This window comes from Ambystoma mexicanum, chromosome 13 (genome assembly GCF_040938575.1).
Source record: "Ambystoma mexicanum isolate Mex_15411 chromosome 13, UKY_AmexF1_1, whole genome shotgun sequence".
NCBI classification, from domain to species: domain Eukaryota; kingdom Metazoa; phylum Chordata; class Amphibia; order Caudata; family Ambystomatidae; genus Ambystoma; species Ambystoma mexicanum.
The window spans coordinates 87331559-87403647 of NC_090938.1; positions in this window are offsets into that span (position 1 = coordinate 87331559).

Sequence of the window (72089 nt, forward strand, 5' to 3'; positions counted from 1 at the left end):
CATAACTACTTTTACGACGCATGACGGCCTCTTCCAATTCAAACGACTGAGCTTCGGCATCTCATCGGCTGCCGAAGTTTTCCAGAACACCATTAGAGGGGCTTTGGCTGGCCTAAAAGGGGTGCTGAACATGAGCAACGACATTTTAGTCTTTGCGGACTCCGAACGGGAGCACATGAAGAGGTTGGAGGACACGCTCCTGAGGTTGAAGAACTTAGGGCTCACCCTTCATCGACAAAAATGCGAGTTCTTCAAGGACCGTATTGGTTTCTTTGGGTTCATCTTCCACGCGGCCGGTGTGTCGCCCGACCCAGCCAAAGTGAAGGACATTAAGGAAGCCGCCCCCCCGCAGTTCCCTACGGAAGTGAGGAGCTTCCTGGGGATGGTGACCTATTGTGGGCATTTCATCAAGGGGCTAGCGTCGCTGGCGGAACCACTCAGAGTGCTAACGAGGAAAAACGCTGTGTGGAAATGGGGAGCCAGTGAGCAGGAGGCATTCCAGACTCTGAAAAATGCCCTATCCGATGGGGACACCATGGCATACTTCAACCCCAAAGTGGAATCAGAGGTGGTGGTTGACGCGAGTCCAGTGGGAGTAGGGGCGGTGCTACTGCAACCTGATGAACGTGGGGACATGCGCCCCATCGCCTATGCGAGTAAGGCCTTTTCGGACACGGAAATGAGATACTCACAGATTGAGCGGGAAGCGTTAGCCATCCTGTGGGGCTGTCGCCATTTACGGTTGTACATACTGGGCAAACCTGTCGTGGTGGTAACTGACCACAAGCCGCTCCTGCCCATACTGGCTGGGGGGTCGTCCAAGCCGCCCCCCAGCATCGAAAGGTGGATGCTAGCCCTGATGGAGTATGGGGTGAAACTCGTATACCGACCAGGCAACAATAACCCGGCCGACTACCTGTCGCGCCACCCCAGCAAGGAGAACTCTGTCACCGACATTGGGGCGAATGAGTGCCATGGGCTTTTGTGTCAGGTGGTGGAAGGGTCTCTTCCGATGGCTATATCGAGACTTGAGATGGCAACGGAATGCTCCAAGGACGAGGTGTTTACCATTGTCAGGAATGCCGTGAGGAGCGGCGAGTGGAGGGAAGTGCTTCACGACAACTCCCGCCGTCAAGCGGAGGCTCAGAGCGACCTCCGAGCACTCTGGAAGGTGAAGGATGAACTCTCGGTCGCGGAAGATGGGCTTATACTTCGAGGGCGGCATGGGCACTGAGGTCAAGGGTCCTCGAACTAGCCCACATCGGCCATCAGGGGATTGTCAAAATGAAGGCTCGGCTGAGACACAAAGTATGGTTCTCGGACGCAGGAGGGGCGAGTGGAGAGTTTCGTGAGGAGGTGTATCGCATGTCAAGCAGCGGCCCCGGGAGACAGAGCTCCGCCGATAAGGTCGATGGAGCGTAGCTGCAGACCATGGGAAACTGTCCATGTGGATTTTGGCTCGACTGGTCGGGGAATGTACTTTCTGGTGGCAGTGAACCAATGGTCCAGGTACCCCGAGGTGGAGGTGGTACAGTCGACGGCGACAGAGTTCGAAACGAAGGCATTAGATAAAATGTTTGCCACCCATGGATTCCCAGACCTCCTGTGCTCGGACAATGGGCCACCGTTCACAGGCAGCCAATTTGCAACTTACCTCCGAGAAAGGGGGATCCGGCATCGCAGGGTGTCCCCGCTCTGGCCGCGGGCCAACGGCGAGGCCGAGAGAATGATGCGGACTCTTAACAAGGTACTGAGGTTCTCCGCCTGTGGCGGTGAAGACCTGGAGAGGAAGCTCGTGGAGTTTCTGAGAGAATACTGCACAACGCCCCACCAGTCCACGAGAGTGGCTCCAGCCGAGGCACTATTTGGGTGATGCCTGAGGGGAATGCTACCGGAAGAGGACGGCTGTCTGCCCGGAGTAATAGACAATGATGGTGTCAGGGAAGAACGGGCCAGGCGCAACGACAAAGAAAGTGAAAGAAGGGGTCTGCAAGAAAAGGAGGTGCGAGTGGGGGACACAGTGTTGGTCAGGAACAGGCACCCCGAGGGGAAGTTGGCCCTGCCCTTCGAGCCGCGCCTGTGGAAGGTAACGCATGTTAAGGGCACCATGGTGACGGCAGCCTGCGACCGAGGAACAGTCACGCGCAACCGGTCGTTCTTCAAATGCATTGAAAGACCGACTGAAAATGGGACATCAGAGGAAGGCGTAGGGCAGGATGGTCCGCCAGGAGATCAGGAGGGCGAGCAGGGCAGGGACTCCCCGAGACCTGAACGTGAGGATTCGACTCTACCTCCCACATCACCAAGGTACCCGATCCGCCGCGAGCGGCGATTGCCCGGGCATCTCAAGGACTATGTCCTGGACTCATGTGAGTGAGCTGAGCGATGCAAGGTGAGACTCTCAGGTGGTCATATGTCCGCCCACCCGGGTACCCTGCGTGCTGGGGGAGGCACGCCTAGCTGTTTAATTTGTTTTGGTTAAAGTTAAAAAGGGATGTGACGTCCCAGTTTGTTGGTGCGCATGCGCGGGCCTCGTTATGGTCCCGCGCACGCGTGGTTGAATAAAGTGCGTCCGTGCGACAGTTGCCGCCGGGACGCGGAGCAAGCAGCATCGCGTCCCGCATGTTCTTTTGGTCCGTGTCTGTGTGCGTGTGCCTGCGTGGGCCTAGGGGCCAGATACAACAGGGTTCAGTGCTTGCAAACATTTACACCTTAGGATGGGATTTGTCACCCACAAGAGGGCAGCGGGTCAGGAGGAAGTGACGCTGCAAATAGTGATACCAGAGGTACAGAGGTACTTAAAAATGTCCACAATTCAGAAAGCCTTCACCTCCACTCAGACGATGGAACATATAGACATTCCACTATTATAAGACAACCCATAGTCTGCTTAGCTGATGGAGGAACAGATCCAATGAGCAGATGCCTGCTCAAACGATTCAGAGAGTGGAAATGAGAAAACTATTTTTAGAGTTCAAAGATAGGTTCATCTGCGGTGCATTCTATTGCCATCACACAAATTGCCATGTGATCACGTCACGTGGGTTATGATGCAAAATCCATTTCTGTGCAATAATACAGGCTACCATAAGATTATTTAGAATCATTAATGAGATTTCATGAATCTGGAGTTAAGATTTAAGTAAGAGAGATTCACATGGATTCCCTGCCACAAGGTGGCCACTAGTTTTCACTGACCAGGGCCTTCCACAGATATAGTGGCTAAAGGTCTGCGCCACATTGGATATTGCAGCCGGCTATCAGTGCATCCCACTGGGGCAGGACATTCAGCATTTGTTCACATTCAACTCCTAAGGGGTGTAATATGCTTGGGAGACTACACATTTTGGTTGTATTAATAGTGGAAGAAAGTTTGGGATCTTCCTTCATAACTCAAAGCCAGATCCTGAAAATGTGGGCAATCTAATATACGTAAATGACATCCTGTGTAAAAGGTAGCACCAAGAACCACATTTCCACAAGGTTTGGCACATGCTGACTAAGGTGAAAAGCCTGTGGCAAAGGTTTCACAGCAGAAGGTCCACTGGGGCCAGAAAATAGTTAATTTCTTGGGACATGAGACCACAGCTGATGGTTTGAACCCACAGAAGAAAAAGGCTAATGCTCTCCTGAAATTTACAGCGAGATTCAATGAAAATCGGTGGATTGGTTATACTGTATGTTTGTCTTGGCAAACTATTAACTGTATTGGATCACTTCAAAGAGTGTGTTATTGTGAAGTCGTATTGGACGGATTACTCATTCCCTTAACTAATGTAACATGTGGTAACAGCGCCTCGATGCCCTTGGGTTTAGAGCGCTTTATAAATGTGATAAATGTGATAAATAAATAAATAAGAAAAGATGCTATCTAGATTGGTGAACACATTGGTTGGTGCAAGGTCTGGGATGCATTATCTGAGAATCAGGGGTACAAAACTCCCGGCACTGCACCTCAAAATGGGCTAAAGCACATGACTGCTCTAGGAGGAGCCTAGTACATCTCCTTACAATCTAATTTGAGGCTAAGAACACCTCCCTAATAGCTGGTCATTAACCCAAATGCAAAGATTAACTGACACAGTTGGACAGATGCCTGTTTGAAGCACAATAGGTTACTCTATTTACTCACCAAAATCTTTGAGGTCTTGGTGAATGGAGCGCAAAGCCCCCCTCCCTCTGAACTCTTCTCTGTGCTCCACCAGGGCGTCCTTCACTGCTTTGTACCCTCAAAGCAAGCACCACACTCCGGTGGTGGCACAAATGGAAGGTAAAAACTCGACCATACTGCTGGCTCAGCTGCAAATCCCAGGAAAATTCAAAAAACATGCTGATGATGGGGAATGCAGAATTTTCAAGAAAAGCAAGTCGAGCTTTGAATTGGGGATCAATGTCCAATTATTAAGGGAAGAAAATCATATGCAGTAACAACTAATTTTTTTTTTTTTTTAAATTCAAATGACTTTATTTGGTGCAGTGCGCTGGATGGGGTACTTTCTTATCCTTTTTTCTGAACTGGTTTGGCCTGTCCACCTACATTCCTTTCAGTATTTCCCCCATCTAATTTTTCATTAAACCACTTTTCGTTTTTCCTAAAAGGCATTTTTGTCCTTGTTTTTTTTTCCCTTTTATTGTAGTATGTGCAGTTATGCCATATGACTTATGCGCCCGCCCATATATTCAACAACATAGTTTTGAGGCAAATTATTTTTTGAAAGGTTGTTTCTCTCCTTTTCCATAGTTCCATTGAGATTCTTATTAATTGTACAAACAGATTATAAAGTACCTGCAAGGTCGTTGCTGCCTCGACAAGATGGGTGTCACATCCTCCGCTTCTTATCAACCACATTGGGTGTCACATCCTCCGCTTCTTATCAACCACATTGGGTGTCACATCCTCCGCTTCTTATCAACCACATTGAGTGTCACATCCTCCGCTTCTTATCAACCACATTGGGTGTCACATCCTCCGCTTCTTATCAACCACATTGAGTGTCACATCCTCCGCTTCTTATCAACCACATTGGGTGTCACATCCTCCGCTTCTTATCAACCACATTGCGGTGTTCCATAAAGATCAGTAATCTCCCTGGGGCTGATTAATGCTATGTGTGTCCAGTGGCTAAGATGATCAAGTCCATCTCAAATCATTTCCCAGTTCATGCAAACGATTCCTAAATCCTAATCAAGGCCCTCCAATAAGCACCTGGTCCCATAATTGCACCAACGAACTAAAGACCGGACCACTGATAACAACCTCTGTCTGAACCATTCTAGAAAATGAAACATCTATTTTGCACCCCCACCCCAATTTGCCTGATGCCAAACTCCTTCCATCGCACCCAGAAATGTAAGTATAGTGTTTGATAGCACGCCATCCTTTATTCTTAAAATCAATCACACTGCATAAAAAGCTAATTTACAGTTTCATACGATGAGGAATATCCCCCCATCATAAGCAGGCCAATGTGCACCATTGCTGCTCAAGCTCTCGTTCGCTCGTGTTTGGATTACCTGGTGCGGTATATCTAGGGCTAACAAAAGCATCTATCCCAAAGCTAGAACTCCCCCGTAACAAGGCGAGCAGGCTTTAGTTAACTCCCAAACCCTGGGACCCCACTTCCTCCTGCTTGAGTGACCTTGTGGAAAACAGAATCCCACCTCAAATTGCTCAGCATCATCAGCAAAAGCTTGGTCAAGAAAGGCCCATGCTGCCCCTTTTATAGCATCACGAGCCACAACACCACTAGGAGATTAATAGGACTATCTGAAAACTTTCTTTGGTTCTCCTGAGTTCCTCAGTAACAGAAATGGAGTATGGCTCTGGAGAGGTTTGTGGAGTGGTGACAGGGTCATGGGAGCGACCCTTGCAAAGGCTAATTTGCGGTTGCAGTGATATGATATGATTGTTTATTCATATAGCACCTATAGACAATGTGTTTCAAAGCGCTTCAAGGCAAGGGAGGGAACAAGGGAAAATACAACCACATTCTTACAGGCCATGAACAGTAAGGATGTGAAATTAACTATCGTACTCGGCCTGACGACATTTCAGATAGTGGAAGAGCTAAGACATAGATAAGGAAGGGAGGGAGAGTGGGAAGGAAATGGAAACAGACAGGCGACTACCGTACTAGGCCTGGATGACATTTCTGATAGAGTCGGAGAAAAACAAAAGGTGAGGGAGAGGGGTGCAGAAAGGGAGGGGAGGAACAAAACAAGCAACTATCATACTAGGCCTGACGACATTTCAGATAGTGCTGGAGGGGTGGTGGGGAGGAAAAAAACAGTAATGGGAGGGTGGAGGAAACAGACGAGGTACATATTTGTAATGAAGAATTCAAGTGGTATTTAAGCAGCAGTGTCCCTCCACTTCCATAGGTCTCTGAAATTAGGATATGGATTGGCACCCCAGTTTCAGCAGCTGTGACTTTGATGAGGGTATTCAAGGGAGCAATAAGATTAAATATGTAGGGAAATCGCAGGTCGCGGTATCTCAGTGGAGCATATTGCAGGGCCCTGATTGACATGTACTTTCATAAGACACAATTACGCACAGCCGCACTCAGGGCTATCTTAAGCACTGTGGGGGCCTGAGGCATAGACAACTCTGCCCCCCCTCCAACTGCCCAAAGGAACTAAGGGATATAGAATATCGGGTGCGCCGCACCGCATGTCACGATAACTACCCATAGCTTGAAATGGTGCCTCGCAGAGATGAAAATAAGCATGGTAAACTCGGTTTCAGATATTTTATCCTCTTTATTCAAGTTGTAATCAGAGTGATAAACAAGTAGCATTTCAAGATCAACATTAGCAGTCTACGACAAGGGTAGGTGTGTTCAAGTATAGGTACAGAAAACATTTCATCAATAGCAGGCACGTGGAAGGTATACTGGGCATAGTATAACTGCAGGACACAGGTTTTCTGACAAAGGTACACATAATCCAGAATAGTCAAATGACTCAGATTAGCTGCCTCGGACACAGCAAAAGTGTTTACAGATGACCAATCAAAGCAAGGATAAAACTACACATACCATAGCAAAGAGAGTGGGTGAAAATGTGCAGATACCAGCAAGGTGTCCGGCAACACTGTATGTAGCCAGTGAAACCATGAGTGAGTCTTTTTTATCACTCTGAAGGGCTGACAATTTTGAAAGGTTTAGGGACTTGCAATTTTGACATCTGAGGAAATACAAGATTAAATGAGATACCCAGGAACACACATTGATTAAGAGGTGAAGTTGGGATTCCTAGCTAATCTCCCATTTCTGCTCTTTTACCAGTTTCTTTTCTACTTTTTACCTTGAAATTAAATAATCCCATTTTACAGAACTGACTTGGAAAATATGGAAATCGCATAACCCAATATAAACATTTTAAAAAACAAAACATTATAGAAACATTATGCAAAATGGGAATGAGTCTAGCTTAATTGTCTCCATCATCAAGGAAAGTATATAAATACCAGCATACTAATGGGTGTGATCTTAAAAGATTTCAGATAGGTTTCTCTTTTGTATTTTAAAGCTTTAAATACACCCAAAACACAGGCTTGGGCAATGGTATTTAAACATGTGCAGGAAGACCTTTGAATTGTATAAAAAAGCAAACTGTTTTGTTGTCACATAAGCACACCTACAAATATGCTTGTAAGAAGCCTGAAATATCTGGTCTGCTCTCTTCTGTCTAGAACTCCTTCCACTCAAATGGCCTACATGATAGGAAAGATCAGGTAATTGCCCAAACAACGCCACCAGTAAATGAGAAGCATACCTTTTCATGGAAGGCAGCGCAGTACTGTCAGTGATATACGATTTCTCTGGATCACTGTATCATCCACTGACAAAGCCAGGATGCAAGCATGAACGTTTTGATTCCACAGTCTAGAATTTGGATACATAAACACCTCTAACACTTTATTGTCATCATTGGAGGTGGCTGCCTAGGTTTTACAACTCCCCATCTAAACAAACCAATTTCTAGACCTTCACCATACTGACACTATGTTAGTTTCTATAGCAACTGCTACCTGGTGCAGGTGCATTGGTGATGATAACACCTCGAGTGCTATAAATCAAACTACATATACATGCAGGCTTAACAACTGCATACATTCAAAATGCTGAGTCGGCCTTGCTGGAATTTGGTATTGTAATCTTGCATGTGAACGCATATCCCTGCAATGAATGCTTAACACACTGAGCTATCTTCTGAACCATCAGGGCACTCAAATTTATCAATATGTATTTCAACTTAGGCTATTGCACATAATCAATATAATCCCCGCATAAAGGTGATAATGCTACAGGTGTTGTGCCACGCAAACTGTGTATACCACAGTGAACATAGCATTATAGGATGAAAAGATCAGAACAAAATCAACTTGTCAACAACAGACAGAAAATAGGTTTAGCTTTAGCAGCACACCATAGAAAATCCTGATGTGTGATACTTAATTTTGTTGATTTAGGGAAACAGACTTTTTTTTTTAATAAGGCTCCTTCTTTGGGCCCCCTAGAGGTTGGGGACCCGGGGCAGGTGCCCCTTTTGCCCTCCATAAAGACGTCTCTGGCCGCACTGTCTACATAGCCAAACAAGATACAGTCGATCTGTCTAAGGGATCTTCATCCTGTGGCTCGCCGGATGTTTTGGACTACAACGTCTATGATCACTCACTATTGACTATGCTAGCTATGACTGATGGGAGCTATAGTTCAAAACATCAGTAGAGCCAAAGATTCCAGGGCCCTGAAGTCTATCTGAAACGATTACTTTTTAACTGGCAGAAGAACTCGCACTATGCAACAACATTTCATTCTACAGACCAAAGTTTGGCCCAAAAGATGTATCAATGGCAGCCATTGAAGTGTAGCATTCATGCTTGTAAGATGCATACATTGTATCCATCTCTTCTTCAGACTGAATTGGTTGATGTATTGGAATGACAGGTATTTGAAGGACTACACCACACCCTTGATGAAAACACTGTAACAACGGAATGGCAATCCCGCGGCCAAATTGCTGTCCATTATAATTCAACTCTGCACTTTGCCTCAAGAGTTTCACGTGAAAAAAGGAACAAAAAATGGTTTCAAGCAGGAAATATAAAGAAAGGCTCCATTGGGCATTATAAGTGTGGCAGGTTGTATAGCTTTAGTGTCATATAGGCCTAGAAATGTGATGGTGATTAGGATATGTTTTAGTTAGTGTATAAAAACTCCTTGCAAAGAATGCCTCAATGGAATGTTGTTGTTCACCTTGTAAATAAAATGAGGTCCCAAAGGCTCCATCCTCTCACCGATCCATTTTAACCTTTACATGGAGTCTCTGGGTTCACTCCTCAAAGACCCTGATATAGTCACAGAGCGTGTAGTAATTATATTGCATGGTTTATTTGCTTTTGAATATAGGAATACTTCATGTTGTTTTATTCTTATTTTTTTATTTTCTTGCTCTCAACTTTGATGTTCTGTTGTTTTCATTTTATTACTTTGATTGATAAATGTGATGTTTTCATTTTGTTTATTAAATGTGCAAACGTTTGTTCTAAATGGATTATAAACTAAAAGCACAATAAATAAAAAATAAAATAAAGATATAGCCATTCCCCAATACGCAGACGGTACTCAGTTATACATGAGAATAAAAAGCTCACAGGACATCAGTCGCCTCCTTGATTACCTAGCATCATCAAGTCCTAGATGTCAGCTGGCCACCTGATACTTAACCAAGTCAAGAATTTGTCCTCAAAGTACCCCCTGCTTAACAACAACTTGTCCAACACTGGCTCAAAGATATATACTTATAGGGATCTAATCTGCAAATCCTTAGGCTTCACATTGACAGCAGCCTGTCCTTCCAGAAATACATAGCCAAGAAGGCCCAGCTCCAAATGTCCACCCTTCGCAATATCAACCCCTTCATCCTACCACAGGACCTCCGGACTGCAGTTTAGGCATTTCTGGTATTGCACATCGTTGGGGAAAATGCTTTCCTGACAGTGCTTCCAACTGCTCATTTGGCCCCCTTAAAAGCAGTCGACCACACTGCAGCACCTCTGCCTACGAGTGCAGGGAAATTTGACTGAATCACCACCCTCATTTGCAGACTACATTGCTTCCTCTGCTCACCAGGATAATATTCAAGACGGCATGTATCATCTACAAAACAGTCAAGAGTAGCACACCAGTGTACCTGGCAGCCAAGCTCCACATATCTGGGTGCACACGCTCCTTGCGCAGCCAATCGACCAGCCGCCTCGATTCACAACTAGTAAGCAAAGAGGGCACCCACAAACAACCCTCCTCTTGTCACACACTCATCCTCTGGACCTCAATCCGAATATCAACTCAGAATGACCCCCACACTATCCCAATTTGACAAATCTCTCAAAGTGTGGATTCCTCAGCAGCACCCAACCAGGAACTAATCCCAATTAATGCACAGAACACAACTCACACTAGCGTTAAAAGATGCCAGCCCAAACGATGGCTAACCAATACTTGTACAGCACTCCGCTGCTCTCGAGTTCGGTCTGCCCTTTAAACAATAAAATAAAATTATATATCAATACTTCATGCTGGATATGAAATATCTGTTTTGAATGTAGTCACCAGAGTGTGATGGTAGTGATGGCTAATGTGATTAAGATGGAACATTGACCCTCCACCCAAGGAACGCCCCATTGGGAGTCTTATAAGTTTGGCCATGTTTGACAAATCATCACAAAACCAGTATTGTGAGGTGTCCTAAAGGATGTGCAAAATATGATGCTTTCCCATTCCTTTACCATGCACAAAAGGTTGTTCTCATCTACACATTACATAGCAGGTCACCCCTTTCCTTGTAGGCGGGCCATGAATTGTCAAAGACGTTCTGGACGGGAGTTCATTGAGATGTTCTGGTCTTGGTGGGGGATGTTCTTTTAGCCAGTTGCGGCTTCTGTCAACCTCCATCATCTGCCTTGAGAACCAACTCCATCAGAGGACTGGAGTGCGAGAGGGGTCGATGCCTGTAGAACACGGGAATGAAGAGAAAAGGGTGTTGATAGGACCTACACAGGGCACTCTGGGCCTGTTGGGGATGAGGTCAGCCAATGATGTCAGAGTTTCGTACCTGTTTCTATGCTTTTTTAAGGATTCATATTGTGATGACACCGATCCTCCTCCTGCCACTTACATATTTCGGGAAAGCAGAAAAGAGTCAAGAGTAGGTCAGAAGTCAAGTCTATGGTCTAAATGGAGTCAGCGATTCAGAACACTCCTACGACCTTCAAGAAGTTAGATTCAATAAGGTGTGCGCTCTCTTTGGAGCCCTTTCTGCTTTTTTGGCATTGCTTTGTTATTTTATTTGTGCGTCTTCGTCCAGTGCCTTTCTAGTTTGTGTCTCCCTTGTGTTTACTGTGTGTACCTTCTTCCAATGCCCTTGTTAAGTGTCCCTTCTCTCACTGTTCCTGCACAGAGTCCACATGTTGTGTGTGTTTCCTTTCTGGCTCTCATTTTTTTGTCTTGCTTCTGTGTTTCTCTTTTAATTGTCTTTTTTTACCTCAGGATGTCTTCTTTGGCTTTCCTTCTTCCTGTACCCAGTAGGGATATTATTTGTGATAAGCGAGCAACAGCAAATGTACTTGCGTTCTAGTTTTGCTCATTACTTTAATACCTTGTGGATCCTGTTTACTGCATTGCAAATGTCCACAGCTGGAGCACTGAAAAGTTGGAGACTTCTTTAATTCAGTTCTTAGCAAACGGTTTCTAAAAGAACAGTTTTCAAGATTTCAATTTTCTATTGATGTTTGCATAATTTCTCATGTTGTGATTCTGAAGATGTCATAAAGTGATATGCTATTGTACTCATTCATTGCTTTCGGTACAATTGCTTGTGAATGGAACACTACAATTCACCTTGCACATCATTACCATCCACAAACATTATTTGTGAAATTCAGCAGAGGTTTGCCATTTCTTGCATTTCTAGGGAACACAAATACACCCTGAACTATCTATCATATGTCCTTTAAGACTCAGGACAATTTACAGACCCTGAAAGCTTCAACCCTAGGCACTTCATGGATAAAAATTGCTGCTTCAAGAACAATGCTGCCTTCATACCTTTCTCTGAGGGTAAAAGGATCCGAGTACATTTGGGGTACAGAGTTGATTGGACAATGCAACATATCTCCTTACACATCCGAACTGGATTGTTGAAATGATGTGACTATTTTAGCAGGGGGGCTTGCAACCCTTTCATAAAATAACACTGCTGGGTGTTCTTGTTTAGTGAGTCACCAAATGCCTGGAACATCTAGGGTCCTGGCTGCAAGAGAATGAATTCAGCCGCCATCCCCCAGAACCACTACGACAGGGCTCACTGCCCTTCCAGGTCCTGTTAGGTCCCTGTGGGCACTGGGGCAAGTTACATTTTATTTCTATAAGCACTTCTCTTGCACTGGAAATGTAATAAACAATTAAATCAACCTCAAAAGGATGCCACGAAAATGTGCGTGAAGTAGACCTTGAAGAGTTTTGACCATTACTGAAAACGTGCATGAAGTAGACCTTGAAGAGTTTTGACCATCACTGAAAATGTGCGTGAAGTAGACCTTGAAGAGTTTTGACGATCACGGAAAAAGTGCGTGAAGTAGACCTTGAAGAGTTTTGACCATCACTGAAAACGTGCGTGAAGTAGACCTTGAAGAGTTTTGACCATCACTGAAAACGTGCGTGAAGTAGACCTTGAAGAGTTTTGACCATCACTGAAAACGTGCGTGAAGTAGACCTTGAAGAGTTTTGACCATCACTGAAAACATGCTTATTCTCTGCAAACTTTTTACCAGGATGAAAACACTTGATGAATAAGTGAATATATAACAAACACTCAAGCCCATATTTATTTTCATCCTGACTGTAATCAATATTTGGTTCCCTGTAGGTTTATGGCAGGAGGTTGCAAACTTTGCCTCTCCAGATGTTTTGTACTACAAATGCCGTCAGCACTAAACTGCACAGTCAATGGTGAGGGTTCATGGGAGTCGAGGTTCAAAACATCCAGAGAGCCACAAGTTGCAGACTCCTAGTGCAGGGCTTTCCCAATTGCCAACATTTTGGGATGCACTCTGCAAATATTCACATATTGCCAGTCGCACTTAAAAGGTACTAAGACAATGGGGTCATTACGACCCTGGCGTTAAGGGTTTAACGGCGCCGTAAAAGGTGTCAGCGCCGTTAAACCCTTAACGCCTGATTACGAGGTCCCTTTGCGGGACCCGACCTTAACGGCTGGTTTTACCAGCCGTTAAAGTAGGGTGCCGCAAAGGGAATTTGGTGCTAATTACGGTACCGCAATTTGCGGTACCGTATTTAGCGCCTTCCCCAGTCCCATTGAGCCCTATTGGGCGAAAATGGGAATGGGGAAGGGCCATGGTGAAATACCGCCCCGCCAACCTTAGAATGGGGCGGTATTTCCCCATTCCACCATGGCGGACTCGTTACAACACCGGCACCAGCCATGGTGCTAATAGCGCCATGGTTTAGCGCCAGTATCGTAATGAGGGCCATAAACTCCAAAAAGTCCAAACAACAATGCCCTAATAACTTTGACGCTTAGGGCCTAATTCTGAGTTTGGCAGAGTGATAAAAAAGTGATGGTAATGCCGCCATTTTTACCGCTCTGCCAAATCCTGAGTTTGGCCTTGAGTTGGAGGATTTACCTACAGCTTAATGTTGGAGGTAAATTCTCCACTTTAATGTCAAAAATTAGCGGAATTACCACAGTGAATTACTGCTTGAGGTCATTCTGCCAAAATCTCCATGGAGTCCTATGAATTTCAAAAATGGTGACTAACACCGCCTTACGGGACCAAGTGGAGGTGACCAATTTTTGCAGTAATTTGCAGACTTACCAGTGAATTACTACAAAACTCGCAATGTGTCCAAGACTAAATAATAAAGTCCCTTCCAAGATGAAAGCACATTTGAAATAGATTTTTGGCTGTATCCATTTTTAGACAAGCCACTGTCGGTAGATCTACCAGGATACCAGCAAATGTTAGTACTGGTTCCTGCACTCAAACCGGCGGCTTTGCCACCAGATTACAAAGTGCCGGAATGACAGTGTTAATTCCCATTCATGGAGTCCTACATGACTCCATGAGAGGGTTCGCTGTCATAACCAGCACCGGAAAAACCAGTGTCGATAATGACGGCTTTCTTTTGCCGGTACGGCACCTGTGTTACCTTCAGCTAAACCCACCTGCACACCTGTAGTCGGCTTGCCGGGTAAAGTGCTGGTATACATCAATACCAGCACTTTTTTACCGGACCGGCCGACTTATAATGAGACCCTGAGTGCCTTGAACTCAATCCAATAGACCCCAATAAAGTCAGTGTAGGGTTTGAATGTGGTCATGTCAAATAAGATGAAGCAGCATTTGGAATGTGTTGAATTTCAATTAGCCTGACCGCTGTCCAGAGTAAATAGACCTGGTAATTCAGCTAGACCATCGTTTGTAAGAACGCAAAACTGTTCGATCGCACTGAGAGGTCTGCTCATTGTATGTGCGCCCCAAAGAAAGCACCCCACGCCATGCAGACAACAAAACACCGGAGCCTATGCAGATCAGCAGTGCTCGGGGCCCGTTAACAAGGAATGAAAGAGACAGGTGCAGACAGCAGCAGCTATGCCTCTACTGTGGCAAGTCCGGCAACTTCATGAGGGACTGCCCTGCCAAACCGCTGAGGAAAACCGTAGGGGCAGTGAACTCTGTTAACCCCAGATCCCAGCCTCCAGAAAACTGCACGGCCCAACAAGACTAGAGGCCTGCTTGTTGAGCAAACCCAGGGAACCAGCGTTCACACACCTTGCCATACCGGTAGTACTTGCATGTCCCCAGAAACCACAGAAGATGTACGCACTCGAAGCATATGTGGAATGCGGGGTTGTGGGTAAATACATGGACAACACAACAGCTCGCAGGATCAGAGTCCTGTTGCAACAGAAATATGCAGTGGATAATGCAGTGGCTGTGGATGGCACGCTGCTAACCTCTGGGCCGGTGACCCAGTGTACGGAAGAAATTGTACTACTCTGCCAGGATGGCCATCGGGAACGCATTGTGTTCAACCTCATCAGTGCCCCGCAATTCTAGCTCATACTAGGCATACCTTGGCTCGAGTCCCACAATCCAGGCATTGATTGGCGGGCCAGTACACTGACCTTCTCAAGCGACTGCACACCTGCTACTACAAGCCACCAGCCACTATCCAGTTCCCTCATGCTGCTGCACCAAAAGGCCCGACCTAGTGTTTGGGATGTTAGGGGTATTACCACTGGAATATTTGGACTACCAAAATGTCTTTCAAAAGCTGCAGGCAAACAGCCTACCCCCCCACAGAGGCCTTCCGACTGCCAGATCAACCTCATGCCTGGGGCACAAATACCCTGCAGCTGTATCTATGCTCAGAGAGATTAAGAATACAAACACCTTTGCACGTACCTAGACTAGTACCTGGCTAACTGGTTCATAAGATCTTCAAAGCCACCAGCAGTCTCGCCCCTCTTCTTTATGCCAAAGAAGGAGGGGGATTCGAATACCTGTTCAGAATACAGAACCCTAAATCAGATCACAGTAAAAAAAACAATATCCACTGCCCTTGAAACCAGTGCTTCTAGACAAGGTAGAGGACACCAATTTATTCACCAAGCTGGATCTCTGAGGGGTGTACTACGTGGTGTGGGTGAAGAGCAGAGACGAGTGGAAGACTGCATTCCACACCAAATTCGTGTTGTATGAGTATACCGTTCTGCCCTTTGGCCTCTTCAGTTCCCCGGCGGCCTTGCATTACTTCATGAATGATGTCTTAGGGGAACTATCTGGCATGTGTGCAAAGTTATACATAGATGACATCCTCATCTACTCTGCATCACCCGCCGACCACACCCACCATGAAAGGACGGTTCTGGAAAAGCTGCATCAGCACAAGCTTTATGCAAAACTTAGAAAAGTGTGCCTTCCATGTCAAAGAAGTGGAATTTGTGGGGTTCATCCTAACGCAGCAGGGAGTTTGCATGGATAACCGAAAGGTAGAAGCTATTGTCTAGTAGCCTTCGCCCACCTCTGTTAGGACCGTGCAGAGCTTCTTGGGCTTCACTAATTTTTACCAGCGATTCATACCAGACTTCTCCAACATAGTGCACCCCATCACCTCTCTGTTCCGTAAAATTAGGGTAATCTCCTGGGCCCCAGACGCCAAACAAGCCTGTGCAGCAGAAAGCCGTATAGAGTCCTATAAGAAATTCCCAGACCAGAAAAGGGAAAGCAACCCCATAGACCAAATAGGGGACAAGTAGTGGTTAGCAACAAAACATAGCCAGCTAAAAGGCCCAAAGAAATTCCACCTAAGGTGCAGAGCTTCTTGCAGGGCCCTACCCAATCACTGCACTGATCAGCCCATTGGCAGTGAAATTAGCATTGCCTCAATCCTTATGTATCCACCCAGTGCTCCATGTCTCAATTGATAAAACCAGTATAACCGGAAACCAGTAATTCTATAACACAGCCACCCCCATTGAGGTTGAACAAGGGAATCTTGAGTGTGAGATGCGTGACATCTTAGACTCAAAACAAGTAATACACACAGTGTACTACCTGAGTGACTGCAAAGGGTATGGAGTGTTAGACAGAACCTGAGAACCTGTGATCAACATCCACCGCAACCACCCAGATAAGCCACGACCTGACAGCCGTCTCGTAGGGGGGGCCTTATGTGGGAGTGCCGTCATGACCATGGGCCCCAACCCCGGCTCCTGTGCTAGTTCCTTTCTGAAAAGCCCACTTTCAGCCCACAGTGCCCCTTTAAGGACCCCTGTCTCTGGTGGGTGGTATGGGACCCTCTTTGATAGCAGAGGCACTGAGGGAGGCTGGACCACTCTGGTATGCTACTGGCATTGTGCCAACATGAAGACATGCCACCCTTCCAAGATGGCATCATTGGCTGGGTACAACCAGCCACCCAACATACCCACTGCAGAGTCCCAGGCAAGGGAACAGCCTCAAGTGCTCTAGCTCCTCAACAGGGTTTGAGGCGATAAATACCACGTCCAGAGGCCCACACCTTGCTTCACATTATTCTGTCTCATGGTAGCAGTCAACGCTTACTGTACCCTGCATCCTGATTTCACCATGCCTGAATAAACAAAAGGCAGATAGGTAGTGCATTCAGCACTCGCTCAATATTGTCGCAAATACTGTTACCAAGCCCAAGGAATACTTACCAGCATCAGCACAGCCTTGTTTCTGGTTGTGACTCTCGCCTGGCTCACCCATCAGGTCCCACCACCATCACCTGCAATAAAGAAGCAAACAAAGATTTAGAAAGCAACAGAACATTACAAGGTGCATCAGCAGAAGAACCACAGGACATAACCCAACCCTGTGCGTATGTGCCCCCAAACCTCCCCAAAGTTGGAAAAGACCTGAGATAGCCACAGCAACAGATAAGAGAAGGGCAAACGGCGGAACTGAAAGCAGAATGGCAGCTCAAGGAAGGCACTAGCAGTTGCAGCAGGACTAGACCAGCAACAGCCAGAAAAGCAACTGCCAACAGGTTCAACCATCACCAAACCCGGCCCATCAAAAACAATAATTAGAGGTGAGTCCCGCCTTCCTCCTTCCCTTGGTTAATACTACAGGGGAATAGAAGGGAGGGGTGGTGGGAGCTGTGCCCACTCAGAGTAATTGAACCTTTATTTTGAGGGGGATCCATAGCTGCCACAGTGAACACACTACCCAGGGGCCTCACCTTCACCCAGCACATCCAGCTCCTCCTCCTATGAACACAGCAGTGCATTAAACACATACCTGCACGGTTTCAGGGTGGTGAGTGGTGTGTAACTGACAGCAAACACTCCAGGCGCTTCCACAGGGTCACAGGTAAGTGTTAAGTGTTACACAATGACAACATAATTTTCTGAACACATCATAGGCATCCAGAATCAAGATCCAAGAAAAATACTACCAGTACAATAGAATGAGAAGAATGCCACAGACAGAATTGATTGTTTGAAATACAGGGCAATTCAACAAATTAGATCACAGTCTAGAGGCTGAGATCGTAAAATATGTGGTTGTGAAGCATACTGGATTTACTGGCTCCATTCTGTCATATGAGGCCTAACCACTGAGCTTGAAAAGGGATAATTGCTTTATATACATTTCTCAGCTGCAAATGAACAGTTTCACTAAGTTTTTCTAATATGAATGCTTAATAAAGATTTCCTTGGCAGTTGTTTGTACAATTTTCCACCTGTGTCTCCTCAATAATTGAGTGCTGCACCTTTATTTTCTATGTTACTCAACTAAGCATAATGTATGCATCCCATTAAGCAAAAGCATCATTGCATTAATCCAGACAGTAAATACAATACAGCGAATCACCCACAAATTGGTTATTTGGCAAGCTCACTTTTGGAGAAAAAAAAAGTTATTGCTACGTTTTAAATATAGCACACATTATGGAAATGCATTAATGAAGTTTAAGGAGCAAAATGGGCTAGGGATGTGCCAAAAATCTCTCATTAAATCTGGAGAAAAAGTTCCTGCAGAGTGGAATTGGCAAACTGTGTTTTTAGCCCATCATTTTTGACGTTCTTTTGCATCCCTAGTTTCCTGATATTTAATGCATAAAATGACATTTTGGGCATAAAATGAAACTCTGTGCAAACAAATGTGATTTGCCTAAAAGCAGTTAATTAGGGAAAAATCCACTCCACCTGCAAAAATTATTTGGAGGAGCATTTTGCAATTGTGTTGCTGTTGCCTACACAAAAGTTCACACCAATACAATAGTTTAAATCAAAATTGTCCCATAACCCTGTAATACAAATACTTAGATGAACACACACTTTTTTTCTGAAATGAAGCGTTTGTTGTACAAGGAATACATGCTTCACAAATAAAAGATAAAATAATGTCTCATCCAATAAATGAGATAGAACAGAAGGAAATATTTAGCACTTTCCTCAATAACTCAATTTAAGTTTAGTCAGAAAAAAATGTCATTCTTTTTTCCTCTCCAAAGAACTGGTGCTTATGAGGAGTCTGACTAAACGCCCTTGGGCACAAAAGTGGAGGTTGTATTTGTAATTAACATAATAATAATGGGGGCACTGAATCCCTGGCAGGCCTGCTTCAGGCCCCTACCGGCAAAACAATGTCCCTATCACCACTGGTGGCTGGTGAATAGCATGGCGAATTTGCCCATCAACACTGAAGGGGTGTTTGGTGGGGGCGGTACTCCCCCGAGAATGTTTTTTACATAATCAGTGAAAATGTTGAATTTTAAAGAACACTTTTCAGAAAAATTGGGTAAAAAGCCAAACAGTTTACAATTGGGTTTTGTAGGGTAACTCATAAAAAAAATCCAATAGGTGCAAGTCAACAACAGGCCACAGGAGCATTTCTCCAACACATTTTCATGATGCCTTTTCACACAATATGTGCCAATATAAAACATTTCCACACTGGCTTTGCCCATAGATTTCCATGCTGTCTGCAACATTATACCCTATTATTCACATATAAGAACATACTCATGTTTGCTTTACCAGTAATGATACTATAGGAAAACATGTCCATGTTTGTTCTGCCAATATGTGGCAGTACGCCCACATAATAACATACTCCAGTTGGCTTTACCATTAAAAATGATTGTCAAAGTATGAAAGCATGTCCAAACTGGCTATACTAAAATGCCAATCGAGCTACATAATAACATGTATTCATCAAAAATGTCCAAAACAAAATGCCATACCACAATACTAAATGACTGAACCGTCTGAATTGAAATGCCAGTCTAGCTACATAATAACACTTATGTTTATTTTACCAAAGGTGCCTAGTACAAAATGTCATGCCACAGTAAAAATAATACCATTGATGCTGCTTGCTTTACCAAAGATGTCCAATACAAAATGTCATACCACAACAAGAAATGGCTAGACACACTGCATTAAAATGCAAGTCTTGTTACATAATAACACATATCATGCTTGCTTTATCAATCATGCAAAGTAACAAATGCCATGCCTGCTCCATGGCGTTCCAGTGTTTTGCAGTGGGACATAATAACAATAATTCTGAATGTAATTATGTGTGATCGCGAGACGCTGGGGGGCACTGGGATAAGGCAGTATTTTCTTATCCTTCATAGATGTCCAGGTAAAATAAATGACATGCATGTCCCCTGGGTCCCAAGCTCCTCACACATGCACACAATTAATTTGGTTATGTGTGTATGTCAGGCACTGGGGCATTGGGGGGCGGGGATGGTATTTTCTACTGGACATCTATTATAGATGGCCAGTAAAAAAAATACCATGCCTGTCCCCTGGGCCTCACAGCGGCAAACACCCACACACACAATCAAATTGATTATGTGTGTATGCAAGGCACTGGGGGTCCAGAGGAGCAGGCATGTTATGTTTTACTGGACAACTATGATAGATGTCCAGTAAAAACATATCATCCCTGTCCCCTGGGACCCAGAGCATCTCAGGCAGAGAGCTGACTTTGCCGGCGAGCCGCGGGTCGTACCGATGGCTTGCTGGCAAACTCGTAATGAGGGCCTATATAATTATATATTCATTTTTAGCTGTTTCATTTTGCATATGCAGAGGGATTTTTATATATGCTTGTGTAACCATAATGGATGCCGCATTTTTGTAAATAATAAATTGTTTTCACACATGAATCAAACCTGTAAACAAAAAATATAAACGTTATAGTCGTTGAGTGGCCTCAAGTGATTCATTAAGAATGAAAACGTTTTGTATTTAATCTATAGATTTTACGACTTCATCATTGTAAATATTTTGTTAGAGCATAGACATTAATGAATCTTGGGAAAAAAGCATTATCTAAGTTTGCCAGTAAACCACTGGTTCCTTCATGAGTATTATGCTTGTGCTTATAGAGTACTGCTATCCCCGGAACCAGTATCCAGTGATTTTACTGATCAATGAATTCCACACATACATTTTAGTGGGGAATATTAAACAGCAAAATGCACTGAATATTAAAATAAAAGATGCTTGGTTTGAGGACGGACATATTGGTTTGATGGATGTGGAAGGTGGCAGGAGGACTACATGAGTATCCCTCTGCTTTTCACATAATAAATGCAGTAAATGTATGGTTAAATAATCTTTGATGAATAAATGGGTGGTATAAATACAAGGAACCCGATAATCCGGTTTCAAATTGCTTAGTAACAACTATCACTTATTGCCATCCTTATTTTTCACAATGTGTTAGTTTATCGACTTGGAGTGTTTATGGCAGATCCAATGTTAAGTCGACCTGACGCAGATAACAAACCCATGTAACAAAGGCTCATCTTGCTTCCTAGAAGAATTAATTGGGCTTCAGCTATCCTCCCTCCTGAAATTGCATTCAATGCTGAGTGTGTAAATACCGGAGGGGGTGTCTGTACTCCTGCTCTCTATATGGTAGAGGAGAGGTACAGAGGACCCAGTCAAGATTCTCTATTGTTGGTAGCAGTGGACGAGCAATCAAGGCCTAGCTTCTTAGGAGGTGATGCGGGCTGGTTCTTAGGTACAGTGTAGTCCCCAAGCACCCACATAAGAATGGCCACACACTGTATTAGTTAAAACACAGTCTTTATATAATTAAGGTTCATGGTTGTATACACAATCACAATAAATCACTTTGTGCTCAGTTAATCTACAATGGCAAATATATACAGTTCTAAGTGGTACCACAGTTATCAGATTTCATTAAAGTGCATCAACTGTACTCTAATTAAATGTCACACAAATACATTAATAAAGGTAACCAACAATAGACATAGTAGGAAAGCAGTTGGTTAGAACAATTGGCAGAATACTGGCCCCTACCACTATACACAGTTCTGTGTGAAGATCCCCCCACTTGGGCAACCTGTAAAATAAAGATATAACAAGCCCAGTCCATATAGTGTTCACAGAGTCTTATTTCCTTCTAAAGTGTTTCTACCACCCCAATGTACCTGGAATAGCAGAGTTCCTCGAGGAGGCGTCGATGGATCCTTTTTGAGTGACTCCCTTTAAAGCAGGAGCCACGGATCGTCGACGGGCCTTGAAGAAAGTGAACTTGGTGTTGATCATTGTCGATGGAAAGTTCATTGAATCGAGGCTGCAGCTTCGATCCTGACCGTGCTCGTCGACAATGAGTCGAAGACGTCCTGCAATGATGAGGCGTGCGGGGCACCTCAATGTCGATAGTTCAGGACCGTAAAGAGTTTGTGAAGAACTGTGGCCCAGCAAGGGCGTTGAGTCGTCTGGCATCTCTACCGTCTTTGGGTGGCGGAAAACCCACAGGCGGATGCTTCTCGGCGTGTCAACGACCCGGCCTTCTCTGGCGGGATAAGGCGGTCGGCGGTGCGGACGAGTGCATCAGTGAATCAAATATCTTAGGGAAATGTGTGTCATTAAAACCAATGTAATAATATAATGAAATGCACACTGGTAGTTCATTTGCAAATGTGCAGCACTGAATATACTGTGCAACAGTCATAGTTATTATACAGAGTGCTTTAAGATGGACCATAAAGCAAGGGGAAGGTCCTAATGAGTTATTGAAAAAAATATTTATTTGGGGGTGAGGCCATTGAGCATTGGTCATAGCTGCTTACCTGGAGAGGGCCATGGGCCACTAGTGGTAGGCAGAATCATATGCAGTACCCTTTGGGAACCCCACACACAATTAAGACTACAAGTGCAAGTACAATATCACCTTTGGTACAAGCCTGTACTACACAGTAAAGTGGTAGCGATGGCTGAGCAGCCAGACATATCTCTAGAGTAAAGTGAGCAGTATCAAGAGTTACACCAGGGACAACAATTACAGTGATTCAAACAAACACTAACTCAAGGTTTCTTGGTAAAAGAATATACATTTATTTACTCAGTCCATTAGAAAACAATACACTATCATAATGTAGCAGAAAATCGCAGTCTTAATACACTACAACAACACCCAATCAATTCTGGACAAGTTAAGCTCAAAAGGAAGTGTGAGCAAAATGGCACTCCAACAATTTAAAAGGGGAGGAAAGACAAGGTTATCAAAAATCAATAGCACCAACAAGTTATAGGCAGGGCAATCTAGAAAAGTCTACTACAACTAGGATTCAAGTCAATAGGCCTGGGCCAATGTCAATGGTTCAGAGTCTTTGCAGAGGATCACACAGTTCAATGTAGTTCACAGTTAAGTCTTTGCCAAGAGTTCAAAAAGAAGTTGGTCGGAAGAAAAGTTATATGAAAAGGAAGAGAAGGTCAAGCCTTCGCAGAGGTGAAAGATTTCAAACATTTTCACCGTGGCCGGACGGAAAGAACAGCTGAATTTCACACAGTACCTTAAAGATAAAGAAGCCTCTAGGTGAGGCAGCTGTCCCTGGCAGTTCCTGCAGTCTCGCTGTTCCGGGAGCTTCAGTCGAGGTGACAAGAAGGAGGACATCTGGAGGTTCCTGCACTGCCCAGGGAAGAGGCCAACAGTGGAGAAAAACGACAAATAAAAGGTATGCACCTTAAAAGCACCAATGGACTCTCTCCTACTGGCTATGCGGTTTCCTACAGCACGGCACAGGAAATTCGACCAGTCTGGAGAGGAGGTCCAGGGGCTTTATGAGCTGGTTGGTCCCACCAGGCTCAAGGAAAGAAGTCTCCTTGAAGGTTCTCTCTGTCTTTGAAGTTTCAGGCAATTCGGACCTGCAGCAGGGCTTCACCGGGGTTTTGAGTTGTTGCAGCAGTCTCCTTCCTTCAGCTTCCTTCGGCTCTCTTGTTCCAGTAGCGACTCTGCCTTCCAGTTCCAGAGGCCTGCCTTTTAAGCAGTCTTTCCCCATTCACACCAGCCTAGCTGTCAATCAATCAGCAGGGCGGCTGTCCTGGCGGGACAGTCACCACAGCCAATCACACAGAGTGCGACATTTGTCTCCAAGGAGACCTTGTGCAGGGAGTCTCAAACTCCTCCCTCACATCCTGTCCATCCCAGACACTCAGGTGCCTAAGGATGGCTTCTGTGCAGAAGCCTGCCAAAGGACGGTGAACAAAGGAACCAAACCTGGTTTGGCGCACAAAGAAAAACATGAAAAGGACCTTTACAAAAAGAAATGGAGTAAAAACCCAAACGGAACCAAGTTAGAATAAAAGTGGTTTGCCGGGTTTTAGTTCGAGGCTACCACCATAGCCTCCAATGGTACCGCAGACTATTTTCATAGTCCGGGTAAAATAAAAAGGGTAGATACCACTGCCACCAGCCAAATGTTAGAGAAAGGGTAACATAATAATGTTACATTAGAATCAGACAAAAGGGCATAGGTATTAACCCGTCCAGCACTCTATTGTAGGATAGTGTGTGCTGGGTCTGTGAATTTAAAAAGACTAATAAAGTCAATGGCAACTTTACATGTTCTGAGAGACAGTAGTCAGTCCCAGAAAATGGAGTTTAATGTGGGAAGTCTGAAAAAAGACAACCCTGTGTCACTGCACTAAAGGTGCTGTGTGAAACACAGTAAATAGATGATGCCTATGGAGTTGGTGAGACTCCATATCCATGAACACAAAAAGTCAAACACACTGCAAAATACATGAAAGAGTTGGAAAAAAGGTTCCCACTCTTACCAGGTAAAAAAATAAAACCCCAGAAACCCAGCAAAGCTGCTGAGGGACTCAAAGCATAAGGGAAACTATCCATTCTCGACAATTCTCCCTAACACTCACCCCCCAGACTAAGGGACAGGAGGATTTAATCCACTCCTGGATGAATCTCTTCACTCTAGTCAGTCAAACATCCTAGAGAGACCATCAGCATTTTGGTGGTGACACCCTGACCTGTGCTCAACTGTAAAATCAAACCCTTGCAGGCTGATTGACCATCTTGTAGTTTTGGGTTTTCCTCTTTCATTTGGAGTCCGTGGTCAAGCCGGCCCACGTTCGAAGGCACACAATCCAAGGCACCTTTTCCTGTTGTGAGCCTGTCAGGAGCCGTTGAGCTTAGGGCCACAACTCTTATACCTCACCTCAACGCTCGCCTGCCGCTGGGCCTATGTCTCCCATGGTAAGCTGTATATCTAATCCACAGTTCACCATCCATAATGTTTGCTGCTTGACTATTCATCCTAATGCCTCCCCCGGCGCTACCTTTGATATTCAGTCCCACTGGTAAACACTGTGCCTATCTAAGTACGAGTCACCCTATCTGACTGGCCACCTGTTGTTCTCACTACCGTGTGTCACTCCCGATCCCCAGGAACTAACTATCCACACCCCCTCCTTGCATTTGTATGCTACTCTAGACTATGTGCATATTATACTATTTCTCAAACGCTGCCTGTGCTCTACAAGTAGTCGAGACCGGCTCTGTATGCACCTATGGCTAAATATTTTTGCCTAGCTCGATACCATCTGCATACACCTCTAGTGCACACAACTGTCCTCTCTTTTTACTGCAGCCACAATGCCCGTTCAACCATGCTAGCCATGAGTATTGCCTCTTATATGCTGCCAAGAAATCGCCAGGTTTATACAGACTTCCTTCTCTATTTCTACATGACTTGTAAATTGGGCTAGATGCCTCTGTTGCATACGCCCTATTTGTTCCCTGAACACAATGTCATTTGTATGTGCTGCATGGATTAGACCTGCACACATTGCTAGTGCCAAATTCGTTTCTGCATATCTTGTCATTTGTATGTGCTGCATGAACTGCCCCTGTTACAATGCTAGTTCAGCCCCCCTGCTGTGCATAATTGTATCTGGAGCATTTTGAAGCCTACTGTGTCTATTTTCTAATTATGCTAGTTTAGCCCATTGTGCATAATTGTGATTGGAGCATTTTGAAGCCTACTGTGTCTATTTTCTAATTGTGCTAGTTTAGCCCATTGTGCATAATTGTGATTGGAGCATTTTAAAGCATACTGTGTCTATTTTCTAATTATGCTAGTTTTGCCCATTGTGCATAATTGTGATTGGAGCATCTTGAAGCCTACTGTGTCTATTTTCTAACTATGCTAGCTCAGCGCACTGTGCCTAATTGTGATGGAAAAATAGCTTAGCCTATTGCGCACACCTGCATCTGTGCAATTGCAGTCCACTGTGCCTACTCTTGAACTAGCCTACTATTAGCCCACTGTGCCTAACCTGGACTGCTTACAACCTACTGCCTTTATGCACCCTCTATGTCCAAATGGACTCCTACTAGGTGCTATACTTAAGGTAGTGTGGCTAACGTTACACATTGCCCTTCCTATCATCATAGTAACACAGGCTAGTATCCCGACTATTATGTCCTCCTCTACGATGACTTTAAACAGTAGTCCTACTCTTCCCACCATGACAGCCACATCATTTCATAATGTTAGCCCACAGCAAGAACCCTCCATCACACAGGCACCATGTACTACTGATGATAGAAATATCAGACTGCGTGCACGCTTATCCGAACTGTATGAATTACCAGCAAAAAACGTAGAGAGACTAAACTACCTAAAAAGGAGCCTACCCCACAAAGTATCTTTAGAGTCCAATACAATCCTAGATCCAAATTACCATATATGTCAGAAATCCATTTACCTAATCTTAAAGGGGCCCTAATAAATGCAAGATCTTTAGTTGCACACGCAAACCGAGATATCTGACATCATCCTAACAGATAACCTTGACTTCCTGGCCATCACAGAATCCTGGTTGCATGATGCCGCAGGCCCTGCCCTTTCGCTGGCAGTCCCTGATAATTACACTATTCTGAGAGCGGACAGACATGTCTCTTGTGGAGGAGAAATAGCAATTATTGCCAAAACTAACCTCTCCATGAGATTAGCCACTTCACCTACTTTGAAATCTTGCGAATGCCTAACTGTCAAAATTCCCACTGCCAACTACCAAACGTTGAATATTCATCTTATCTATAGACCACCAGGCCCAATTGGAACCTTCCCCGAAGATATCTCCATGTCTTTGTCAAATAACTTAAAAATACTATTCAAACCCTAGTGTTAGGTGACTTTAATTTGGGTTACAACGACACTAAGGATCCCCAATCCACTGTTGTTGCTAATGTTCTGAAAGAACTAGGCTTTACCCAGAAAGTTAACCCACCCACACATGAAAAAGGACAAACCCTTGATTGGATCACAGATTACAACTGCAATGTCTCTATCACTACCATAGCTCCTCAAATCTGGACTGACCATTATCTTCTGTCATTCACATTGGTAACTAAATCGGCTATAGCTCTGACCACCCTGCTTCCCCATCTACTCTAACAAGAAACAAAAAAAATATTACAGCAGACAAATTACTTCCCTGCATACTACCTAACCGTAACTCCTTACCTGATAACATGGACCCCAACTCTCTAGTTGAAGAACACAACAAAGCCATGACTATTGCACTTGACGATATTGCCCCTCTCAAACTAAGTAAGAGTAAACCTAAAACACATCTCAAGACATGGTTTACTGCACATTTAAAAAACCTAAGATTAGTCAAAAGAAAATGTGAAACTGCTTGGAGACTCTTACCTTCAGCAGAAAACAAAACAAACCTCACCAATATCTCAACCCAATACAAGAAAGACATCCTCTTGGCTAAATAGGAGACGTATAATAATAGAATATCATAGTCTAAATCCAGCACCAAAGAACTGTTCACAACCTTAAAAGAACTAGAAACACCCACCTTACCACAAGAAAACTGTACCAAAGACATACATTGGTGTACTAGCATTCAGCATGCACTAACTAACAAAGTGTCTAGTCTACAAACTAAAATTGCCCAAAATAAAGCTTCACTAGCACCCCTGCCCACTGCTAACAAAGTGTCATTGCCACACTGCAAACAAGAAACACGTTTCAGCTTCTCCAAAGTCTCGGTTACCGAGGTGGAGAAGATCATACTTGGACTCAAACAATCCAACTGTAAGGGTGACCAATGCCCAGCATAACCTATTAAGGATGCTGCTAGAGAACTTGCACCCTTCATCTCTAAAGTTATCAATGCCTCATTCACATCAGGTACTGTCCCTAATAATCTGAAAGAATCTTGGGTACTTTCTTAAAAAGCAAACCCTTCACCAAACCATACCCACAAACCACAGACATGTACGACCTATGAGGACTGTGCCATTTCTCTTAGAAATTTTAGATAAAGTGGCATATATTCAAATCCAGAACTTCCTGGAATCTAACCTTTTACTAGGATCTCGCCAATCTGGTTTCCGTCCTCAACATGGCACAGAAACAGCTCTAATTGATCTTAAGGCCCAAATAGATGAATTCAGAGACAAGGTCCAATTAGCCCTACTCCTCCTCTTGGACCTCTCGGCTGCATTTGACTTGGTAGACCATAACATTCTATGCAGCCTCCTGGACTCTGCAGCCCATTTTTCCAAGGAAGCCATAATATGGATAGAGCCATTCCTGCGCAATAGGACTATGAAAGTCTTATCACCCTCGGCATCAGCAGATCCTATCCCCATTACCTGTGGTGTACCCCAGGGATCCTGCGTTTCGCTGACTTTCTATAATGTATTAACCAAGCCCCTCTTTGATGAAATGGACCATTTGGGTATTGCCTACACGAATTATGCACACGATACCCAAATCCTCCTACCTCATACCAGAGATTACTCCATGGCCCTGGCTTTGGTGAATATAATTTATGGCATCGTTCAGGAAGGGATTGCCACCCATGGACTATGCCTGAACGATGATAAAACAGAGGTTATCATCCTAGGCACCACGGGCCATTTATCCAAATTAAGTCCGGACTACGCATACTTCACCATCGATGGTAATGACATCAAAGTAGCCAAGAAGGTGAAGACCCTAGGCTTCTACCTAGATGCCACCCTTAACTTTACAAAACAAGTTAACTCCCTGGCTTCTACTACTGCTTATACGTGTAAACTAATCAGGGCAGGCAAACAATTTCTTTCCACAAACAGCTGTCTAATTCTCTCCAGAGCTCTCATACTTTCCAAACTGGATTATTGTAATGCTCTGTACATTGGTGCAAGTAAACTCATCATCCAGAAAGTACAGGTACTCCAGAACAACGCTCTGAGAGCAGCATTAAACATACAAAGACGAAGAAGGTTCAAGCTTTGAACCCTCCCGTCCCCTGCACACTATTATGTGTTGGCTAAACACACTACTATGACCTAAGGGTAGTGATTATAATAAGTAAATAATGATATTCAAGCATAACAAGTTTTGCAAAACACATAAGTGTATATATTTTGTTTCGAATTACAAATTTAGATGAAAAGACAAAAACAATCACAGTATTATTACAGAGAAGAAACAAATTGAAGAAATGTTGCCAGTAGTCTGCTTTTAGATGGCGACGCGTTTCGAGGATGGACTCCTCTTCTTCTTAGGCCTAAACAGACTATAAACAAATGTATATATTACAAAAAAAGAATATGTCAAAAGTACGTTGCCTAATAATACCAGAAATATTGAAATAATCTACATTGAGAAATCAAGCGGGTCACTGTTTCTAAGGTTTCAACATTAACAGTACTGATGTGTTGTCATACACCTCAGTTTCTGTTGCATATGAATAATCACAATTTTTCTGAGATGCCAATAACATTCATGCAATCTGGACAAATGACGGATACCTCGAGAGGGACATAAAGCTTGAGTGGGGAGAGATCTAATGCAACCCATTGACCACAAAGCCAAATAAACAGTTGAGAGGAAAAAATTTGAAAAAATAAATGGCCAAAGTTACCTGATAGTAAAAGGTAGAGTGATGAAATATGATCGCTATAACCCCAAAGAGAAGAGGGGGTAATGCATATAACAGATGCAGGCGGCTGCTTCAAAGTAAAGGTCCTACCGCTCACTCCAGTAGAGCCCAGAGGGGGCAAGTCTATAGGAGTTAGCTCAATTTGAAAAACATAGAGGTAGAAGGGACACTGGTATCAAGAAAAATGTCGAGCATAGCATTAGCATGGGAAATATGTCATACGGTGTCGAGTATAATCCTTAAGTTAATATAGGTCCACATAACCAAATAGCCCAATTGAGAAAGAGCAAAAAATGTTATCTCCACATAATGTCAATGCAGTAGGATAGATGAGTCGGCAAAGTACACATAACTTACACTGTTCTCGTACTGAATGTGAGTCCAGTTAAAGGCAGAGTTTCTAGCTAGTCACCAATGGCAATGGGTGACAATCAACATTGAACGTAGTTTCCCAAGAGGAAGAATATTTATGGATTAACAAAAATCTACAAAATACAACTAGTGGAGGCAAATGAGGGTAATGTATATACTATGTATATTGATAGGTGAATAACGAGAGAATAGGTAACAGAGATTAAAGAGGAAATGGTGAATGTACCCCAATAGTGGATAAGAATAGATTCTAACGCATCAAATAGTCATCCGGGTATGAAGCCAGGGAAACCATATTTCAATGCGTGGCCAAAGTTTTACTGCAAGCGGACACAATCCTGGATCGATTATTGAGTATTCAGGCTAAAGGGAAGTAACAGAAAATTACGTTTATATAGATGCTCCAAGAAGAATACTAATGGAGAGTCTCTAACCTCCTATTCGTTCTCTTGCAGATGTGCTGTTTCTTACCTGTTGCTGCAGGATCGAGAGTGCTGTGCTGAATACGCGTGGAGGCATCGGCGAGCGTTACCATGGTAATGGTGTCCGCCATATTTAAAGTGGGTAATGCGGAACATGTGAATCGTGTAGTCCAATGCGAATGCTTGGACTGGTAAAGCTGAAGCAAGGACAACCAATGTCCATAAAGGAGTAATTAGGCGGCCATATGTAAACAACTTACTGCATTTTTCAAGTTTCCATCCAAAAGCCATGCTTCAGAGTCTTCCATATAGCCAGATCCTGAGACTCAAAAGAATCATTTCTGAACCAGAAGGACTAGACACTGAGTGCTCTACACTCATTGAAAAATTTAAACAAAGATGTTACCCAGACACAGTACTGAATGAGGCAAAGAATAGATAACTTAACGTGACAAGAACAGACCTATTGAAACCTAAATCTCAGGATAAAGACATCCCTTTACTATTCATATCCAAATTTTCCCGCCAGAGTTTTCAAATCAGCAAAAGCATCAAGAAACATTGGGCTATACTACATAATGACTCATCACTTCTGAGATTGTTTCCGAAGGCACCAATGATGTGCTTTAAAAGAGGTAAAATTCTGAGGGATAAACTAGTTAAAGCAGAAAGAACACTTAAAGAAAACCAGCAATTTTTGACTACTCAGAAGAAGGGTACTTACCCATGTCTTAACTGTACACACTGCAATAACATCATCAGGGGGAACATGTTTTCCCACCCCCAAACAGGCAAGAAAATTAAATTCCATGATTACACTACCTGCTTGACACCAGGGGTGATTTATACGATCAAATGCCCCTGTGGTAAACTTTACGTAGGTCAAACTACGAGACCTGCTAAGGAATGTTGGTCAGAACATAAATCGAACATACGATGTAACAACCAACGATCACCAGCGGCAAGACACTTTAACTCTGAACATCATACAATTGCTCAAATGAGATTCCAGATTCTTGAGGTTGTAAAAAAAAACCAAGAGGGGGTAACTATAACTCTATGCTTCTCAGGAGAGAATTATTTTGGATCAACTATTTGGACACTGTACATCCCAAAGGGCTTAACGAAGAACATTCACTCAATTGTTTTCTATAAGTCACACATCTTATCATGATTGGAAATAGGTCTTGAATGTGTAATACTTAATTGGTTTTAAATCTTTATAGTGATTTTTTATTCTGGATACTCCTTAGTACTTAGCCATGGAAGTTGTAGTATCTCTCGATATGCAATATTACCAAATATGTGAATTGTACACCCTCTGATATAACATATTAGACTACATGATTTGGAACCTATCAAAAATTAATGTTGTAATAATTGTCTTTGGTACCTACTTAAATAATATTCAATGACGAATGGTCAGTGAGAGTCTAATTGCTAACAAAAAAACTCTTTGTTGCTGTGATAAACTCAGCCACTTTGTAAGGCGAATATACCTGCGTTTTATCTCTCACAAAATGACATTGTTATAGAGCTTGGGGGCGATGGATCTTGCAACATCATTGACCATCATTCCTGAATATAGACCGCCTGTACGGCACCTCCTTTTCTTTAAACCATCCGGTTCTCCGACTTTTTTACGCTTTACTCTTTACCAGGCATCTTTTGCCTCTGTAACTTTTATATTAACCTCTAGATTCACACGATTCACTCAATATAAAAAAAAAAAATCGGAATTTCACATTCTTAGTGTTTTAATCCATTACAGTTCACCATCCTGCATGGTAACTGCAAATTTAATTTCACTGCACCGCGATGAAATATACGACTATTTTCGTTACTAATACATTTAAATATGGCTGCCTAATTACTCCTTTATGGACATTGGTTGTCCTTCCTTTAGCTTTACCAGTCCAAGCATTCGCATTGGACTACACGATTCACGTGTTCCGCATTACCCACTTTAAATATGGTGGACGCCGTTACCATGGTAACGCTCGCCGATGCCTCCGCGCGTATTGAGCAAAGCACTGTCGATCCTGCGGCAACAGGTAAGAAACAGCACATCTACAAGAGAACGAATAGGAGGTTAGAGACTCTCCATTAGTATTCTTCTTGGAGCATCTATATGAACTTAATTTTCTGTTACTTCCATTTAGCCTGAATAATCAATAATCGATCCAGGATTGTGTCCGCTTTCAGTAAAACTTTGGGCACGCATTGAAATATGGTTTCCCTGGCTTCATACCCGGATGACTGTTTGATAGGTTAGAATCTATTCTTATCCACTATTGGGGTACTTTCACCATTTCCTCTTTAATCTCTATTACCTATTCTCTCGTTATTCACCTATCAATATACATAGTATATACATTACCCTAATTTGCCTCCACTATTTGTATTTTGTAGATTTTCGTTAATCCATAAATATTCTTCCTTTTGGGAAACTACGTGCAACGTGGATTGTCACCCATTGCCATTGGTGACTAGCTAGAAACTCTGCTTTTAACTGGACTCGCATTAAGTACGAGAACAGTGTAAGTTATGTGTACTTTGTCGACTCATCTATCCTACTAAATTTGCATTGACATTATGTGGAGATAACATTTTTTGCTCTTTCTCAATTGGGCTATTTGGTTATGTGGACCTATATTAACTTAAGGATTATACTCGACACCGTATGACATATTTCCCATGCTAATGCTATGCTCGACATTTTTCTTGATACCAGTGTCGCTTCTACCTCTATGTTTTTCAGATTCAGCTAACTCTTTTAGACTTGCCCCCTCTGGGCTCCACTCGAGTGAGCGGTAGGACCTTTACTTTGAAGCAACCGCCTGCATCTGTTATATGCATTACCCCCTCTTCTCTTTGGGGTCATAGAGATCATATTTCATCACTCTACCTTGTACTATCAGGTAACTTTGACCATTTATTTTTTTTCAATTTTTTCCTCTCAACTGTTTATTTGGCTTTGTGGTCAATGGGTTGCATTAGATCTCTCCCCACTCAAGCTTTATGTCCCTCTCGAGGTATCTGTCATTTGTGCAGATTGCATGAATTTTATTGGCATCTCAGAAAAACTGTGAATATTCATATGGAACAGAAACTGAGGTGTGTGACAACACATCAGTACTGTTAATGTTGAAACCTTAGAAACAGTGACCTGCTTGATTTCTCAATGCAGATTATTTCAATCTTTATGGTATTATTAGGCAACATACTTTTGACATATTCTTTTTTTGTAATATATACATTTGTTTATAGTCTGCTTAGGCCTAAGAAGAAGAGGAGTCCATCCTCGAAACGCGTCGCCATCTGAAAGCAGACTACTGGCAACATTTCTTCAATTTGTTTCTTCTCTGTAATAATACTGTGATTGTTTTTGTCTTTTCATCTAAATTTGTAATTCGAAACAAAATATATACACTTATGTGTTTTACAAAACTTGTTATGCTTGAATATCATTATTTACTTATTGTAATTACTACCCCTAGGTCATCGTAGTTGGTTTAGCCAACACATAATAGTGTGCAGGGGACTGGACGGTTCAAAGCTTGAACCTTCTTCTTCTTTGCTTAATATTTTTTGAGGTCTTGTGCCAGGATCTCAGTTCCTCCCCTGCACCTTTAATTGAATTGATAATATTATCTACTACTTTTTTTAAAGTTCATCACACCAGGAGTGCACCAATTTTGGAATTGTTTTTAGCAGCATTAAACATAACAAGAAAGGAACACATCTCCTCCACCAGGAGGAAATACAATGGCTATATACTTTTGACAAAATTCGACTCAAAATTGCTACACTCACCCATAAATGCCTAAATAATAAAGCACCCCCATACTTAACTGATAGGATTATCGGAAAAACATCCCACAGACCGACCAGGTCAGCCAATTCCAACTGTCTCCTTGTACCATGCTTTAATCTATCCACCATTGGGGGATATAGCCTCCCAGTTAAGGCAGCTCAACTGTGGAACTCCTTGCCTCCTCTCCAAATACCAAACCTTCGCCGAATTTAAACAAAAAATGACTGATTGGCTGAAAGAAAACGACAAGTAAATCGCCATGCCATAGTGGCCACCACTATGCAGATGACAGCTTAAATATTTTTGCTATACTGTGTACCTGATTGTTCATGCTCATTCTCACTGTACACTTATTTTGTATATTAATTCCTATTACTTTGTAATTAGTCCTTCATGTAAATTGCGTTGTCTTATATGATCCTTGATGTATATCTTGCACCTATGTAACTAAAATGAACGTATTCTTACGTCTTGCGGCCTGATGCCCTGGGGTCTGGTGCACACTATAAATAAATAAACAAACAAACAAACATTTGCATCAACCATCTCAAGGGTTAGTGGTCTGCCTGAATCACAAAAGTAGATCCATACAAGTATGGTCTAGACTTCTTCAGAGACCACACAATAGCAAAGCACTCAAGTTCAATTGTTGCTCACCTTGTTTCTTGTTCCTTCAGCTTCCTGCTGATGAAGGAAATGGGGTGCTCCCTACCTTTCTCATCCAGTTGACTAAGGACTGAACCTATACCTGTATTCGATGCATCTGTTTGCACAATGAAGGTTTGGGTATAATCAGGAGCTCTAAGGATTGGAGCTTGACAAAGGGCTGTTTTTAGCCCTTCAAATGTTTGCGTGCACTCCTCATTCCATCTGACCTTTTTGGGAAATTTTAGAGTGGAGATCACATTCAAGGGAGAAGCTATGGTCCCATAGTTCTCTGTGAAGTTCCTATAGTACCCAGTGAGACCTAGGAAGGCTCTCACCTGGGCTTGAGTAGTAGGGGCGGCCCAGCTTTGTACAGCTTGTACCTTACTAGGCAATGGCCTGATTTCACCTCCTCCTACCTCATGTCCAAGGTACACCACTTTGCTCTGACCAATTTGACATTTACTTGCCTTTATGGTCAGATGGGCCTGTTCAAGAGCCTGCAAAACATATCCTAAGTGGTCTCCATGTTCCTTCCAAGTATGCATGTTCCTTCCAAGTATGGATGAACACTGCAATGTCATCCAAGTAAGTCATGCAGAAGTCCTCCATCCCATTCAGAACTTGATTAACCATCCTTTGGAATGTAACAGGTGCATTCTTTAATCCAAAATGCATAACCTTAAACTGGTAGAGGCCTGCTGGGGTGGATAATGCATTTTTCTCTTTGGCATGGTCTGTCAGAGCTATTTGCCAATAACCTGAAGGGAGATCAAATGTACTGAGGTACTCGCCTGCACCAAGTTTATCCACCAGTTCGTCTGTCCTGTGTAAAGGGTGGGCATCAGTCTTTGTGACAGCATTTAGAGCTCTATACTCCACACAGAATCCCAACTCTTTGGATCCTGGCTTTGGTACTAGAACAACTGGACTAGACCATGGACTTGTAGATGGATCTATAACCCAGAGATCAAGCATCTTGTTGACCTCCTCCTTTATGTGGCTCCTTACATGGTCTGACATTCTGTAACCTCTGATTTTAACAGGTAAACAGTCGCCAGTGAGAATATCATGCTGGCCCCAAGGGCTCAAGCCTGGTGACAGTGAAAACAGGGAGGCAAACTGATTCAACAGTAACTTGCACTCCTCTTGTTGCTCAGAAGTCAGATTAGAAGAGAGATTAACTCCTTCTATTTTCTCATCCACTGGTTGGCCTCTGAGTAGGTCAGGTAGAGGTTCACGCTCTTCCTCCTCTTGAGCTGAAGCTAGAAGCTAAGCTCCCACTTCTGGCCTAGAGACATATACCTTCAAACAGTTGGTGTGAAAGACTCTGGGAGCCTCCTTAGGATTGCCTAAATCCACTAGATAGTTCACCTCTCCAAGTTTTCCCACAACCTTGAAGGGTCCTATCCACTTGACCTGCAAGGCCCTCTGCCTTGTTTGCACCATAACTAGAACAAGCTGGTCTTGAGCGAACTCAACCATGTTGGCCTTCTGGTCATGCCAATGTTTGACCAGAGACTGACCAGCTTTCAAGTTATCACTAGCTTCTGCCATCATGTGTGACATTCTCCTCTGGAGACCTATCACATAGTCAGTCACTCTGACTGGCTTGGGGGAGGAGCACTCCTCAACCCCTCCTTACTCAGGGCCAAAGAACCTCGGACTGGATGGCCACGGAGACGTTCAAAGGGACTGTAACCAACTCCCTCCTGAGGGACTTCTCTATAAGCAAAGAGAAGGCATGGTAGTAGAAGGTCCCACGTTCTTTTAAGGGGTTCTTCTAAAGCACCTATCATGTTCTTCATTGTGTGATTAAACCTCTCCACCAGTCCATTTGTTTGTGGATAGTAGGCTGTAGAGAACTTATAAGTGACACTACCGTTTTTTCCACATGGCTTGCATGTAGTGGGACATAAAATTGGATCCCCTTTCGGATATCACTTCCTTAGGAAACCCTACCCTGGTAAAAATACCAAGTACAGCCTTAGCCACAGCCTGAGCTGTAATAGTTCTCATAGGTATCGCCTCAGGATATCTAGTAGCATGGTCTACTACAACCAGGATAAACCTGTTTCCTGAAGACGTGTGAGGGTCAAGGGGCCCAACAATGTCGATTCCCACCCTCTCAAAAGGAACTCCCACCACTGGGCGAGGCACCAATGGTGGCACATTCTTGGCTCCACTCTTGCCAGAGGTTTGGCAAGTGTGACAGCTCCTACAGAATTTTTAAACTTCTGAACCCATCTTAGGCCAGTAGAAGTATAAAGAGAGCCTTTCCTTGGCCTTTTTGAAACTCAAGTGACCAGCCAAAGGTATCTCCTGGGCCAATTGTAGGAACTGGAGTCTGTTTTCTAGTGGCACTACAAGTCTTTTGCTGTCCCCAGGGATAGACTCAATCAGTTCAGGGTAGAAAAGGCCATCTTCCCAGTGCAACCTATGCTTCCGAGGCTCTTGCCAATCAAGGTGAGAAGCTGCCTGTTGGCGAAGACCTTCAAGTGCAGGACGCTCTGTTTGTCCTCTGCTGAAGTCTGCCCTGTTGGGTCCACCTTCTGCCAGTAAAGACTGCAGCTCAGGATGTTCAGCAGGGTGCAGATCTCCAACTAGAGTAAGGTCCTCTTCCAGGTCTGATTCTTCAGTAGCTGGATCAACCACCCTGGGCTGTACCTCACACTCAGCCTCAGCTGGTGGAGGAGTCACAGGTGTGACTTTACACAATCTTGGGGATGTCCTGGTTGGTAGCACAGGAGTGCTACCTGCTTTATTCTTGGAGGTCTTAGGTTTCCCCTTTGCCTCTTAGCAGTGAGTAAGTCCTGTGGACTTGGGGTGATAGTTTCCTCAATCAAGTCCCCTGGAGAGCCCCTGAAGGTCCTCTCCCTGGCAGGCCTTGTGAGCTCCTGTTTAATTTTACTGGGAGGCCTGGGGGTACTTTTACTTTTGGGGGTTCATTACCCAACAGAACTCTCCCAGGCACTTCACTCTGCACACTAAGAGGTATCAGGTATCTTGACAGTCATGTCATTGCACTGAATGAGAGCTGGTAACAGGGGAAGTATTTGCACAGGGCCTCCAGCTAACCTGGTTAGGTGTTTGGGTGCCTGAGCAACATCCTCTACCTTGAAAAATGATTCATCAACCACAGTAATGCTGGCTCCAGTGTCTCTAATGGCAGCAGTCTCCTGGCCATTGACAAGAACACTATCTTCATAATACTCTTTAGTATTATCTGGGATGGAATTATAGACATCTAAATTATGTTGTTCCCACAAACCCAGGGACACTAAAGAAACACTGGCTGAGACTCTCATGGGTTCATCAGCCAGTAGGTGAAAGTTCCAACTTGCCATAGGTACTTAAGTACTTCTTCCTCTGGGGAGAAGGCTAAGGAGACAGTGTGGACACCTGAAGGTTTACCCGTACATTACCCGTACATCTGGGATCCCCTTTCACATGGTAAATTGACCCACAAACATAACATTTCCCAAATGTTTTGATGAATGGGGGTTTGTTTGGACCTCCATCTGGTTTGGGTCCAGATGTTGCACTAGCCTGATTCAGTTTCCCTTGTGGCTTACCCTTGTGTGGTTGTTTGGGGCCCTCTTTTGGATTGGAGGTATTAGAATTCTCCTTGTTATCCTTGTTTGGCTGCTTTCCCTCATCCTTCTTCTGGGTTGCCCTAGAATCCTTGTGAGTAGCTCTGGTGGCAACCCACAAATCAGAAGCCGTAGCTAACTTCTTTGGATCAATGTCCTTAGAATCAACCAAGTGCTGTCTGAGCTCAGGAGAGCAGGAATCATGTATTGAATCCAACATGACAAGATTTGTCATGCCTTCATATGTGTTAACTCTGTAACCCTTAATACAACCATCTAAGTTCTTCAAACAGTCACACACCCAGGTATCCCACGGGTTACCATCATGCTTTTTGAGGGTCCTAAACCTCTTAAGTTACTGGGAAGGGGGTCTTCCCAAATCTAGCTATCAGAGCTAGCTTCACACACTCATAATCCATCCTATCCACCTCCCCCAACTCCATTACCAAATCAGATGCAACAAAGGGGAGCCTAGAAAAAAGCCATGGAAGCAACTGATTCCCTGTGAGGTCTTGAATCCCATGGTTATATTCAAACATTGCCAACCAATCCAAAATATCAAGCTTAACCTCTTACATACTTACAATTTCCTTAGACATGCAAGGCCTCTTACGACTGGAAGACCTAGAAGACTCTGGGAGAGAAGCATTTTCAATAGACAACTTTTTCATTTCTAAGGCATGATTCAACTTCATTTCCCTGAGCTTATGTTATTGATGCTTTTGTTCAGATTGAACATTAATACATTTGAATTCCAACTCAATCCTCATCTTTTCTAGAGCAATGAATTCAGGGCTGAGTGTAGGACCTGATGGGGTCCCAGTGGTCAAAGGTTGAGGTTTCTGAGCAGGTAGAGGAGCAATAGTGCCGAAATTGGAGACTCATCTGACTCATCCATAATATTTGAAACATTATCATCCTCATCATTTTCCACATTTGCTGTAGGGGGTAGGTATTTCAGACCCACTCCTCAGACTTTGGTATTCCAACAACTTTTCAATTAATTCAGACTTTTTGCCTTTAACAGAGAGATTCCTATCTCTACACAGATTTTTCAAATGAACAACAGTGTAAGTAAGGAGGGTCTCCTGACTATAGCTTTCCATATCAGACATGATTAAAAATGTTGCTAGTGGTGTTTAGCCTTGTGGTTAGTTGAGCCAAGGTAATAGCAGCACTCTAAGTGTAATTATTATACTTTACCCTCACCGCTGGACACCAGTATTATGCAGAATCATGTGCAGTACCCTTTGGGAACCCCACACACAATTAAGACTACAAGTGCAAGTACAATTTCACCTTTGGTACAAGCCTGTACTACACAGTAAAGTGGTAGCGATGGTTGAGCAGCCAGACTTATCTCAAGAGTAAAGTGAACAGTATCAAGAGTTACACCAGGGGCAACAATTACAGTGATTCAAACAAACACTAACTCAAGTTTCTTGGTAAAAGAATACACATTTATTTACTCAATCAGTTAGAAAACAGTTCACTATCATAAAGCAAGTTTTTCTTTTTGAAAAGACACTTTTGTGGGTTGCGCTTCTGGTAAAAACGTTGTAGACACCAAATTGATTCTTTTTCCATAAGTTGTATTTGTTCTTTTGTATATTCTTGTTCATATTTTCAATATACTCTTGAAAGTTTCTTTCTCTGTTGCATTAACTTTCATGCAATATCCACTTTTGAATTTTCTCATGTGCATTAATTTTCATGCAGCTTTGATCATTATACACTTGACAGTTTCTTTCTCTGTTGCATTAACTTTCTTGCAATGTCCACATTTGAATTTTTTCATTTGCATTAATTTTCATGCAACTTGGATTTTCATTTCACATACTTCTCAGTTTATTCACAAGTGCACTGACTTTCTTATATAAACATTTATTTTCTCTCTTTCTCTCATTTGCATTCATTTTCATGCAACTTTGATTTTCATTTCACATACTTGTCAGTTTTTTCACAAATGCACTGATTTTCTTATATTAACATTTATTTTTATTTTTCTCTCAACACGTGTTTCCCCACGGTATGAGGCTGTGGTTCTTCAGGAGAGATACTAAGCAGAAATTGTGAAAAGAAGAGTAGAATAAGAATCAGTAGTTAAATAAAAATGTGTGATAAGAATATTGCTGTGGGAGAATAAACTTATCAGGTTATGTAGCCTCTTTGGTACACTCACTTTTTTGTTCAAATTGGAAATAGTTGTCTTTCTTTCTGGATTCTTATGTATATTTTGTCATTATTATTTCTCTCATTTTTTCTTTTTTAATATTTCTCCAACGTTTTTCAAAATTATTTTGAGTGCTTATATCTGAAAATAATTTTAAGCCAAAATTGGAATCAGACTCAGAGTTTGCTTTAAGCATAGAATTTAAATGCATATGCATGACAGGATTACCATTTTTTTTCCCTTTTTCCCCCAATGCTACAGCTTTTTTCAGGTTACATAGCTTCTAATATCTGCTAACGTAACTCCCATTGACTGGTAAGTTAAACAAAGTTTAAACAAAACATTTCCTGCCTGTTCTTTAATATAATTACCTTTCAGTTCTTTATATTCCCTCGGTTCGATTGCCTCTACAGCACGCCAGGATCCGCGCTGTTAGATTAATTATTCTCTTTGTTTTTATAGGCCGTGATTGCGTGACGCATGATGCCACCACGTAGCGTAACGTGGTGATGTCATGTGTCATGCAAAGAGCATCAGGCAGCCATTTTGGATTATTTTTTATGATGATAATTGCTTTTATTACCGCGTGAGTATCGCACAATGAACCCTTTTAGAAAATAAAGGGATTATTTGTTGGAGAAAATCCCTGAATAATTTGTGACAGAAGAAAGGAAGGGAATAACTTTGCATTCTGCAGCTTGACTGCACACAACACAGGACCCTAAATGAGCACTTTACCCACCTGCTCTCCAGCTCTCCAGCTCTTTGTTCATACGAGCCGTGAAGGGGCTCTGTCGGTGCTTGGGCGCTTCCTGGAGGAGGCGTGGCCCGACCAACACACGTGACTCATCACGTGACCGCCACCTCCTTATAGCGCTGACCCATCCGCCCGAGGGGTGCATTCTGCAGCTTGACTGCACACAACACAGGACCCTGAATCAGCGCTTTACCCACCTGCTCTCCAGCTCTCCAGCTCTTTGTTCATACGAGTCGTGAAGGGGCTCTGTCGGTGCTTGGGCGCTTCCTGGAGGAGGCGTGGCCCGACCAACACACGTGACTCATCACGTGACCCGCCACCTCCTTACAGCGCTGACCCATCCACCATCGCGGCGTTAAGCCTGTTAGGGGTGAAGGCCAGGGACTGCTGTGCGACTGTTTGGCGCTGGAGGAGCGCATTAAAGAAGCTAATTCTGCATCATCGTAGCTCGCAAAGTTTGGCAGGCCTGCAGTCATGCAGGCTGCAAGGCTGCCGCCACCGAAAGCGGGGAGAAATGAGCCTGAGCCAGAGATGGACGCAGAACGGGTGGACCCGTCCGAAACATCGCCCACGACAAGAGTGCTGCGGAGCAATGTCAAGTCAGCTTCTTACAGCGAACGGGAGAAAAGATCCCTGCGGAAAAGAGGTAAGAATCTCGAGATCCAATCCGTAAAGACTAAGTTTATGATAGACACTGCCCTATCTCCATCCCCTGGACACAGTAGAGGGGGGGGCAGGGGAAAGCAACACCTGACCAAAGACACGGGCGAAATAGACATGACCCCTCCGCAGGAGTCTGAGGTAGTACCCGGACAGAACCACTCAGATGAGGTGGAGATAACACAAGACCAGAGCGCTGCTTGGGCGAGAGGTCTTCCAGCTCAGCCTGCCGGAGGGTGGACGGACCTGGACCTTGCTCTGGTCATGTGTACCAACAAAACTGGGGGGATCATGGAAGTCTACAAAGAAATGAACCATGGAGAAAATATCCAATCGAGAAATAACGGAGTAGACGCGATGGAGGTGCAAGCAACACCTATCGAGGCACCATTAAAAGAAGGACAAGCGCAAAGATCGGTACCACAAGAGTTAAAGGAGAACTGACCCGAATCCAACCAGACCCCAAGCATAGATATTAATAGAACAATAGAAAGCCCCGGAACTAACAGGAAGGGGCCACCCGCAGGGGGGCAGTTAGGTCCGGCAGTTAAACCGCTGTCGATGATCAAGGCATTAATCCATACTAGCACGTCCGCATTAGAAAACGAGAAATGGAACTCGAACTCAAAGACAATGTTGGGAGCAGTAGATCTCAGGCAATCAAAAATAGAGCAGCGATAGCGGGGACGGAGGAAGACTGGCGAAAGTAACCTGAGCATGGCCTCAAACAACGTCTTCTCTGAGAGCATCACCGTGGAAAAGGATTTAGAGCCAGGGGAATGGGTGGATCTGCTCCACTCGACAGATGAAACGCCCGATGGCCCAAAAATGATCAACAAGGCAATTGCAATAAAACGACAATATATTAAGAAAAAAAGCGGAAATCAAACAACTCAAAGAGGCACCTCAACCCTAAACCATCAAGACGAAGGAAAGCCGAAGCAAAATGAGACCAATTCAAGTACTAAAGAAGCAAAAAAACTAAAACGTGTTGGCGTCAAAAAACCGGGGGCGAGCACGGGAACGACCCAGAAACCCGTACTAGCTAATGCAGTATTCAACTTCTCTAAAACCCACCAGAAAAAACGAAAATTATACCCGAACGATGAAATATCCGATGCTAATATTTTAGAGGTAATCGAGGGCTCGTTCCCGGAAATTAACACAAGAAAAACAGACATGGAGTCCGAAGCAATAACGAGACATGAGGAGAGAGGGCTATCAACAGGAGATACGCGAGGGACACTTCCAGTAGAAAGCGAGGCGTATGAATCCAACCTTGCGGAATTACCCACGCGAATCCACTTAACCCCTAAAGAAAGAGACCCCAAGAGCCAAAAACATACTGAACAAAACGCAGAGCCCAGTGGCTTGATAAACCAAGCGGGTGACGATAGAGTAAGACGCACTCCAAGGGGAGGCCTAAACAAAAGAGATGAAGACGCAATGATCTCCCCAAAAAGAGACGAAGTACAGGGCGACCCCCAACAGAGACTAGAGGAAGCTGCCCATGCCCGGAACTCTAGCAACACTGAAGGTATCTCAGTGTCAGGGGTATGCCCTCAAGCGGCAAGTCCGATCTCGAGGAGGGGAAAATCGGCAGAAAAACGATTGCAGCGGCTAAGTCAGGAGATTTCATTTATAAATGATGAAACAAGTGAAGTCCGCCTCCAGCCACAATTGCAACAAGAGGGGGCTGCTCAGCCCAAATCGGTGAAGGCATACGAAAAACAGCTCCAATCACCCGAGGCGCCCAGAATTGAACAGAGGGTGCTACATGAGCCCGACGTCGGAGATAGAAGTAAATTAAGAGCTGAAAAGAAGAGGGGGATTGGAATGAACTTGGAGAAAGGGAAAACCTATGGCTGAGACTCAGATGGGAAAACACAAATGAGCGATCAATCTTGGACAAAAGCCCACCTGCAGATGATAGAAAGAGGTGAAAAGCAGAAAAAAAACAGATAAAGAAGGATTAACACCAAACTTTAATCCCTTCAGAACTTCGTTCAATAGTTCTGAATCAATAGAAGGCACAAGTGGGCGACCGTTGGGTGAAATCTCAGCACAACAATTCAACATTTGCCCCAGCAGGGATGGCCAAAATGCACCAGGAAAGCACAGAAGATACAGTGAAATTGCACCTGACCATCAAAGAGCATCACCAAACAAAAAACAAGATATGACCACAATTATGGCAGCGCTCACAATCGTGCTTGCTCCATTTTGCAAATTATATGAAACCATCGGAGACTCAACAAAAGGCAATACAATGATTCTAGGCAAAATTCTAACTAAGATGGATTTCTTAGAGGGATACATCACGGCCATAGAGACAAAAGCAAGAAAGCAGGAAACACATTGGGTGGGAAAATGGGCCACCCTAGAGGCAGAACGGAAAGAAGTCACAAGAGAGAAACAGTCGGTAAAAAAGACTATGGACAGAGCCTCCCAGACAACTCCTCAGAAGGAGCGTGGAGAATTGAAACCAATTTTCACTAAGCATAAAACGACAAACACAAGTGAGCGACCTGCGCAACAAAACCAGAGCCCCAAGGTGGGAGCAAAAACCACACCAGTAGTGACTAACCAAAAGCAAAAACTGGGTTTACGACTGGCAAACGACACAAACAAAGGGGCGAGGAATACAAAGAAAAACGAGACCTCAATCACAACGAAGGAAGTGGAAACTATTAATTTAACAAAAAGCCCCACAACTCCACCTTGCAGGAGCAAACCCAGAGCGAAAGGCCAATAAAGGACAGTAACATCGCCCAAAACGACGGAGGAATTTTTGAGGACAAGCGCCCTGTTGGACCTGTCAATCTCCAGCGACACGGAAGTAAGAGAAGAAAACGCTAGAGGCGCAGATGGACTGACGGAAGAACAGCCATGGGAGCCGGCGAGGGGAAAAGAAACAAGAGGCAAAAAGATGACAGGAAAAACCGCACCAGCATCTCTGAGGAGAAAGACTCTCCACAAAACCAGAAACACCGCGAGCGGGGTTCAACCCCAGTGAAACAACAACAACAGCAGGAAGAAACCGCAAGGAGAAGAGACGAGAAGGAGAACAGAGAAAATCCTAGCAAAACACAGACAGAGCACTCCAAGATCCAACTTAATCCCAAAGGAGTTAAGAGTCTTCAAACTAGAGCAAACGTCCTGTAAATCCAAATACATAGTGCTGAATAGAAAAACAGTACTGCAGATAATAAGTAGAATCCACTCTCTACAACATCTAAAGACTGACGACTTCGTATTAATAGAACCATACCATAGGGACCAAAAGGCCAAAACGTATCTACATATCAAAAGCAAGGCTGTAAAAGAGGTCACGGATGAAGCATATAAGGACCTACAGCAAGCATGTTATACCCTGGCTGAACTAGAGCTAAACAAAACAGACCGGAAAGAGCTATCCATAAAGAAAAATTGTGAAAATAAAGTGCATTACATATCCCGCAGGAGAGACTTATATAACAGAAAGAGACAGTTTCCGATGTACCGCACAGGATATGAAAGCATTCGCCATCAGGAGTGGGAAACGCGGGAACCAAGGAATGAGAGACACAGAGGCAGAGATATTAAAGGAACTGAAGATTGTAAGGAAAAGCACACAGAGAAGGGGGGACAGTCACGTGACAGAAGGGAGCGCCGGAGAGAAGAATCGCCCAGTAAGCCACAGACACCCCGAACAAAGAGAGAAGTGCCAGATCGAGAGGGCAGAAAAGAAAAAGATCGAGAACAACGAGGGGAGGGACGCAAGTAAACAGAACACCAAAAGGTCCATGGAACTGGCTAAAAGCAACGTTAAATCTACACACCGAGAAATAGCAATCACCAGGAGGTGGGACAAAAGATACACCGCCTCCAACAAATAAGGAAGAATCCAGGAAAGGGACCATAAAGCGAGATTTTCTTTCCATGGCCTCCTGGAACACGAGGGGCCACCGGCACCTGACAAACCCGGAGAATCAGGATCTAGGGGCATTCGATATCCAATGCCTGCAGGAGCATTGGCTAACCGAGAAACCGTCACTAGACGGCTTTGATATTACATTCTCGCCAGCATCAAAGGGCCTGTTTGGACGACCATCCTCAGGGCTATTGATAGCCATAAAGTCGGGGGTCGGAATATCCCGAGTAAAAACCATAGTCGAATCGTACGGGGTACTGGCAATCCCTGCGACATGGGCGCAGGAAGAACCTGGAGGAAAGGGAATGGAAAAAGCAAAAATCGCACTAATAACGGCATATTGGAACCCAGAAAGAACCAGGACAGCAGATTTTTGCAATTTAGTAGCAAAAACAATTGATGACATCATGGTGGATCACCCTACGGCGCATAAAATAATCTGCAGAGATCTAAACGCAAATTGCAGGACGGATAAGGTAATAATACAATCTAAGAAGCTGAAATCCCCATCAGAAGAAAGAGGAAATTCATGGATGAGGCTTATTGAAGCGAGAAATCTTCATAATGTCGCTGCACTGAAAGCATAGATGGTAAAGAATCACACATGGGAAAGAGGCGTATCCAAAGCCCATATTGACTACTTCTTTGTCTCTAACAGTCTAGTGGCAAGTATTCAAGACTACTCAGTGGCCAAAACGAAAGAAAGCGACCATAATCTTGTGGCTATAGAATGGCAAGCAAGACGGCCGGATCACGAGAGATACAGCAACTACATTGAAGCGAACAGCCAACAAACCCGCATTCGGCTTACTGCAACTAACATCGAATGCATAACTGAAAAGTACAAAATGAAGGCCGCCCTACGAGGAGAAAAGAACAAAACTCTGGAGTATGTTCCTTTCTTATTGCAGTACAGGACGAAATCGCAGGGAAAAACCAAAAGCAAAAGCCAAATAAACATATATATTACAAAGAGGTCGTAGAACGGAAGAGAACCCTGAGAAAACTTAAGAGACAAACCATAAAAGAGAACTTGCCAACACCATGGAACGCATTGAAACAAGAAAGTGCAAAATATAAAAACTAGATACGTGGTCATAGGCACGCGATGTACCAGAAAGACGCAGAGGAAATGCTGCGCGCTTTAAACACAAAAATAACTGGAGACTTCTGGGCGCTGATTAACAAATCTGACAAGAAGGCGGAAAACCAAATAGTAAACGCGGTGAGTGAAGTGGCCTGGGTGAACTTCTTTGAAAATCTGTTCAAGGCACAACCATCACATCTTCCAAGAAGCAGGAACTCAGGGCAAACTGCTTGGATCGACATTACATCAAAGGTCGACATAGAAAACGTCATAAGGAATTTAAAGAAATCCAGGGCCCCGGGGCCAGATGGATTAAGTAACATTGACTTAAAACAAAACCCGGAGATCTGGGCAGTCCTAATCAGTACCATTTTAGAACAGTGTAGACTGACAAGAACGCTCCCGCCGTTTTGGGTAAACCACCATTGGTGGTGCCAATCTTCAAACGAGGGAATCGAGAAGAACCGAGTAATTATAGACCAATTGCACTACTCGATATAATAGGCAAAATTTTTGCCACCCCCTTTCTGACCCATTTTCGTAGCTGGGCCAGTTCATCACCGGCAAATGACCCGTTTCAAATGGGGTTCCTAAAGAAGGGAAGCACTATAGTAAACATCCTCATCCTAAATTTGATAAAAGCCAAGGTCAAGCAAGGAGCGCCGACTGTGTTCATGGCATTTGTGGATCTGTCTCAGGCGTTCGACAGAGTGGACAGACAGAGACTGTGGAACAAATTGGAAAAATGGAACTGCCCTAGGGAAATACTGGACCCGGTGAAGGCGTTATATACCAACACCAAGCTAAGAGTGCGCCTAAACAATCAAGGCCTGCTGTCGCAAGAGATACCGGTGGAACAAGGAGTAAAACAAGGGTGCCCTCTAACCGCGGCCTTGTTTATTTCTTTTCTAGGGGACCTTAAAGACTCGGACGAAGCAGTAAGAGCTTTTCCTCCAAAGCTGGGTAAGACCAATATACCGCGTCTACTATACGCAGACAATCTAATATTGTTAGATCAAACCCAAATTGGCTTACAACGACAACTCGCCAATTTGGCACAATATACGTAGCAAAACAACCTCAAAATAAACAAAGCTAAAACAAAAATATTGATATTTGGAAAAACAGCTAAGAAAACATCTGCAGGCTACAAGTGGGCATTGGACAACGTAGAAATTGAAGTGGTCCAAAGCTTCAAATACTTAGGAGTCCACATCGATAATTCAGCAAAAGAAGTTACAACACAGAAGATCCTGTGGGAAAAAACAAAATATATTGCGGTCCAAATGAAAATGTTAGACTGAAAATATGGCAAGTTCTCCCTGGTCCAGACGATTGAGTTCTATAAAGGGAAGGTGGTGCCAAACTTGACATACGGCATGGGAGCGACTCTGAGCATTCCTAAGAACATATGGCGGAAACTTGAGAGCTACATCTGGAAAACGGTCCTGGGTCTGCCAAATGCGACCGCAATGGAACTTATCAGAAGAGACTTAGGCCTATTCTCTATAGAAGCCACGGTGGAATTAAATCCAATGCAACTCTGGAGAAACACTCTCATCAAGGACAGCTTGCCTATTTACAAGATAGTGGCCGACGAAATAGCAAACCATAGCCTGGCTATTTTAAACAATTGGACAAACAACCTGAGAGAAAAGCTCACTGATATCGCCTGCAATGAAGAGGACCTTATAAATAACTCTACAAGAGTGAAGTCAAAATTGGAAGACCAAGACTGGATAGAAACGTTGGAAAAAGTGCAGAAGAACAAACTGACTAAAGATCTGCCTCCTAACTTCAATAAGTTAAAAGAATCAATGAGATACTGCAGCAAACTTCCAAATAAGCAACTAAGAAAAATGTTCATGAGGGCACGTTTCAATCTCCTACCAACCCGGGAAATCCAGGCGATCAGAAGACAAAAGAACGAGAAGTCCTGCCGACTCTGCAAACAAATAAATGAGATTGAATCGATCAAACATCTGCTGTTATATTGCCCAGAGTTAAGTAAAACAAGAGCCACATACCTGACTACCCTATCTACAGATCTTTCTAGAACACTAGAAGATGCAGATACAACATGGTGGAATAGGCTGATGTCAGGGGAGAAAACTAAATGGACGATAGCGACCGTGAACATTTTGGAATGTGCATTAGAATCAATGCCTCTAAAGTCCCGACGCTGACCGACGACGAGGCCCCCGACCTGGAATCAACACTCTAACAGGGAAGAGGAGGAAACCAGGCGGGAATCGTCCCCTGTTTGGTTTTCAACTGTGGGACTGCTGCACTTTTCTGTTTTCCTTTGTTGCTCTTCGTGTGGCTCTTGTTAGTTGACCAACATCACCTTTTTGTAAACATTGTTAATGCAATTATATACGAATAATAAAAAATTAAAAAAAATAACTTTGGATGAAGAAATTATAATATATATATATATATATATATGTACATATATATATACACACATACACACACACACACATATATATATATATATATATATATATATATATATATATATATATATATGTATCAGTGAAAAAACTTTGTTAAAGGGACGTTAAGAATCCCTTGTACAGAGTTTTTATGAAAAGTAAATGCACATGTGAAGTCATCAGTGATGTCATCAATGACATTTGTGATGTCATCTTTGATGTCCTGGGTGTTAGTGTTAGCAGTGCACGGTGGCGTGAGTTATGGTTGCTTATGTGACCATAACTGCTGAATTTCAGAGGTTTTTCGGTTTTACTTTGAACCACAACATCCCTTTAACAAAGTTTTTTCACTGAATTTCATAGGTTTTTAGTAGCGCAACTTAACCATAACGTCCCTGTAACAAAGTTTTTTTACTGAATTTCATAGGTTTTTAGTAGCACAACTTAACCATAATATCCCTGACTTCATATACATGTAACATAGAACATACTAACCCCCTCGTAGTGATTTTCATGTCCGCGGACTACCTCCATACAGGCGGACATATTGAAAATCTGAGCGTGGTGAATGTAAATTTAAATAGTGTGCCCCATTTCCCCTTTGAAGTTGGCTCTGAAAAGAGCCGTTTTTTTTTTTGGTTTTTTTACAGATGCTTGACAGCACCTGTTATTTTGTATTTTGTTTCTTGGTTTTTTTCTTACTTTACTCCTAAAATCTTCACATAACCTTCTCCAAAGCAACCCTTACATTTCAAAATAGAAAGGCATTTCCCGTAAAAGATAAAGAAATGCCATCTTCTTTAAAATTAACAGCATTACTGGCATCAATATTCTCATTATTACAAAAGAACATACCAGCTATAAGCATGAAGGCAGACATGCCTTGGTTGATGACACACCTAGCAATGTTTTGCTGAGGACAAAAAACTGAACTATTGTCCATTATTGCCCTAGGTAGTAATCCAGAAAAAATTACTTTCGCATTTGGAAGGATCTTCATTACGGCTTGAACCAAGCATTCCAAATCAGCCAACAAAGTAGGGGCACTGACGTTGCCCAAATGGAAAGCACCATAGTGCAAAACTACCACATGCAGACTGTTCATCGTGGCCATATCCTCACAAACTTGTACAATTCCCTGTACATTGCAATCAGGCACAGTGCTCCACACCACCTCCACTCCTTTCACATCAAAGTTCTTTGCAACATGCCTGCATTGAGTGTACTGTTGTAAACCATACACAAACATATCTCCAAGCACCAACACCCTGACTTTCTCTACTTCTGCCATCTTCACCACACACAGTCTCTTTTAACACAAATCCACAAACTCAACATCTGATTGGCTGATCCGTACAGTCTTCTCTCCATGTTGGATTTCCTGGAAAAACCCGGATGTAGCACGCCCTGTCCACGAACAGCCGCGGTGTCCGCGGACGGCGTCCACTTTATTTTCTGTTCCATTCCCTCATTGCATACAGCTAAGCAATCACACAATACGAATAACGTCCTCAGAACACCCCCATTTTGTGAATTTTCGAACATTTCAGGACAATTATCATTTCATTATTCAACATATTAACATTACAAATATTATACTTTCATCTTGTACTCTGCACACAATGCTATGTTTCAGTATACTAGATAGAATCCCATAATACAATGCTATTTATATCAATGCATCGTTCAAAGCACTAATAACGGTATGATATTTATTGCAATATCCTTGACACTTTTTTCGCAACATTATAATAAAAATCCCTAGTACACAAATTCCATGAAAAGTACATACACATGTGATGTCAACAGTGATGTCATCAATGACATTTGCGATGTCATCTTTGATGTCCTGGGTGTTAGTCTTAGCAGTGCACGGTGGTGGCGCGAGTTATTTTTCATAGCTTACCATAACTTGTGATTTTCAGGGGTCTTTCGGCTGTACTTAGAACTATAACGTCCTTTAAACAAACTTTTTTTAATATCACGCAAACAATATACAAACATGGCGTGCAAAAACCAACTTCTACAGATGGCTTTACACAGAATGTTGCAAAGTAAGAATTTATGCTCGTTCACAGTGAAGGTCAGCTGCTTCCATTTTTTTCTCAGGCCCCGGAGAGGCTCACGAAGCGGACTATAAGGTTGTATTGTGTTTTGACCTTGACAGACAGAGATTGTGATGAAAGACTTCTCTTGAAGGAGTGTTGCTAAAACGTAAGAGAAGATAAAGATGACATTTCTGAAACGAAACCACTTTTATATATTATATCACTATGCGAAAGATCGTTCGCACACACGGAGTCGTATTTTGGGACTGCACCACTCGTAGACAATGGAAATTGCAATTGTACTGTAAGTAACCCTTTAGATTATTTTATACCAAATATAATTACAATAGCGTAGCATTAAAGACTGCTCAAGTTGAACTTGTTCGTTGAAAGTTGCATAATGTTTTCTACCGCGCACTATCACCGCCGAATTGATCCCCTGTTGTTTAGAGGGCTCTGAAAAAGGCAGACGACACAGGGTGGGTTAATAGAAATAATGTAACCGGTCTATAGGCGGTCAAGCGCTCTACTCGCTGTGCCACTTCACTGTAGCCTGTCAAGTGGCACAGCGAGTACAAAGCTCGCTTTGACATCCGTGCACAGCTTGCTAATGCAAGTTCGAATCCCGGCAAGGCCAAACTCAGCCTTTCATCCTTCCGTGGTCGATAAATGAGCACCACACACCGTGGTTAATAATAAGCACCGCTTAGATGCCTCACGGTTCATTAGCGCTATATGAATGGGAAAATATTATTATTTTATTATTAACATACTCCGTTGCACTATCTTCGATAGCAAATAGTTTCACGCCCTAATAAATAAAATGATGATTTTTAATGAAGATCGGCTGGTGAGACTAATTTATGTTTTTTAAAACAGGTATGTGGCCCCATTTTGCCTATGTCACGATTTACAGACTCCAGCGGATGGGGTCTTCAACTGCCAGGTGCAGGTCCAAATATGCAACTTCATGACCCTCACCATTTTATGGGACAATCGCCAAGGACCAATATGCCCTTACGCAGTACTAGCGGCTACAAACAACATACTAACCAATAGGGTGGTCTAATGGCTCGTTGTTGGAGCAACCTTCCGATTATCAGAGCGACCATTTACTGCTTTTATCATAAACCAACAGCCTATCTACCGCAAAGGAACAACGCGTGGCTCCAAATAAACTTTTGCTGATCAACAGCAGAGACAATAGCAAATCGCTGAATATTCACTAAACATTTCATGTGAAGTAAATGTACTTCACCAAATGTACAATCCTGCTGTTTGCTTTTAAACCACAGTTTCATATTCCGAATTGTGGCGCACTGAGTTGTAAGCTGATCTAACACCCTCTGTACCGCAAAGGAACATCGCGTGCCTCAACATGAACTTTTGCGGATCGACAACAAAGACAAATGCAAATTGCTGAATATTCTCTAAACATTTGATGTCAAATAAATGTACTTTACAAAATGTACAATCTTGCTGTTTGCTTTTAAATCACTGTTTCATATTCCGAATTGTGGCGCGCTGTGTTGTGACATAATATGTGTTGTCTTCCGGGTTCTGTGTAAAGTCACTTAGGATGCAGAGAACTGGGCGCGTTTGATGACGCACCCTGTAACGTCACGGAGAGAGGCGGGGAATATGAATGCTTTGATAATATCAGGCTTAGGGGCGGGAGATATGATTTAGTGTTGCAAAAGCAAGTCAGCCAGGTCAATAGCGCCAGTCATAGGATTATCACATAATGTCGGCGCACACCAGCCGGATTTATCGTTTCTTTAGTGGACAAAAAGTCGGCTGACGCCCATAGGAAATTGTACTATTAGCGGATAAAAGGAGTGGTCTTAAAACACTTTCAACCTGACAACGAACAATACAAACAACGTTCTCAGAACACCCCCATTTTGTGTAATTGCAACCATTTCGGGACACCGCGAGTGTTCTTAGAACACATTCAACTAGACAGATTACAATATGGACAGCGTCCTGAGGACACCCCCAGTTTGTGTATTTACGAACAATTAAGTACACCGCGAGTGTTCACAGCTCATTTTTACCTTCCTTGCGAACAAGAATGACACATACTCCGTCCTCTGAACACCCCACCATTTAGTTTATTTACAAAATGTCAGAACAGCCGTGTTCTCCGTGGACAAATCGAACGCAAAGAAAACATCTAGCACAAAAAAACAAAACATTGAACCTATCTCATACTCTCCCACCCTCCCCAAACACTCTTACACACCAACACAAGGCACTAAATACAATTATTTATCCACGTTTCACCGCGCTGTACAGGGTCGACGGCGAATACAAGATGGCGGGCGCCACAGAAAATCTGACGCGCTCCACGCCCCTCGCCGTCCAATCAGCGAACACGTTGCATGTCCGTGGACATGATGCAAGGCCATGGGCCAATCGGGGTGCTGTCCGCGGAGCGAACAGGGAAGTCTGTCCGCGAAGCGAACACAGATATCACTAGTTTTTTGCCTTACATTTTGGTCATTTTTTAAAAAACTACTGGACGGATTTACACCAAATTTGCAAAAGCACGCTTTCGGGACCAGGCTGCCACTCCTGCCACAAATTTGGTGTAAATCCGTCCAGCGGTTCGGGCTGTAGCCGTGCGCGAAGTTTTTTCCCATTCAGTCTATGGGGAAAAAAAATGTTTTGGGACACCCCCATAACTTTCCCCCCCCTGGACGAATCCTCACCAAACTTTGCAATGAAATTCAGAGTGGGCCATATACTGTTTTTGCAAAGTTTGGTGAGGATTCGTCCAGGGGGAGCGAAGTTATAAGCCACCAAAAAAGTGCTCTTCCTATGGAAACAGCAACTTAACCATAACTACACAGCCACTACCGTGGCTGTGTAATATATATATATATATATATATATATATATATATATATATATATATATATATATATATATATATATATATATATATATATACAATTATAATTTCTTCATCCAAAGTTATTCCATTCCTTTCTTTCATATATATATATATATATATATATATATATATATATATATATATATATATATATATATATATATATATATATATATGTTAGCACATGGAGGATAGAAAAAACCTGCACTCCATGCATGAGGTCTTTAAATCCCAGAAGAATGAGAAAAACTCGAATCCAATTAGAAGGAAAAAACCGAGTTTAATAGGAGGTAAAAAATACAAGGCAAAAACACACAACAAGCAATACAGGACGCCTAGGCAGTATCCTTAGCGACGCGTTTCGCGCTTCCCTGAGCGCTTGATCACGTTAGGAGGATGTGTAAAAAATGAAGGTAGATATTGCAGATTAGTCCTTCTGCCATGTTGCCAACAAACCTAAGCTCACAGAGTTGCATGATACCATGGCGGCCATTTTGGAATGTAATCAAGGGCTGCATTAACCATAGAGAGTGCAAGTTTAGACACAACAGTAAAATGCAGAGCACGTTAAAAGCCCACGTAGATAATGTGGAAATGTAAAGTAAATAAATGGAAGGAGCAGGCAATATAATGATTGTCAATAACACTTGCTATACAGAAATTAGTACAAATAGTCAAGAATTAAAATTCATGTAAAAACCGCAGCTGTGACATAAAGTACAAGTATCTTCCTCTGGATGCTTAGAGGCTAAAAGTGCCAATAGCTAGCAAATATGAATACAAAAATATAGAAGTATGAAATGCAAGTGCATATCTTCGCTAACCATGGTAGTATATAATATATAGTACATGATAAGAACACAGCTCGGACAAACCTATGTGCAACCTTCCAGATAAAAACATATAGCAAACTACAATATAAAGTGCAAGTGCATTAGGCCATGGGCATATCATTCTAACCAAGTAGCCTAGTCAACCAGGTTAACATAAGCATATCATTGAGGATTTAAAAAATAATCTATTGAATACAGTCTCAATAATAAAACATGTAGTAAAATGCAATATAAAGTGCAAGTGCAGTAGATGGTAAACCTGTCACTCTAGCAACATGGCCCAGTTGAAAAGGTGGAATAAACATAAAGTGCAAGTGCACTATTTATTGAAAGATTATGAAATGAGTGAATGCAACCTTTAAGATGAAAGCATGTAGCATACTGCTATATAAAGTGCAAAAGCATGAGGTAATAAACGTAACTCTCTAGCAGCATAGCCTAGTTGAAGAAGGTTAGGTAATCATAAAGTGCAAGTGCATGGCATAATATTTGAGCTTATTATGAAAAAAGGTACAGGCAATTATATAGTAGAGGAGCAGTATCAACCACTAGAGTTTCAGGGTACAGATACAAACATGTACTCACAGAATTCAAACCCCCTAACCACAGAAGAGAAACTGGGGCAAGACAGCCAAAGTTCACCAACTAAAAAATGAAAAAAGTTGGATAATGTAAATGATAAAGATTAGAAAAAAATGTGTTCTTTTAAAACAAACATTAAATAAATAGACAAGTCCAGGCCAGGTCAATAAACATTTTTGTAAATAAGTAAACACAGAAAAAAGGAGAAGCAAAAAAAGTAGTATACCTATGGCAGAAGGTCAAGATCAAATAACATAGGGCAGGAGAGAAGGAAAAGATGTATGCAAGTACAAAAAGGAACTAAATAATTAAAATGATTAAGTTCCCACAAAAGTATATAACTCCTCGTCAACATTGTGCCCATTGGGATACTTAGTGTCAAAATCCAGAATAAACCTGGTTTCAAGCTGTCTCAGTTTTAAAGTGCGATCACCTCCCCTTGGGTCAATCGGTACATGAGCGACAGCGAAAAATGTAAGTAAACAGACATCACTGTCATGTTCCTGCCTAAAATGTTTGGCCATGGGATACATGGGATCAAGGTTTTTGATGGCTCTCAGATGCTGTAAAATGCGAAGCTTAAGAACACAAGTCGTAGATCCCACATACCATTTACGGCAGGGGCAAGCTAGAACATAAACCACAAACGGGTTCTCACAATTAATAAAATGTTTCAGCTTAAATTCTTTGCCAGTGACAGGATGTGCAAAAGATTTACAGATGGTTGCATGAGGGCAGACTTTGCATTTTTGGCACTTAGTGAAACCCTTAGGTAAGGCAGGTAACCAACTGGTCCTGCTGGAATTAGTCTGGATAGGGGGCAAATAACTAGAAACCAGTCTGTCCTTTAATGAGGGTGCCTGCTTATAAGTTAATGTGGGGCATTTGGGAAGAAGTGGACCAATGTCTTTATCCAGCCTGAGGATGTGCCAGTGTTTTACAATAATCTTACGAACATCATATGAGGCCTTATTAAATGTAATAATAAGGCGAGGTTCATCCTGATCCGTATTTTTTCTCCTGCTAGCAGAGCCATGTAGTAACATTTCTCTTGAGAGTGACCGTGCTTTAAAAAAGGCCAACTCAATGATCTTTTTTTGGTAACCCTGATGTAAGAAGTCGGCTGCAGCCACCCTGCAACAGTGATCAAATTCCTTAATATCCGTGCAGTTACGCCGAAAGCGAATGAATTCGCCATAGGGATACTGTTTTTACAGGAGAGCGGATGACAACTCGTTGCATGGAGTGGCAGGCCAGTATTGGTGGATTTTTTGTGCAGGGAAGTATGGATGCCTGAATTGTCCAATCTTACATTCACATCCAAATATACAATATGGGTAAAGCTGTGGCATTCAGTGAATCTCAAATTCACGACATTGGTGTTAATGCTGTTCACAAAATGTGCCCACTCGTTCTCATTTCCCTTCCAAATGATAAAAATATCATCGATATACCGCCACCAACCAATAACTTGTGTAGAAAACCTGGCTAAAAGTAGCTCAGACAGGAAAGTAGCCTCCCACCACCCCATGGTAAGATTAGCATACGATGGTGCAAAGGTACTGCCCATGGCAGTGCCCCTAACTTGATGGTAGAAAGAACCCTCAAAAAGAAATACATTGTTCGTTAAGCAAAACAAAAGCATATCCAAAATCATACCATTGTGCCCCAAATAATTCAAAGAACGAGTGTGGTAATTTTGTAACATTGTTGGGATTATTTGCATCTGGGATTCAGCCCTGTTATTATTTTTTGAACTGTGTTGGGATTCAACCCTGTTATTACTTACATCAGGATTAAATGACTTGGAACCAGAGTGCGCGCCTGACCTTCTTTTTCTACTTAATGTTACAGGAGACCCGGGCTCGAGAGGCAGCAGCACCGGGGCTATTATGCCCCCACTTTGGAGAGCCATATTCATGGTTTTCCCCCCTCCCCCAATTGTGGGTAAGATTTGTGTTTGGAGGGGAGTTGGTTCCTGGTCTCCTGAATGAAACACTTGTGCCATCACTACAATAACCAGAATCCTTTGAGACTGAAATTGAAAAAAGTAATTAGCAACACCTGAAAAGGAACACAGCTAACACAGCCTCCCTGATGAGAGTTTGAGACTTGAAAGTACTTGGAGGAGTAGAACTAACTATTGTGCTTTGGAACTGTAGCAGTTGGGATTTAACCCTGGTAATTTTTGAACATTGTTGGGATTATTTGCATCTGGGATTCAGCCCTGTTATTTTTTTAACTGTATTGGGATTCAACCCTGTTATTACTTACATCAGGATTAAATGACTTGGAACCAGAGTGCGCGCCTGACCTTCTTTTTCTACTTATAGTTTAGTTTAGTTTAGTTTAGTTTAGTTTATTATTTGTATAGGGCCACCTGGCCCTGGGATATCCAGGCGCTTGGCATGATTACAAAGTAGCCAATATATTACAAGCATGGTCAGCAGGAAAACAATACAGGTAGCCTAGATATTGTAAAACAGTTACAAGTAATGTGCATAATATGACATAATTTACAAGAATTGAGATTGTACAGATTGTGCAGGCAGTAAGTACATTTGTGAAGAAGTAAATTGGCGTTTTAGGCTTCTTTGGCCAGTAGCCAAGTTTTGGCACTGTGTCTGAATCGGTGAAAGGATGGTTCGGATCTAAGATTGACAGGTAATGAGTTACAGAGTTTAGAGGCAAGTACAGGGAAGCTTGAACCTCCTGCTTTTTGGAGTTTAAATCTGGGGATATTTAGGCAGTGTGTTTGGGCAGATTTAGTTGGGCGAGATGGGGTGTGGTGTGTGAAGTTGTCTGAGAGGTATCTAGGTGCTTGGTTGGATAAGCATTTGTGTGTGAGAGAGAGTGTTTTATATTCAATTCTCTGAGGTATAAATAGCCATTGACATGATCGTATGGCGTCACCGTGTTCGTGTTTGGGTATGTTCATAGCTACTCTTAGTGCGTTATTTTGGATAAATTGCAGCTTGTTGATATTCTTTTGGCTGGTACCCAGGTAGAGAGCATTGCAATGGTTGATTTTGGAGAGTACTAGTGCTCTGGCTACGGTGGTGCAGTTGGAGGACGAGAGGTAAGGTCTGCAGGCATTGATGAGCTTACATGTGTAAGCGGTGGCGGATGAGATGGTGTTGATTTGTCTTGTCAGTGTAAGGGAGGAGTCAAGGTAAATCTCAAGAGTTTTGTTGCTGTTGGAGACGTAAATGTTGTTTCCGTCAATGGTGAATGTCTGGTAGAGTTTGTCGAGTTTATTGAGTCTGGATTGGGAGCCTAGGAGAAGAAGCTCGGTCTTGTCGTTGTTGAGGCAGAGGCCGTGTTTGGCCATCCATTCTTGGATAATGGAATAAATGTTGTTGAGTACTGTGTTGTCGGCGGAATAGTCGCCTCTTAGAGGGATGAGTTTTTGAGTGTCATCTGCGTAATTCGTGTAGTTGACACCCAAATGATCCAGTATGTCGAAGAGAGGTTTAGTACATACATTATATAGTGTGGAGGAAACGCAGGAGCACTGAGGGATACCGTATGTGACAGGGGCTGGTTTGGCAGAGGCTGTGGGAGTAAAGACCCTCTTGCTTTGTTTTAATTTACTTGTATCTGCACTTCTAAAATTGCATTGTGGAACCTAGGCCTTTTCTCCCTCCTTTAGGATTCTCATACATAGGTGGCTTCCACTGGTTTTAAATTTGCTTGTAGCTGCACCACTAAAATTGCATTGTTTTAATTTGCTTGTATTCTGCACTTCTAATATTGCATTGTGAAACCTAGGCCTTTACTCCCTCCTTTAGGAATCTCAAACTTAGGTGGCTTCCACTGGTTTTGAATTTGCTTGTAGCTGCACCACTAAAATTGCTTTGTTTTAATTTACTTGTATCTGCACTTCTAAAATTGCATTGTAAAACCTAGGCCTTTCTCCCTCCTTTACGATTCTCAAACTTAGGTGGCTTCTACTGGTTTTAAATGTGCTTGTAGCTGCTCCATTAAAATTGCATTGTTTTAATTTGTTTGTATTCTGCACTTCTAAAATTAGATTGTGAAACCTAGGCCTTTTCTCCCTCTTTAGGAATCTCAAACTTAGTTATGTCTTCTCTCCTGTCTTAGAATGTCCTGTGCCTTTTCTGTGCTCGCTTCCTGAGTGCTGTCGTCTTGTCCCATATCTCTACTCACTTGCCTCTTGCTTTCTTTCCGTCTACCCCTGGGACACCCCCCTCCTCTCCCACCTATTCTAGGGTGCTCTCTGTTTCCCCTATCTTTTCTAACTGCTTCTCTATCGACTATCCTGCTCTCCTCACTAAGTCTGGTAGGAAGAAATTTAAAAAGGACATCCTGGTCTCCAACCCAGGCCTCCCTATCGCCGACACCTACATCAGTGCCTCCTCCAAGGAAACTCTCACCGACATCCTCTTTGTCATTCCTTCAGCAGATCTATGGACCCCGCATATGGTCTCTGTGCCCTCTCCTTTCTCCTCTTCTCCCATTAATGGTAGCACGAGTTGGGATGCCCTCCTGGCCTCCTTCCTATCCTCTAAGGTCATCATTAATGTCTACCCTAATGGGACCAGCTTGGTCTAAGGCTCTCAGGCCAACCTTCATCTCTTTGATAGATGCTTTCCACGCCTCATCAACTTCCTTTCTTCTCCTGCTGTCCCCTCTCCTCTTCCCTTGGCTACCTTGCCTTCCCCCTCCCTCTCTGCCCCCTCTCGGGCGCTTTCTACACTTCCGCAGGGCTTACCTCTGATCTTTACCCCTCCCCGGAAGTCCTTCAAGGAGGGCAACCTTCTCCACATTGCCACTCTTAACTCCCGTTCCGCTGTCAAACATTCCTCTGATATCTGCCACCTTCTTGAAGAACTTGACCTCGATGTCCTCGGTCTCACTGAGACATGGTTTACGGCCAGCTCCGTCACCAGCTTTGACACACTCCTACCTGATGGCTACAAGATCCTCTCCGTGCCCAGGCCCAACCGCTCTGGTGGGGGCATTGCCCTTATATTCCCTGAGTAGATTCCTGCCTCTGTTACTCCTATGCAGGCCTACTCCTCTTTTGAATGCCTAGTCTGCAGGCTCTCTCTCTCCCCGAGCCATTCCCTTACCATGGCTACTATCTATCCGCCACCTGGTCTGATTTCTTCCTTCCTCTCGGAGTGGGCAGACCTGTCCTCCTCACTTCTGGCCTCAACCACTCAACTCCTCCTTCTTGGAGACTTCAACATCCACCTGGATGCCTCCTGCCCCCCCTCTGTACTCTGTCATGACCTCTGTGACTCTCTCTCACTCGCCATTCTCCACTCTGGCCCGACTCATTCTGCAGGACACACTTTTGATGTTCTGATCTCTTCTGACCTTCCCCTCTCTATCCCTCTCTCCACTCCTCTCTCCTGGAGTGATCACTTTCTCCTTTCCTCCCACCTCACCCTCCCTACCCCGCAGGCCAAGCCACCTCCATCAGTGCCACCCACCTTCTCGGTCATCTGACCCATGAAACGCGTGTCAGTTGAGGCTTTCACCGCCACCTTCTCACCCCCTCCTCCACATCTGGCTGACTCCCACCCTGACACAGCCCTCGCCACGCTCCACTCTTCTATATCTGATGCTCTTGATATCCTTGCCCCTGTCATGAGAATCCACCTGAAGTCCAAAGCCAAGGTGTGACTCAGACTTCGTCACCCTAAAATGCAGGTGTAGGGTAGCAGAGAGGAAATGGCCTGCTTCAAGTTCATCCTCTGACAAATGGCCTGCTGCCTGCTGCAAAGGCAATACCGGCTCTCCGTCCTCACCAAGAAGAGAGCCCATATCCAAGCGCGCGTCTTTACGGCATCTAACAACTCGGCTGAACTCTTAAAAATCTGCAAGGAACTGGCCAATCCTGCTGCCTCTACCTCTCCTGTCCTTTCCCAGGCCACTGGCTTCTCATTTCATTTCTAAATTTCAGGACATCCTGTCCTCACTCTCCTTGTCAGGAATAGGGTCTGGGGCAAGCCTAGACGACAGTATTGTAGGAAATAAGGAAAAACTACGATTCCCAGCATGCTTAGAGGCACAATGTAGTCCCGGATTCGCGCTGAGAGACAGCTGGAGTTCATTACTGGTGTATTTAGCTGTTGACCGCCCTTACACAGGTGCTGATGATTAATGTTATGTAGCACTGGCAGCCACGACGGCCTGTGTGAGGAACGCAAGAGGAAGAGCAAGTGATTTATGTCCATGAAGGCGGACAAAGGGTTTTGGCAGAAAAGGAGAGTGTCTGGCCCGAGCATGGTTAACCTTGCTGGTTAACTTGGGAGGCAACGCGAGTATTCACGCAGCTCTCCCCATATCTCCCGGGCCGCAGCGGTGAACAATTCCTCCCTCTCAGACCGCTGCCTTCGCTTCTATACGCAGCAGCTGCTCCATGGGGCGGTAGCGTTTTCACGGCGTCATATCAGATCGTCCGGGTGTACTTGTGAGTCACCCGGACTCGAAGATAAGTATCCTGATACGTGTTTGTTTATATTGGCAAGAATTATGTTTACTTGAGACGTTAAAAGACTCAATTAAGTTTGGCAAGCCCACGGGTTGTATGTAACATTATCTCCAGGAAAAGTATGAGGCAATACTTACCGCAGGAACATTTCTCCTCAGAGATAAAGGGCAAGACTGTTCATTCCGATTCTGAAGGGAAAACTTGGGTTATGTTACTGCTTCTGTTTGCTCATGTTCAATGTCAGCCCTTCGGGCCATGTGTATGTTGACTTCATGTAAGGGAGTTTCCCTTGTATGTGCCATGCAGTTCGTATTGCTCTTGCCCGCTATATGTTAGCTACATGTTCTACTACACGGTCATAAGTATGGTCATGGTACAGGGTAATTAAGAACTCTAAGCGCTTAGGAGGCTAGTAAGACAGGTAGTATCAAGTAGGAAGTACTAGGCTATATTTTGGTTCAGGATTAAGTATTGTATTGCAAATGCATGTGTTCTGTTCCCTACCTTTCCTTTGTCATTCCACCCCCTTTCCCTAACTCTGTCTTCCCCCCATTGGGTGACACGTGGTTATCTGTGTATTTCCATTCAGAGGCCCGTGCCAACCACAGTGGGAGGGTCGATCTATTCGGCTTCTGTGGTTCGGGAGAGGGGGTTGAAACCCGGTCTCCTTATTAGACTTGACACTCCTCCTTTTGCCTCCGCCCCTCTACTCCCGGCTCTTCCTCTAGCCCTTCCTCAGCCACCCCTCCTCCCTCCTTCTTGGCCTTTCCCCTTTTCTCTGCAGACAAGATTTCTAGACAAGTCTGATCTATGAAAGTCTCAGCAAAACAGGTTCACCCCTGTTCTTCCAAAACTATCAAGGACCACATTGACTCCCTGGCTCCTGACCTGGCTGATTTCTGCAACCACTCCTTCGCCAGTGGATTCTTCCCTTCCCCCCTGAAGAACTCCCTTGTGCACCCTCTTCTAAAGAAACCCTCTGCAGACCCCTCCTGTCTAGCTAACTATCGCCCAATCTCCATCACTCCCTTCCTGGGCAAGCTCCTGGAGAAACTGGCCATCTCCCAGCTCAATCTCCACACTGAATCTGTTGGTTGTCTTCATGACCATCAGTCTGGCTTCAGTGCTGCCAGAAGCATGGAAACTGCTCTTCTGAACATCCGTGAAGTCCTGTTCACCAACCTTGACTCTAATACCCTGTGCGTTCTCATCTTGCTTGACCTCTCTTTTGCCTTTGACACTGTCAATCATGCCATCCTGCTCAACCGTCTCCGTGATAACCTGGGTATCACTGGTCAGACTCTAGCGTAGATGACTTCTTTCCTCTCCAATCGACCCTCCCAGGTCCAACTGGGGTCCTTCCTCTCCGACATCTTTTTCTCTACCTCTGGTGTCCCCCAGGGATCTAACCTCTCTCCCTGGCTGTTCAACCAATACCTGGCACTCCTTGCCCACTGCATCGCCGCTCTCTGTCCCAACTCTCAGTGCATTGTGGATGATACCCAGCTCATTTTCAGGCTACCCTCGGCCTCCTCCTCTCCTTCCCTCATCTCTGTCTCTCTGCCATTCAGGAGTGGTGTGCCGCCAACAACCTCTGCCTCAATGCCAGTAAGACTGAGATTTTACTCATCGGTACACCCACTCCCTCCATCCCTGCAGCTCTCTGGCCGGCCTCTCTTGGCCCTCTTCCTGCTTCCACCTGCAAGGCTAAAAACCTTGGGGTCATCTTCGACTCTGCTCTTTCCTTCTCCCCTCACATCTCTGACGTCTCTAATAAGTCACACTACCAGCTGCACCTCCTTAGAGGTATTCTTACTTTCCTCTCCTTCCCCCAGAAGCTCACTGTCTCCAGAGCCCTGGTCCTCTCTAGGCTGGACTATTGTAACAGCCTCTATCTAAATCTTCCTGCTTCTACTCTCCACCCTCTGCAACTTATCCAGAACAGGACTGCGAGACTTGTCCTTGGCCTCAAGCCCAGGGATCGTATCTCTCCAGGACTGAAATCCCTGCACTGGCTCCCAGTGGCTGCGAGGATTAAGTTCAAAACCCTCTGCATTGTACACAAGGCCTTCTGGGGTCTGGGGATGAAATACCTTCAACTCTCTCTTCCTAAATATCTTCCTTCTCGAGCTCTACGCTAATCTGCCTCCACTCCCTTAGTGTCAGTCGCTTCTCCAAGCAACCAGTTGGTGGCAGATTACTCTCTTCGGCTGGGACCTCTCTCTGGAACATCCTTCCTGCCTCGCTGAAACTCGAGGAGAACCATCTCCGGTTCCGGAAGAACCTCAAAACCTTCCTCTTTGCCTCTGCTTTCTCTCCCCCTCTCCCCTGCTGATATCCTGACTGAAACTGCTCGGGTTACCTGGCCACCCTTTCTGATCTCTGGCCCAGGCCCCGTCAATTGCCCACTTGCACTGCCTCCCAGGCAACCCCTGCACCTGGGGACCGTTGTTCTGTATCCCTACAGTCCCCCTGCCAGCACTTTTATCTGCACTTCCTTGCACTTGCCACCAGCTGGCCGTTTATTTATTTTCTTATTTATTCCACTTTTTCCCATTTACTGCACTTTCCCCTCTCCCTTCCCCTGCTCACTTTTCCTTTTCCCCCCTTCCCATGCACTTGCGTGATCTGAATGACATTTGGCCTAGTAGGATCGTTGTCTGTCCTCTCTTTGTTCCCCGCCCCTTGCCTCATCGCGCCTTGTGACACTTGTGTATAGGCGCATTATAAATGCCATATCATATCATATCATATCATATCATATTGATCTGTTGTTCAGGATGGACTGAATCCAGGCATTAGCCTTGTCGGAGAATTTGGCTGCTGAGGTTAGATGTTTGCAGAGGATGTCATGATTAACCAAGTCAAAGGTGGCTGACAAGTCAAGGAGGAGAAGAAGGGCTAGTTTGCCGTTGTCTTTGATGTTGTCCATTTGTGTCTTGAGGTCGGTCAAGGCTGTCTCAGTGCCGTGTTTGGGGCGGAAGCCTGATTGTCTTAGTCCTATTAAGTTGTTTTTCTCAAGGTGGTTCTGAATCTGCAGGCAGGCTGCTCTGTCGATTTTTAGGAGGAAGGGCACAGTCGTGATAGGTCAGTAATTCGTGGGGACACTAGGGACTAGCGTGGGTTTCTTGAGTAGGGGTAAAACCCAGGAATCCTTTAGGTTGTTAGGTACTATGCTGGATGTGAAAGATGAGTTTATAAGGGTTGTGATGAAAGGAGCAAGATGCTTGGCCGCGTCTTTGATGACTGGCGCAGGGCATATGTCACCTTGGCATTTGGAGGGTTTCTGTCATGATTCCTGCCCCTCATGTCCCCAGCTCTCCAAGATGTCAGGCTGGAGCCAGATCACGATCACCTACATGACCCTTAAGGGCCTCTCCAACCCTCCAAAGACCCACTTGGAGTCAGACTTGGCACTTGTGGCACCAGACTCACTCACTCCCATAGGGTAACATTGGGGATTGGACTTGTAGTGCATTGATGGGGACAAGATGGATGCCCCACATATTTTGGTTCCCAGAACTGCATGTGCGGTCAAGTCTTTTGGGTGTGGTTCGGCCCAGAGGCACCTGGGATACCCAGAGACTATTTAAGCCACATCCAGGCTGAGAAACATGCTTTGCGTTTTCTGCACCTGCAGCGTGACACTCACCGTGTTCGGATCGGTCTCCAGTAGGCCTGCATCTTTCTTCTGCGCTCAGCTCCTGCAAGAACAAGAACACTGTTAGGAACAGCCTTTCCTTGCGGCGCTTCTGCCCATCAGTTATCACTCCTTCTGTTCTGCGGGCATCTTCGGCGGTGTCATTCCCATCCCGGCACGCCGCTTCCTAAGGAAAAGTGAAAAGAACAGAAAAAAGGCATTAGTAAGCATTCTGCAAATCTTCGCTTAATTTTAAATACTGTACAAGCTTCAAACGCTTACCTGAATCCCAGCCGCTCTGGGGGAACTCTGTCTCCGGAACTTCTCATCCATCTGCAAGAGGGAAAAGACACTCTAGGTTAGCGTGGAAACATCTAGAGGCGCTGCATACCGCGCTTACCCACCGCATTTGTTCTTCATAACCGGCATACACGCTGAAAACATTGCGGCACCTAAAAGACACAGAAAAAGAACTCAGTTCAATGCAAATACGAAAGGGGTGTATCGCGCATCGCGCTCTCACTCACCTTGAGCGCTACTCACCTCAGCAGCACGCCGTCATCCCCGGGCGCCGGCCATAATCTAAGGAAGGAAAGGAACGAAGTTAGAGAACTGTTCAAGAGACTATACTTACCTGTCGGACTCTTGCCAGTGAAGTAACTAGGCAGCAACGAGCCCGCATCAATCAACGCGCCCCTGCGCTGAAGGCAGGACGGAGAGCACACTATCCAAGAAAACAAGGTGAGCTGTGGATCAAAGGGAAGGGTTGGACCACAGCGAAGAAGGGGTTCAAGCACACAGAAACAATAGGGAGTTAAACTCTACCAATCCTGTGTTTCAGGCCTAGTCTCGAGTCGAATAGCCTCCACGGAAGGGTTCGAGGTTGTAAGAGGTCAGAACAGGCTGAGTGACGTCCCCGTGGATACCAGGTGAGCGTTACAGTTTCATTGAGTTAATTATGTCTTCAACCTCTTTGGTAGTGATGGTGGAGAATTCAAATAGGTTGTTGTCGTCCATTCGAGAGGTGTGGGTGGAAGGGATAGGATTGTCTGCAAAGGTGATGCTTTCTTTCTTTGACTCAATTTTGGCTTGTAACATATCAATTTTGTCAAGGAGTGTTTCTTGTATGTTGGTACACCAAGAGATGTCTTTGGTACATGTGTCTGGGATGGGGGAAGGGGACTCGAGGTCTCTCAGGATATCGAAGAGCTCTTTGGTGTTGGATTTGGCGTTGCAGATTCTCTCATTGTACATGTTTTTCTTTGTTTGGATGATTGCTGACTGTAGGTATTAGAGGCTAGGGTGTAGGATGTTTTATTGTTAGCGGATGGAGACTGTTTCCACGCTAATTCAACTTGTCTTTTGATTTTGCGGAGAGTTTTTAGTTCAGGAGTGAACCAAGAGTTGAGATGCGCGTGTGGTTTGGCTTTCCGTAGTTTGAATGGTGGTACAGTATTTATGGCCTTGAGAATGGTTGTGTTATAGAGGTCTACTAATTCAGTGGGGCTGGTAATTGTGGGTGAGAAGTCAATGATAGGTTGGAGTAGAGGGAGGAGTTTCTCAACTGTGATATTTTTGCTGTTTCTTGTGAGTGTGGGTGGAGCATTGGGATGGTGCGCAGGTGTTTCAATGTCTTTATTGATGATGAAAGTGATGAGGTGATGGTCAGTCCAGGCGCATGGTGTGTTGGAGAGGATGGTGGTATTGCAGTTGAGGTCAGCTATCCAGTCGAGGATGCAGACTTTGCTGTGTGTTGGTTGAGAGATGTGGTGGGTGAGTCCTAATTCTGAGATAGTGTTAGCGATGGTGCTTGCTTTGTCATCTTTCTCGTCATTGAGCCTGAGGTTGAAGTCACCTAGAATAAGTAATCGTGAATTGGGTTTGGTGTTGTTAGAGACCAGGAGAGCTATATCGTTGTTAAATGAGGATTCGGGACCAGGCGTTCTATTTGGGACCAGGCTTTCTATAGATAAGATGGGTGGTGTTTGTTCTTGTGTTGGTTGAGGATAGTTTTATGGTGAGTAATTCCGCAGATGGGAGTGATTTGTTTTGTATGTGTCTTATGTGGAGGGAGCTTCTTGCAATAATGGCTACACCACCGCCTTTGGCTGTTTGTCTGTCTGCGTGGTAGATGGTGTAGTCATTAGGTATGGCTCGTGCTAGGGCGGGGCCTGATGCTGCGTGGAGCCAGGTCTCGGTAATAGCTATGAAGTCTAGATCAGTGAGGGAGATGATGTCGGCTATGACTAATGATCTAGCATTGATGAGTGTGCCTTTGATTGTTTCGGTGGTGGTCTGGCGTGGTTTTCTGTTGAGTGTGCGGGGGAGGAGGCATTGGAGCGGGAAGTGAGCTGGTCGGGAGATAATTTAGGGTGTGTGAGGTGAGTGGCTGGTTTGGGTTTACTCTTACTTTTTCTTGGGCCTGTGTTAGGAGGAGTCGAATGGTGTGTGTCCTTGATCTGAGGCGGTCGAGTCTTGTTGTGCCTATGCTGGGGTAGGAGTTACTGATAGTGATAGTCTTGGGGGTAGGAATGCAAGGGATGGTGGCCCGCATTGCTTTTTGGAAACTTCAGGTGTCTGCTGTGTGGTGAGACTCAGTGAAGGCAGGTTGGAAAGGGTTTATATTGGGTAGGAATGGGGTGGGACGGGGATGGGATGGTGTCTTGGGCATGCTGGTCTACTGAGACCGTTAGGGTGGGAGAGGAAGTGCAGCCCTGTGCAGGGTAGGTCGAGAGGTACCAGGCCGAAAGGAAACATGATGATAATGGTCCAGGTTAGCATAACTGTTGTTGGAGCGGCCTAGAGAGACTAGAGCGCTAGATTCTAGAGACCAATATTCTGAACAAGACTGCAGTCGGAATAAGCAGAAGGGTTCAGTGAAGGGTGGTTAGGCAACTGAGAATTTTCAAAAGCGTTTTGCCAGGACGCTAACAGGTTATGGTGAGGCTGGCGGGTGGCAATACTGTGACTGGTAGGGTACCAGATCCTTTGGAGGCACAGTGACAAAATGCTAATGCAGGATAAGGCTTGGAGCTGCAAGACAGAGTCAGGGTACTAGATGCAAGATCAGGCGCAATGGCAAAATTACAGGGTCAAAATGCTAATGCAAAATCAGGCACAGGGCAACAAAGCAATGTCAGGGTACTAGATGCAGGATGAGGCACCGTGGCAATCAAGGTACAGGTCAAAAATGTTAATGCAAAATCAGACATATGGCAACAAAACAGTATCAGGGTACTAGTTGCAGGATGAGGCACCGTGGCAATCAAGGTGCAGGTCAAAAATGCTAATGCACAATCAGGCACAGTGGCGATCAAAACAGTGTCAGGGTACTAGATGCAGGATGAGGCACAGTGGCAATCAAGGTACAGGTTGAAAATGCTAATGTAAAATCAGGCTTAGAGCTACAGTGGGCAACATAACAGCAAGTAGGCATGATGCTCTAGAAGTGGTGAAAGACTAAATTGCACATTGGATAAGTATCAGAAAGGCACAAATACATAGAGACCAAGTGTGTCAAGAGTCGGAGTGACACAGTAAATGGAAATAGGGATAGTCATGCACAGCAACCTAGTGCAGCCTGCATCAGGGCTCAATGCAACATGAGTCTAGCTGCAGTCGGCGCTGAAGAGCAGTGCTACACAATGGCCAAGTGTGGCATGGAGCTGAGATATGCGCAAAAAACATTTAACGGGTAACTCAGTCAGGCGCTAATGCCTACTGGTGTTGTAGACAAAGTGCGCAGAATCAAGTATGGCTCTGGCTGAGAATGCAAGTCACAACCGTGCCTTATATGCGGGTGGCATATTGAGTGCAGCACAACATTTAGTTTTGATTACACAGAGTATGCACAGTGATAATAATGTTGTAATTGCACTTGTAGTTATGGCAACTCAATTATAGCATCTCACATTACAGACTTATCGAGGTCGGAGCGCACAGACAACAGAATATTCCAAGAGAACAGCAGACAGTAACACGTAAGAGCTTTTGATGGCAGAACGGGATGTTACGTGCACAGTAGGCAGTTCTGGAAGACCGTGGCAGTAGCAGATAATAGCTGTTTAGAGCAAGATAAGTAATGAGCGGCAGAGCCGAGCGTTGTATCTGGATTTCAGACTAATGTTTATGATAGGGCTAGTGCAAGCGGGTGGCGTGACGGTGAAGTATATGGGGGATCCGATCCACAGTAGACTTTTGGTTCTGCGAAGCTGTAGATCACAACTGTGAAGGGTTCGGGGGAGCCGAACTACAAAAGGCAGCAAGAGCTAGAGGTAACTAGTAGATGTCGCAGAACATTTAGAGAGCCGCTGTGAGATTACATTGGATTACCTTAGAGCGGAGTTGGCACTGAGTTGGTCAGCATTTCTGGCGAGAGGCGTGCAGGCTAGTGACAGGAAGCAGCTTTACTTCCTGGGCCTTGGGGAGGTGGGCCGGCTTACGCCTGCCGGCGCCTGATAGGAGCTGATGTAGGCAGCAACAGCCAATCCGAGCGTAACAACAGGACATGGGCTTGTTTAGGTGAAGGTGCTAGTCCATCAGGCCTGGGTCGGCCATTTTAGAAAGGGCACTCCTCGTGGTGCATAATGGCGATTTCAGCATTCCGGAGACAAAATTCAATTTTGAATGCGCATTTTCAGATATGATGCAAGCGGTGGTGCTGTATACATGCACATCTGTAATTAGATGTGCTCCAATAATTTTACGGCGGCGGTCAGATAAGAGGCACGGAATTGGCAGCCTGCTTACCGCATATATTCTGCAGTGGGGGCTCTCCTCTCCTGGGCTGGACACTGCTTCTGCAGTGCTCAGATGGAGCTCCTGCTCCTCCGTGGATAGACGATCAATCATAAGCAGCAGGAAATCAGTGTCTTAATACACTACAACAACACCCAATCAATTCTGGACAAGTTAACCTCAAAATGAAGTGTGAGCAAAATGGCACTCCAGCAATTTAAAAGGGGAGGAAAGACAATGGGCCTCATTAGGACCCAGGCGTTAAGGGGTTAACGGCGCCATAAAAGGTGTCGGCGCCGTTAAACCCTTAATGCCTTACTACGAGGTCCATTTGCGGGACCCGACCTTAACGGCTGGTCTAGACCAGCCGTTAAAGTAGAGGCCCGCAAAGGGACTCTTGAGGTAAGTACGTTACCGCAATTTGCAGTACCATACTTACCGCCTTCCCCATTCCCATTATGCCCTATGGGGCAAAAATGGGAATGGGGAAGGGCCATGGTGGCATGGGGAATTACCGCCCCGCCAACCTTGGAATGGGGTGGTAATTCCCCATTCCGCCATGGCGGACTCCGGCATCGGCCATGGTGCTAATAGGTCGATGCCGGAGTCCTAATGAGGGCCAATATCAAAAATCAATAGCACCAACAAGTTGTAGGCAGGGCAATCTAGAAAAGGCTACTACAACTCGGATTCAAGTCAATAGGCCTGGGCCAATGTCAATGGTTCTGAGTTTTTGCAGAGGATCAGAGAGTTCAATGTAGTTCGCGGTTAAGTCTTTGCCAAGAGTTTCAAAACGAAGTTGGTCGGAAGAAATGTTATATGAAAAGGAAGAGAAGGACAAACCTTTGCAGAGGTGAAAGATTTCAAACACTTTCACCGCGGCTGGACGGAAAGAACAACCGAATTACGAATACCTTAAAGATGAAGAAGGCTCTAGCTGAGGCAGTTGTCCCTGGCAGTTCCTGCAGTCTCGCTGTTCCGGGAGCTTCAGTCGAGGTGACAAGAAGGAGGATGGCTGGAGGTTCCTGCACTGCCCAGGGAAGAGGCCAACAGTGGAGCAAAACGACGAGTAAAAGGTGCGTGCCTTAAATGCACAAATGGACTCTCTCCCACTGGCTATCCGGTTTCCTGCAGCACGGCACAGCAATTTCGACCAGTCTGGAGAGGAGGTCCAGGGGCTTTGTGAGCTGGTT